The sequence below is a fragment of the Nuphar pumila genome, chromosome 9 (genome assembly GCF_984573655.1).
Source record: "Nuphar pumila chromosome 9, dmNupPumi1.hap1.1, whole genome shotgun sequence".
In the NCBI taxonomy this organism is placed as follows: Eukaryota; Viridiplantae; Streptophyta; class Magnoliopsida; order Nymphaeales; family Nymphaeaceae; genus Nuphar; species Nuphar pumila.
Genome location: NC_143257.1, coordinates 83,986,991 through 84,059,079, shown reverse-complemented (window position 1 = coordinate 84,059,079; position 72,089 = coordinate 83,986,991).

Sequence of the window (72,089 nt, the reverse complement as noted above, 5' to 3'; positions counted from 1 at the left end):
CAAGGACGAAGCCTGAACACTTGTTGTACCGAAACCGCAGCAGCAACAACCCAATCTGGTTGTAACAAGGCCAAACTCTTGCCGAACACCCGTAGCACTATCCAACTAGAATGCAGCCAAAGTGCTGCGACGACACGACTCGGGAAACGAAGATTCCAAAATACCATAAAGGTAATACTACTACGCGGTCCGCAGGTCTAGACAACAGTACAGACCTAGGTAGCAGGTTCATCGGAACCTATCTCGCAGACACTACTACAGCCCTATAGGTTGCAGTCCGGAGCTCTCTATGGAAACGAGACTAAAGGGAGGCAAATCCAACAACTGTGTTGGAACCGTTCCCAAAGAGGTCGGCAATCTTACCAACCTCACTGATGTAAAATACACTAAGCGCACACAGGCATGCCTGGTTTGGGCTGTGCTGCCGAGCTGCGACAACACCCACAACGAGGAGGTAACACCCCCATAAGAAATCAACTGAAGAAGAGGATGGAGACGAACATCAAACTGTACTGTCCCATATCCCGCACACTACTGGGACCGAATCCCTTGGGCCAGGTAGGTTTGGCCCAGAAAGAGTCACCACAGACGGTCACGACAACAAGGGGAGGTATGCATCACAGAACATAAAGTTATTGATGTACTTTCGTGAGTTGTATACAGATACACATGGACACGTATGTGCACCATGTCACAAATGCGAGAACTAGTCAAGCGACAATGCCAACCATTGTATGCTATAATGAGACAGTTAGAAGCATCTGTCACGGTAAAGCGTGACTCAGAAGCTGTGCCGAGGTTCATAAACCATGCATCGCAACTACAAGCGAGCTCATTTCGCTAAGTGGGGCCATTGCCCACAACAGGACTCGCCAAGGAGTTCGATCAGTCGCATAAGTCTCATGAGACCGCGACTATATATAAGAGTGCCTCAAGAATTCCTACGTACTTAGGAAAAATGCATGTAATTGCCACTATGATAGTATATTCGAATATTACCCAGGCGAACAAGCGATAGCATAAGTTAGAGCAAAGCTTACGTGCTCAAGGGTGTACAACTACGTTATGTGACATCATCAAAATACATTTAAATCATTGAGTTAAGAAGTGCCAGGGTGTTGAATATATATATATAACAAGGGTGGTGCCATACTTGAATAATTCATTCAACAGAAGACCTACATTCTCAATTCCGCAACCCCCTTATTATAACAAGGCATTAAACAAGACATCGTTTGCGAGCACTTCCCGCACTATGCAAAGACGACCACACCCACAATGATGGTGAAACAATACTACAACAATTAATGGTTTTCACCATTCATTACATATACATAACTACGTAAGCCTACCTATATCCAGGAAACTTGCAATGAATAACGACCACTCACACCCATCACACAAGTTGTGATTAATCCACGTACTTGTGTATCATGCTATCACAAGGTGCCTAAATGACCGATGGCAAGGCCGAAACAAGAAGGACCCAGTGTGCCGGGTTCGGGAAGAGAGTCCACACACGTGTGCTTACCAGCTGTAGTCACAAAAGGGACAAGCCCAGGTCTGGACTGACTGGTCCAGACCCACATGCGGGCTATTCTAAATAGATGCAGGGTCTGGACCAATGTCCAGACCCAACTGTGGCTCAGCTGCCACCAGGGAAGAGGTGCTGGCACACGGCCTACCCAGCCGTAGGACCAAAAATTGATGCAGCCAAGCTGCAGCAACCCCAAGCGGCACCAGCACTATGCTGGGCTCAAGGACGTGAAGCCCTTAACCGAAACCTAGTTCGGTTAGGGTCCTCTAACAGATCTGGACCAAAACCGGTCCAGACCACGCTAGGCTCACCGAACACCCCAGCCACCCGAGAAGGGGTGCTGGCATAAGCTGCCTCATGACAAAAAAATGGAGGTAGAGTAGGAGACAACCCATCAACAAACACGGGGCAGGCCTATGACAGGTCTTGACCGGTCGGTCAGGACAATGTCAAGCCAGGCCAAGGCTACACCCTTTCAGCCGATCAAGTATTCGGCTATGGGTCGGTTCAGACCTCTAAGAGAGAGGCAAACCGCACGGACATGGGGAACATGTCTAGGGTCAACCACTACTAGACATGTCCAGCAGTCTGGACCAGTCCAGCTGAAACAAAATGATAAAAAGAAAGGCCGAAAGTTTAAGGCGCCCATGGCCAACGAAACTGGAAACTAAAATTTGGAGCTGGGGAAAACCGATGGCGCGCCCCATTATGGCTCGACCCGTCCAACCTAGGCCAACAACAACCCCACCCAACGATGTTGGTTCAAAGGGGGTTGGCTGCACGGCGTGGGGCTGGTCCAAGGCGTCCTAGCCAACCAATCAGGAGTAGAAAACCCATATCATTAGACAATAGTGTGGAAACATGGCTGCCATGCTTTAATCAACAAAGGAAAAGAGTGCAGCAACCAAAGAAAACGTAGAAAAAAAAATAATGAACAACATCCACACGTTGCAGCCACTATCTTAATGGAGGAAAACACTTCACAAGGGCATGTTCCTCCAACTAGCAAGTATGAAATAAAGGCTAGCAATGACTTATGATAATTGCAAGAGCATGAAGTACATTTACTCGTCCTAAATCCACGACCAAATAAGAAAAATGGAAACTCACGAAATGGTATCACATTTATAACCTAATCCACAACATCTCCACGCATTTCATAGAATGCGCAACATGGAGTTTGGTTTCATGTCGTGCGTGGGAAAGAAAGAATGAATAGTTCATTTAATCAAGACAAGAAAATCGTGTAAATAGAAAGAGGTTGGAAACCTCACTAGAAAGGGATGCAAGCTTGCTCAACCCGAACGACAAGCGTGGTACCAAAACCGAAATGTTCTTAAGCAAAGACCCAAAACGTTTTCTAATAAGGAAAAATCCAAACGATTTCAAATGGTAACTCACTACCACATTTCACAATAACCAAAACAAATGCATTGTATACATGCTCAACAAACCACAATTCTAAGGTAAAGACATGTAATAGCAGCTCGTGAAACATGTATGAACATGTAAAGGTTTGTTCAAATCCAAAACCCACAAGGGTAGAAGAAAGGAAACCCACGATTTTCACAACACTTGGAAGAGATGGAAAGTCTCACTTTCGAGGCTTTGAGGCAACAATGGAGAAGAACGAGATGGTGTACATGGTTGGAGTTGCAGCAATGTTCACTCTACACTCACTCACGTTGGAGAAGAAAAGGGGAGGAGGAGAGAGATGCTCCCCAAGAAAATTGTCTATAGCATACCTCTTTCTCTCTCTTCACAACATTAAATAGTTAGGGTTAAGGCATTGGACGGCTGGGATTAACCCAGCTAGGATGAAGGGCTGGGGTGCTCCACGCCCCCCTCCTAGGAGTCTACGCCCAATGCATGTAGGTCTTTTGAAATCATTCCAAATTCTTTCAAAAATGCCACTTTGAAAAACCATTAAGACTTGAAAGAATTACATGGGCTGTCCTAAGGCTCATGATCATGCATATAATTTAGGGTTTATTAACATTAAAATATGCATGATTTTATAAAATAATGTTTCAAAAACCCAATTTTATGATAGTTTTTGAGTAAATGGTTAAAATGATTTAAAAATAGAAAATGCAGGAAAAATAGTTTTATTTTACATTTTTATGCCTATTTTAGTTTTTGTAGTTTGGTTAAAAATAAAAAATGGAGAAAAATAGTTTTATATTCATTTTAAGTGTTTGTTTTTTTTAGAAAAGAAAAAAAATATATAGTTAGATTAGTTTTTGAGTTTCTTTATAAATAAATAGTTTTGTTTTTGAAAATTTTCATAATAAACCGATTAATAGGTTTTCTTTACTTTTAAAAATGAAAAATATAATAAAAACAAATCATTACATGGTTTGTAATTTTTTGGAAAATTGAAAAAGAAAAAATTGAAAAAAAATATATATAATAAAACCAATTTGAAACGGTTGGTATTTCTAAAAAGAAAACTAAAAACAAATAAACAAACCGGCTTGAACCGGTTTGGATTTGTTTCAAACCGGTTCCAGCCGGTTTGTTGTGTTTAAAAACCCCAAAAACAAAGAAAACCAGGCGCCTCCCCCATACGGCTTAAGCCCTCTTGTTTTCCCCTCTTTCCCTCTTTTCTCACCCTCCTCCACCAACACCGTCCTCTCCTTTTCCCTACCTTCCCCTTCTCCCTCTTTCTCTGTCTACATTCCAGCCGGCAGCAGTGGTGGAGCTTCAGTCCGGTGACAGCGGTGGTGGAGGAGGCCGCCACCTCTTCCTCGATTTCTTCCATTTCACGGTAAGCTCCGAATCTCTTCTTCTTCTTCCTATTTCGATTTCTTCTGCAGCTTCTTCTTCTTCTACTTCTTCAGATCTTCTTCTTCTTTCAATTTCTGCAGTTTGTTCTTCTTCTTCCTCCGATTTTTCTTCATCCGATCTGCTTCTTCTTCCAATTTCTTCTTCCTCTTCTTCTTCTTCAGCTTCTTCTTCTTCTTCTTCTTCCTAATCCAATTCTTCCAATCCTTCTTCTTCTGCTACTTTGTCTGATTTTTCTTCTTTTTTTTCTGATTTTTTCTGCCGATCTGTTCCTTTTAGCTAATCCTTCTTCTTCTTCCATTAATTCTGTTCTTCTTCTTCAAATCTTCTTCTGGTTATTGCTATATCTGTAAAACAGAAATAAAAAGAAAAAAAAACTGAAAAAGAAAAAAACAAAAATGAAAAAAATACATTTACGATTATGTTCTTTTGTTCATCGGCCGATCATTTTTAGTTTACAGTTTTTTTTTAGATTTTGTTAATCGCTTCAGTAGTTGTTTTCATTCAGTAGTAATTTCTGTTTGTTAATTGATTCAGTAGTTGTTTTCAGTAGATTTTGTTAATTGATTTAGTAGTTGTTAATTGATTCAGTAATTAAATGATGTATTTTGATATAGCATAGTTATTATTACCATTTCTTCATAGTTGTTTTCTGTTTCTATTCGATTGTAGTAGAAATCTCTTGTTGTGATTGTTTTCTTTCCGATCTTCTGTGTTTCATTTTAGTTTTTTAGTTTGTCATAGTTAGTGATTCAAAGTTTTTAATTCATGATATTTCTTGTTTTTAATTAATTGCATTCCTTGTTTTGTTTTAGTAATTAGTTTACATTCTTGTTAGACATTAGTTAATTGAGTATTAGTTAATAGTTAGTTAAATGACTAATTATCTATTAGTTAAGAAGTAACTGTTAGTCATTTAGTTGCAATTTAGTTAATTAGTTTTATTTGGTTAAGAGAATGTTGTCAGTTAGTTTTGATTTTTAGTTCTTAAAATTGCTTAGTGAATTACTTAGCCATAGTATTTTTAGCATTTAAATAAGTTGTTTAGTATAGTTTTAGTGTCTATCTCTGGTACTGCTCGTGTTCATTTGAATTGTGCAGGACAGCACAGACTAGAGCGGAAGCAATTACGTGACACGAAGTACAAAGATAGAAGATTTTTTTTTACTTTTCAGTTTAGACTTAGAATTTTAATTGGGTTTGTAAATATTGCACTTTACGCCCTCTGCGAAGGGTATTCATTTGTTGTAATAGCTAGTTGTTTTTACTTTTCTAAACATTTTACATTTCAATAATTCAGCAATAAAGATTAGTTTAGACTTGTGTGTTTGAATACAACATATTCTCGTTCCCTGAGTTCGACCCGGTCTCATCCACTAGTGAGAACCGGTTTTTATTATTTGATGTCTGGTTTTCACATGTTTTTCATATAAAAATCTTTTCAAAATTACAACGATTTAAAAGAAGACATCAAATTTTTGGCGCCGTTGCCGGGCTATGTGCTAGCCCTGCACATTGTGTTTCTGAATGTCCGGCAGCACCATTATATCCTGAATTCGTTCAAGAGCAGGTGAATGCTTCCCAAGGTTTCGCTAGACCCATGCCTGATTCATTTACACCATCATATAACCCAGGTTGGCGAAACTATTCCATTTCCCCATCCCATCAGCCCTCTCAGACACAGTATAGACCCAGTAACCCTTCACAAGGTTACTCGCATCCCATTTTTCCACAGGATCATCCCCAGTCTAGTGTACCTTCTCTTCAGGAGCCCATTCCAAGTTCATCATTTCAGGAGAAGATGTTAGAGGCCTTTTCTGATATCAAGGTCACTTTTTGCTCCCATACGCAGTCGATAGCCAAGCTAGAGACTCAAATGGGACAGTTAGCTCAGACGTTGAGTAGACAAAGCCAGGGGAACCTTCATAGTGAGTCTGTTGTCACATCCAAGGGAGAGGAGTCCATGTCATTTGACTTGCAACCCACTGCTTCATTTCCTGTGCAAGTCGAATCTGTTACATCCCTTCAGAGGGGGAAGGTGTGTCTCCCCACTCGAGAATCGACTCATGAACCTCATATCATTTCTACTGATGAGTCGATCTCCATGATACCTCAGCAGAAGGGGCCTGACCCACAGCATGCATTATCATCATATAAAGCCCATTTTCTCAGCCTTTAGGATCACCAATTGTTTTTAGTAAGCAAGAGGTGCAGATGCAGAAGGTGCTTGACCAAGTCAATCCTGATCATATTCACCACTTGTCTGAAGTTGCATTCATTGATACTCGGTCGGTCCTAGACTCTCATTTCCTGACCAGTCTCTCAGATGAGACTAATCTCTGTTCTTCACGTCGAGAGAGTTATGATCCTACAGTTAGAGGTAGACGGGATGGAAACACAGTGCGTAGTGTCATGGATGACACTCTTTTCTACATAGAGCCCGGTTGAGCCTGACTTCATGTCCATTGATCTCATGGACGATGAAGGATTTTTCCAGGGATCCGTCTGGCTGGGGACGTGAAACTTAGCGCTTTATGGGAGGCAACCTATATCTTGTATATTATTAGAATTGCTTAGAATTTATAGATTTTATTTTTACTTTTTCATGAGTTTTGCATGTTGTTTTTGTTTTATTCATGAGTTTTATGTTTTGTCATGTATACATTGCATTCATTACATTCATAGAACGTGTATTTTTCATTCATGTCAGGTTATTCTACTCTTTCTCTCATTTATTTTCTCTCATGTGCATTCACGTAGTTTCATATAAGCATGGGGGAGTGCCACTGGGACAGTGTCATTCAAGCATGGGGGAGGGTGTAGAGTGCACACCTTGATATTTCTGTTTACGTTCTTGCACATTTTACACATCTCTCATGAAAAGTAGATTTTTAAAGAAAGAGTTTGAACTTATATGAATGTTATTTCAAATCTAATGTTTTTAGAGGATTTTTAAGCCTCACGAAAAATTTTTCTGACATAGATCTAAAAATTGTGGTTGTTTATGCGGATTTCAAAGAAATGATGATAGATACATGTTAAAATTTATTTTGAATCATAAATATGAATATGCACAGTTCTATTTGTGAAAAACTAAGCAAATGAACAAAAGCGTAAAAATGAGCTCAAAAAGAGAAAAAAATAGCATGCGTTAGGTTGTTTGGATAATTCCATAATCCTTAGTAGATGGAACTTAGATGTAAGTTGAAACTTTTAATTCCATTTCGAAAAGGAGAGTGGAAAACTTCATGATCCTAAGTAACTGAGAACAGATACAAGTTGAAATGTTTGATTCTCATGTTATAAAGGTGAATGAAGGAAGTCACTTTTATGTCTTAGTTGATATCTTTTGGTATGCATTGAAAAAGTATAGAAGATATTGACATTGCACAAGGCATAAAAGCAGACCACACGCAAGCTATATGATAAAAATAAGTGCGCAAAAAGAAAAAAACATGAAAAATGAAAAAAAAAGGAAAAGAGCTTAAAAAGAAAGAAAAGTTTAGTGCTTAGAGGTGATTGAGAAAACCTGTGCAGAAAACATATGAGTGAGAGTAAAGGATAACTTGTTTTTATTGGATTTTCTAAGAATAAAACATAAATAATTGTGATATTTAGAAAAGTGAAAGAAATTCTTTTTCTGTGGTGGTATATAAAAGACTCTAATTATGTTTGATTTTTTTTGTAACATGAAATATTTGTGAAAACAAAGTCTTTAATTAACTACTGATTATGAGGATGTGTAATATTATGCATACATGACAGAGATGTTTGTGGGTAGCATCACTGCAAACCCTCACGAGACCTTACTCGTCCACTGGGGTAACCCAGGGGTTGAAAGGGCTTGTTGCATGAGCTAAATGCAACCGTGATTCCTACGAAAGTGAGTTAGGTGATAGTTTGATTTCTTGCATTTTTCTAGTTTTCTCGAGGACTAGCAAAACATAAGCATGGGGGTATTTGATCATGCATATAATTTAGGGTTTATTAACATTAAAATATGCATGATTTTATAAAATAATGTTTCAAAAACCCAATTTTATGATAGTTTTTGAGTAAATGGTTAAAATGATTTAAAAATAGAAAATGCAGAAAAAATAGTTTTATTTTACATTTTTATGCCTATTTTAGTTTTTGTAGTTTGGTTAAAAATAAAAAATGGAGAAAAATAGTTTTATATTCATTTTAAGTGTTTGTTTTTTTTAGAAAAGAAAAAAAATATATAGTTAGATTAGTTTTTGAGTTTCTTTATAAATAAATAGTTTTGTTTTTGAAAATTTTCATAATAAACCGATTAATAGGTTTTCTTTACTTTTAAAAATGAAAAATATAATAAAAACAAATCATTACATGGTTTGTAATTTTTGGAAAATTGAAAAAGAAAAAATTGAAAAAAAATATATATAATAAAACCAATTTGAAACGGTTGGTATTTCTAAAAAGAAAACTAAAAACAAATAAACAAACTGGCTTGAACCGGTTTGCATTTGTTTCAAACCGGTTCCAGCCGGTTTGTTGTGTTTAAAAACCCCAAAAACAAAGAAAACCAGGCGCCTCCCCCATACGGCTGAAGCCCTCTTGTTTTCCCCTCTTTCCCTCTCTTTCCCTCTTTTCTCACCCTCCTCCACCAACACCGGCCTCTCCTTTTCCCTACCTTCCCCTTCTCTCTCTTTCTCTGTCTACATTCCAGCCGGCAGCAGTGGTGGAGCTTCAGTCCGGTGACAGCGGTGTTGGAGGAGGCCGCCACCTCTTCCTCGATTTCTTCCATTTCACGGTAAGCTCCGAATCTCTTCTTCTTCTTCCTATTTCGATTTCTTCTGCAGCTTCTTCTTCTTCTACTTCTTCAGATCTTCTTCTTTCAATTTCTGCAGTTTATTCTTCTTCTTCCTCCGATTTTTCTTCATCCGATCTGCTTCTTCTTCCAATTTCTTCTTCCTCTTCTTCTTCTTCAGCTTCTTCTTCTTCTTCCTATTCCAATTCTTCCAATCCTTCTTCTTCTGCTGCTTTGTCTGATTTTTCTTCTTCTTTTTTTCTGATTTTTTCTGCCGATCTGTTCCTTCTTCAGCTAATCCTTCTTCTTCTTCCATTAATTCCGTTCTTCTTCTTCTTCAAATCTTCTTCTGGTTATTGCTATATCTGTAAAACAGAAATAAAAAGAAAAAAAAAAACTGAAAAAGAAAAAAATGAAAATGAAAAAAATATATTTACGATTATGTTCTTTTGTTCATCGGCCGATCATTTTTAGTTTACAGTTTTTTTTAGATTTTGTTAATCGCTTCAGTAGTTGTTTTCATTCAGTAGTAATTTCTGTTTGTTAATTGATTCAGTAGTTGTTTTCAGTAGATTTTGTTAATTGATTTAGTAGTTGTTAATTGATTCAGTAACTAAATGATGTATTTTGATATAGCATAGTTATTATTACCATTTCTTCATAGTTGTTTTCTGTTTCTATTCGGTTGTAGTAGAAATCTCTTGTTGTGATTGTTTTCTTTCCGATCTTCTGTGTTTCATTTTAGTTTTTCAGTTTGTCATAGTTAGTGATTCAAAGTTTTTAATTCATGATATTTCTTGTTTTTAATTGATTGCATTCCTTGTTTTGTTTTAGTAATTAGTTTACGTTCCTGTTAGACATTAGTTAATTGAGTATTACTTAATAGTTAGTTAAATGACTAATTAGCTATTAGTTAAGAATTAACTGTTAGTCAGTTAGTTGCAATTTAGTTAATTAGTTTTATTTAGTTAAGAGAATGTTGTCAGTTAGTTTTGATTTTTAGTTCTTAAAATTGCTTAGTGAATTACTTAGCCATAGTATTTTTAGCATTTAAATAAGTTGTTTAGTATAGTTTTAGTGTCTATCTCTGGTACTGCTCGTGTTCATTTGAATTGTGCAGAACAGCACAGACTGGAGCAGAAGCAATTACGTGACACGAAGTACAAAGATAGAAGATTTTTTTTTACTTTTCAGTTTAGACTTAGAATTTTAATTGGGTTTGTAAATATTGCACTTTACGCCCTCTGCGAAGGGTATTCATTTGTTGTAATAGCTAGTTGTTTTTACTTTTCTAAACATTTTACATTTCAATAATTCAGCAATAAAGATTAGTTTAGACTTGTGTGTTTGAATACAACATATTCCCGTTCCCTGAGTTCGACCCGGTCTCATCCACTAGTGAGAACCGGTTTTTATTATTTGATGTCTGGTTTTCACATGTTTTTCATATAAAAATCTTTTCAAAATTACAACGATTTAAAAGAAGACATCAGCTCAGCCAATGGGTTTCTAGCATTTGAAATCCTTCAAAAATGTTGCAGAAATGCCATGGGGTGCCAGCCCCATGCTCTCTCTTTGAAAGGTGCGCCCCTCATAATGCTTGATTATGAGCCTTTTTGAAAAAAAACAATGGCCAATAGTGGCTTACTTTTCAAATGCCATGCAAAATGTTACAAAAGTACCACCCAGCTGGTCAAACCTTGACCATTTGGTCAACCAAGACTAAGGATGTCTACTAGAGAGGATGCCCAATGGATTTGGGTCCTCATCTAGTTGATCCGCTCCAAATCCAAAAATCGCCACTTGTTATATTTCAAAACTACGCTTAATTAATACACTAAAATATTAATTAAATTCAAATAAATCATTTAGTTCTCTAAATAACCTCAATTAATATGAAATGGTCAAGGCCTTTCGATAAAATTGCCTCTCTCTCTTGCGAGAATTAAGCGTATTATGATTTCGGGTCTAACACTCGTAATTCACATGCACTGACGAGGTTTTTACGTCGTATAAGTCCGGAATTCGGGGACAAACTATAAAAACATATTATAAATTAGACATTAAATTCTCAAAGATTAATTCATCCAGAATTAGGCACTTCTTACTTACACAGTGATTTTTACACGATTTTCGGGTCACGCGTATAAAGCAGAAATACAAGGCACAACCAAAATTTACTTAATTATGCAATATGACCTCGTAATTATACAAAAGCACACATATCAATACTAAGTACGCAGTAAACTCCTCAAAAGTATTCGCGGACCTTACAGGGAGACGCCGGAAACTTGTGGCCGTAATCTTCAAACGCCGGAATCCTCTTGTAGTGACTGGCGCATCTTCAAAAACACGCCGGAACTCTCATGCCGTGACAGTGCTTTGCCGGAATCCCCTTTTGGCCGACCTCTCCTCGCCGTCAGCCACCGCATCGTCCTTTGTTTTTGAACGCCGGAAAGCTTTTTCCCCTTGCCGGACGTTATTTGGAAGCCGACATTTTGGTAACCATGCCTCGCACGAAGTCTGCATCTGCAAAAGGTTTAGGTTCTCCTCCTCCTACACCTACTTCAAGACATGGTTTTTCACTAAGATTACTTCACAACCCTCTTCTCTATGACACTTTTGGATCAATTTCTGCACTACCTATTTTACCAGGCCGAAATGTTCTATTTCACTTGTTTTCTCGTTACAAAATAAGGGAATTATTTCCTGGTATTTCACATCTTTTTGATGCTTGTGCAGATACCCTTCACTATCCTTTTCTTATTCACTTGTTTTACACAAATTTACAAACGAATCATGAAACTGGAGTTTTGTCTTCTCTTGTTCGTGATGTTGAAATCGAGTTTGATTCAAAATTGCTTGGAGAAATTCTTGAAATTCCACCTTCAGACACTCTTTTCAACACTATTGAATTGAATGATGAAAGAGTTTTTGAACAAATTCTTCTTCTAGAAGCATCTCACTGCCCTCCTTTAAAAAATACTAATCTTCAAACTCGTGCACGCATTGCTGGACGAATCCTTGCCCACAATGTTCTACCCAAAACTGGTTCTTTTGATTATTATTCCACAGATCTATCTACGGCTCTTTATGTTTTATTTGGAAATATTTCTGTCAACTGGGCCAATGTGTATTTTACAAACTTGTGGAAACAAAAACCATTTCTTCCTTATGGTTGTCTTTTAACCCGTATTTTTAGACATTTTAAAGTTCCTTTAACAAATGAAAAGTACATTGAGCAAAAAGAGTTCTTTGATCAAACAATTTTTAAAAGAATGAAAATTAAATATCTGCTTCCCTTAAATGTTGATCAAACTAAACCATCTGATCCTAATGAACCATCTATTTCTGAACCTTCACCTTCTGCGACACCTTCATCTCATGCAAAAAGAAAGAAATTTTTGACAAATCAAGACCATGATGAAGTTATGAAGAGACTGGAAGCGTTGGAGCTGCATCAACACACCTTTCGTGAAGATGTGACTCAACAACTTGCTTCAATTCAGAAGGATGTAACTGCCATTAAGGATTTGCTAAACTCTCTTTTCTGATCTTTGATCTTTGAAAAACTTACTTTATGGGTTGTAATATTTTAAACTTATCTCTATTTCTGCTTATGCTATTTTTGCCCTTACTCTTTTTTATTCTGACAAAGGGAGAGAAAAAGATAAAGATAGCATTACTTTGAAATTGCAGGGAGATCTTGAGAAAAAGATGATAGCAATTACATTACAGAAGATCTTGCATGAGAAATGCAAAATTAAGAGAAAAAGAAAGCTTTGAATGAATGTATTTCTAAATGCATGAAAAAATGATGAATGGAAATGCAAACCAATCAATATGTGATATATGTGCTTTAAATGTGCTAACTTTTAATGTTTTGCAGCATATTGATAGGGGGAGTAAAATCTCCATCTATGCATCTAAAAAGTTTCATCTTTGATTAAGTTTGTCATCATCAAAAAGGGGGAGATTGTTACGACAATAAAACCATACATGATACTTCAAGTACAAGGTTTTGATGATGAGCAAGTGGAATCAACTGCATTTCAGCTAAGGCTATGAAGAAATTGAAGAATTCAGTGAAGAATCCTTGAAGACTAGTGTGCAAATGTTTAATTCATTAAAAGTCTTAGATTCTTGTAAGAGCCTTACTTAGAGTGCATATTTAGGTTGCATTTCACCTTAAAAGTCTTTAGAAAAACTTTTCTAAAAGAAACTCTTTTGAAAATCTTTTTAGAAAACTCTTTTCTTAAATTTTCATGTTTATTAGTCAACCAATAGACTTATCAGTCGACTAATCCTTTCGCGCCATATTTTCTAAAAAGTCATTCTTGTCAAATTAGTCGACCGAAGGTTTTATCAGTCGACTCGACAGAATGTCTGTTTTTTGGAAAATTAGCAGCAGTCGACTAATGGTTTTTCAGTCGACTGAACAGAACATGTGTATTCTGGAAAATTAGCAGCAGTCGACTAATGCTTTTTATCAGTCGACCGAACAGAATGTTTGTTTTTCAGAAGTTTTTAGCAGCATTCGACTAAAAGGTTTTTCAGTCTACTGATGATATTATCAGTCGACTAAGTTTCAAAAGTTCATATTTTCAAACGGCTCGATTAACAGATCAGTCGACCGACGATAACTGTCAGTCTACTAATAACTAACTATTAGTCGACTAACTGATGTTTCAGTCGACTAATTTTGCCATTTTCCTGAAACTTCAAAAAGGCGCGTCTTTTCATTTTTCAAATGTTTTGATCGTTCGAAATGGACCGTTTTGACACCCTTTCATACTCTCAACGTATAGAATCCTTTAACTATAAATATGAGTGCATTTTATACTAAAAAACAACAATTCAATTGATTTGAATCTTGCTTTTCACTCTTATTCAGTCAAGTATTGATTTTCTCACTCACGTGATATTTTCACTTCAGTTTTTCACTCAAATCACTTTGAGTGATAGTGAATTCGTGAGTAGAGTGTTTCAACAACCTCAAAAGCCAATTGCATCTCATTTGCATTCAAAAGGAAGGCTCATAGGTTGTATTGTAAGTTGTTATTTTTTTTGTGTAAAAAGAAGGACTCCTTGGTGTAAAGGAGTTGTTTGCTTTCAGTGGGATTGTTACTGAAAGTGGGACCGGTTATGGTCTGTGTGATCTTGTAGTTTACAAGGTTGATAGTGGAAAATATCAAGCGGGTTTTGCTTGGGGACTGGATGTAGGTCGGGTTTGACCGAACCAGGATAAAATCTTGTGTTCTTTGTGTGTTTGCTTTGAGATTTTGCAAAATCCTTCAATATTCTGCAGAAAGTTTTAAAAGCACTATTCACCCCCCCTCTAGTGCTCGTTGCCTCGATCCTAGTGCACTTTCAGCACGTGCCATTCGTGTTTCACCATTGTGAGAATTTAAGAAATAAAGGCAGAAATGCATGAAAACAGGCAATTCATGATATTTAGAATGCTCATTCATTCTTCCTAAAGCATGAGAATATGAAAGTTTTGTCAACACTTAATCATTACAACTTTTCAACCGAATTTAGAAATTTGAATTTAATGTTCCTAAACTAAAATAACATTTTTAACTTACCACCTGCAAAACAGAGTTAGTATAGGACAAGATTTGCAAAAAATATGAAAAGATGATAGAAGATGTTAAATTGAACCTAAGATGTTATGCTCATATGGAAAATATATACGGAGATATCTTCATTCAAATGAGAAGGTGATACTTACCTCAGCCGATGAAACATGCTTAGCAAGTTGTGGAAGCAACGATGATGATATGCAAGAAATAGGAGGAAGGTGCTGGAAAACAAAGGTATAGGGGAATACAAGATGTACAGGTGATAATACATTTGAAAAGATATACAGGTATATCCTATCTAAAGTTCCACTTTATAATGTCTGTTTCAACAGGTTGGTGACACCAGTTGGTGGCATATGGCACCACAAAATGGCTTAGCAGATTGGTTCCTGCAAAGGATTGGCTAAGAAACCCTGCACTATGTAAAACACGCAGTAACATTGAGATTTTAGTGATACTAAATATTGGTAATCGTATGGGAGCCGGTATACAGAGTTTAAAAATGAAACATTGATAAGTAAATGTACCCATGTGGAATACACAGATGCTGCCAAAATAAAGTGAAATGTATACAAATATAAAATATGCAGATGCCAACACAGAATATACAGATGTTTCAATCATGTAAGAGGTGAAGAAGGTGTTATAGAAATGGATGATAGTACAGGTGTGATATACAGAACAAGAAATAAAAGGGACAAAACAAGAAATACAAGTGCAATGCAATATTTGAAGTCCAGCTGAACCTAAGTTATGTACTTGAATGAGTGATATACCCAGTTACAGGGCACTCTATATCTTAACAAAGGCTTAAAATGATGTATAGGTGCCATGTGCAGAAATGGCAGTATAGTGAGGTGAATGAGAGGGTAGGGTGTGAAGTAATTTTTGCAGGGAAAATACAAATGATAGGATGTTGCACGAGCTTGTTGGCAGGAGCAAGCCATTTACATGTGGTTGCGGCCATATATATATATATATGTATGATAGGATTTATGAAAATATAAAAGCTGAAAGAGCAGGAGCTTCTCCTATGAAAAAAATCAATCAATTAAGGAAATACTTACCTTTTCAAACGATTGTTATTGGTAGGGATGATTCTGGAGCCAGCTGAAGGTCCAAAGTCGAATCTATCTATCGCATCAGGAGTATATGCCCATCAATTAAAGGTAACAGCAATCGAAGATAACGTCACAACAACTCTTCCAATGGAAGAAGACTTGTACAACCACTGATAGCAACATCAAGAGACTCTCTCTTCCAGTAGGTGGGTTTTGAACGAATGAAGCCTTTCACTAACTCCATCAAGAGTACGTAAAAGCCATGTCTTATTTGCCTCATCAGGCTGGAGGTGAGATCCAGTCAAACAACTGCTGGTTGTAGCAAGGGGTCTGTATGTCAGATGATGGAATCATCGCCATTGTTGAAGAGGGTTCCTGCTGTAGACTGACGCCATTCGCAGGTTACTGATGACCAATTATTACCCAAAAACTCGTGTAAAACCAGTTGAGCAAGTTGGATTGGTTGTGGGCTGTGATGAAATGTAAATGGTGGTTGTGCTGAAAAGGGTGTTTGGATGCCTTACAGAGAACATGATGCACTTAACAGCTGTGTGCAGCAGAGTGTAATGAGTATCTATTGTATAAATGAAGACAACTCATGCTTCTTTCGCTCAAGTGAACTAAAATAATCAATCAACAAATTATGATGGGGAGGGCTATCAGCTGCAAATGCATCAAGTCCAAAAAAATATCTTCCAAACAGTCACTAACAACTTCAAGACCCTCAATATCAACTCCTGGAGCTGGTTTGCTCCTATAAGATCTTATTTAGATTCACCGGACAAAACAGAAATTCTGATGAATGGAGAGGCTTGGCGATGTCTGCAACAAGCTCTAGTTACTGGAATCACTTTTCTTGCAAAACACAGATTGACGATGTTATGAGTAGGAATCCTTCCAGGTTATTGAATGTAGCTTCGATCAATTTGTCAGGATTCCTCCATCTGCCATAGCAAACAGTCAAGATCTCCGATGGGGGCTGAGCATTTTCTGAGCTTTTCCAAATCTGATTCCCAAGCATTTATCTGTCAAAGAAAATGTATTTCAAAAATTTGGGTTGTCACAGCTCACATTTCATCTTTGTATGGTAATGACATTCAGTTATTTCCCCCAACTAATCTTTGCATACTCAAATAAGAGAAAAAAAATACTAACGACTAAAGATTTGAACAAGGAATGAAAAGAAAACATATCTGAGAGAGAGACTCTAAAATATCTATTGGAACTCTTCATGCTTTCAGTAATAGGTCATCGGTGGATGTTTCTTTGAGTTGCAAATTCTTGCGCATAGATCCCATAGGCCATAAGTTTGTGACTATTACCTCCATAGCAATAGCTAAACCCTCAAATGTATCCGGCAAGCTCCCGATTCAGTATCAACATGGGGAATGATACATGTCAATTTAGCTTGTCCCGAGGTTCACAACCAGCATTTTCTTCATGATGCTCCATTTTATCGGATTGTTCTGCTAACACCTTTCCTCCTGCTCCTGTGTGTTTGTATTCAGCAATCTTGATGGATATTATTATCTCTTCAAGAACATTCGTAGTTTAGTGGCATTTGCCCTGGCAACTATGCCCACAAATAATGCTGATGGAACTTTTACCAAACTCAATCTCAATTCGAAAGGGGAGAGATAATGAGGGCAATGTAAGGGGTTGAGGCTAGGGGAGATCACATCAGCCACTCACATCTGTTCTCACGGTAAATCTGATCTACTGGTAAGGCAGATCAAATTTGCTTTCACGCTATGCTTGAATTTCTTTTTACAATCAAGGCAGAGAACACTTTTCACAGTAATGATTAGCAAATATTCACAGCAAATAAGATTTTTATGGCAAATGATATAAGAGCTCAAGGCAAATTACAATAGGTACCGACGACAAGAAATAAGGATTTATAATAGGTGCGAGAGGAATTTATAGTCAATCAAATTCAAATAGTGGACTCTACGACCATCCAAATGTAAAATATCATCTTAGCCAAACCAGTTTATCAAATTCCTGTTAGCACCCTGAGAAGACATCCACTGATATCCCCAATAACCTTCATAGAGACAACAATAAGTGTCCCCACCCACAACTTGTTATATGTTCTTTAAGGCCTCCAGTAGTAAGGATTGCATCCAAAAATGACTTTTTAATAAAGAAATGACAACTACGTTCTAAGGGGGAGATGTAAATCGATGCTAGCATCCACCTTTGAGCCAACAAATCGACTAATGAGAGTGAAACTAAAAAAAAAAGAGATAACTACAAATTATGAATGGGGCAACGTGGATACAATCTAATACTACTGACGTTTAAGGGTCAAGTGGAGCATTAACATTTTGGTGGAAGTAACTGTTGTTGTTGATGGGTTGGAAAACCACAAACAGGACCCAGTTTGTTCTGAATGTTTCTCAGGGCAAGTGATAAAATAGACAAAGAAACAAGTAGGATAAAACGTGGTAATCATCCTTAGTAAAAAAAAAACAATGATAAGTGAGGTAAAAGGAGCAACATAAAATAAAAAAATAAAAAAAGTTAGCATAGTGGGTTGGAAATAAGAAATCACAGGTAATTAACCGAAGATAACCAAGGAAGCAATAAGAATTCAAACCCACAACGTTTATGAGAAACTGAAGGATCACAAGCATAAGCCAGTTATCATAAAAAACAAAAACGAAACAGAAAACACATATAAATCGGAAATTGAAATTGGTAAAGGAAACCAAAGCAAAACGAATCGTAGCCTGGAATGCAATATGAAACAGAATAACAAAAACAAAAAAAATCTGAACCGAAATCATGATACACCAGATAATGCAGGAAATGCTCAAAAGATGACAAGGATTGAACACAATGAATCAGATGATACCATGTACAAAATGAAACGGATGAACACAGGAAATCAGAGAGGAAATAAAAAAAAGTGTTGGAATTTGAGGATTCCATTGATATTGCACAGGTGTGGGCCGATTTTGCTACCGGAAAATCGACCCTACATAGGTGCTTCGAATGAAAGGGAAAGTAGAAGAGAAAAAAAAAGAAAGAAAAATAAAAAAAACAAGATGAAATAAGAGAATAGAATAAGAAACAAGAAAAGAAAGGGGAATATTGCTCACCTTAGCCTGGGCGCTGTAGGATAATCGGGCCCCTTTAGATGATCAGAAAAAAAAACCGTGGGAGTCTAAAGAAGAAAGAAGAAGAAAATGCATGAAAAGGGAGGGTATTCAGAGAAAGGAAAAGAGATGAAGGTGGTGAAAGATGGGTGTAGAGAGGAAGAGGGTGCCGGGGTGAAGATGGATCATGAAGGCCTCTCCTTCGTGCCCCTTTTAAAGAGGGAGAAGGGGATTCAGGAAGGCGGTTCGTTGAAGATGAGTGGCTGAAGGAGAAAGGTGCTGTTAGGCATCGATGGCGGAGGAAGGGTTTGGAGATGGAGGGTTTCGTGAAGAAGAGAATGGGAAAAATCGGTCGAGAGAGGGTTTTTGAAAGAGGGACGAAGCTTGTGTGTGAAGCTTTGTTTATAAAATTTTTTGATTTTCCAAAAAGAGGCTCTTTCAAAAGTTTTTCATAAAAATTGTTTTTAAAATGATTTTTTTAGCAAAATTGAATTAAAAAGTTTTAAACTCATTCGTTTTTCTCATAATTTTCCTATTTTTCTTTGGTTTTTGCTTTATCTTTTAATATTTTTTTTTGTATTTTTATAATAAAATCCTAAAGTCTGTGAGAAAACAAAGATTAAAGCTATTTTTTTTGTATTTTTGCAAAAATATTTACAAAAGGGAATTTTTCTGAGAATTTAAAAGCCATTTTGAGAAAATTTCTTCAGAAATGGGTTTGGATCCGAATTTTGGGGAAATATGGATTTAAAGTACTGGATTCGGATCCGGAATAGGTTTTGAATATATCAATATGGAATTTAATTCAGAAAATCTGAAGTTTAGCTTTGAAATTGCTTTGATTTTCTCAGAAAACGGGGTTAGGGGCAAAATGGTCATTTTTATGAAACTTTGAAAAATTTGGGATGTTCACAGTACGTATATGCTGCAATTCTCAGTATTATAAGAGATTTTCTGTTCATTAACCATTTTGGCATCAGTTACAGCAAGTGGTTCTTGTGAATCATATTCAGCAGCCCCTCATGCATTCCATATTGACTCACATTTCTCGGTTATTGACTGTTTCACCTAGCTCTTCCTGCATTTACCCATGACACATGAAAATTCCATTATTATGCATATTTTCCCATTAGAAGCATACATATCTATACCTATATATATATATATATATATATATATATATATATATATATATATATATATATATATATATGTGTGGGTCTCTCCATATACATTTTTTTTTTTGCATAAGCATTTAGGTAGATACTTTGTCCAGTAAATGTACCTCCATTATCACCTCACACTTAGTATAAATTTAAGCATTTAGATGTATATACATATATATTTCTCCTTTAAGTTTACACGTGGTGCCTAGACATTATCATAGGCATTTCAGACATGTTTTAGCCCCAGTGTTGTATATTTCTACTATAATCCAAGTGTAATTGCTTAGGTACTGTCATCAATGTGAATTTTGCAAGTCTCTCTTTTTGTATATTGTACTTCCGGTACGAATTCTTGTTTGCAGGGAAGTCTGGAGAATACTGGCTCTTTTTAGTTCTGTATATTTTTTTTCTTATTTTGCATTATGCCAGAGATGTAATAATCAATTTGGAATAATGCTTACTTTTACTGCTTAGACTAGGATGCATATCATATAGTTTGAATTCATGCAATATCCTATTTATATGATTCATGCATTTTATTTCAAAAGCACTTTGGATGTACACGAATGGCACGTGCACCAACTCTTAGGGAGTCGAGGAACTCGGTGGAGTCCATATTTACGGCCCTAGTCGGAATATGGACGAGACCCAGATCCATCATCTTTCTACTAGACACATTGAGCCTACACTCTTAGGCTATCTTAAAATGCACATCATATTTCTAATATTTTCAAAGTATTGTGCATTAAATCAATTAAACTCTGAACTTATTCATGGCCACAGTCAGAATATGTGAAGAATTTATTTTGACTTAATACACATTTTTCCAACCAATTCCTCAGAAAATCTTTTCAAAGTGCATTCATACATTCATTTGCATCATGAAATCATTGGTTTTCCCATGATTTTCTTAAGAAAATTTCATTCTCAAGAAATCAATTTCTCAAGAAACTCTGAGAAATTTTCAAAATCGGTTTTCCAAAGTCAAGTTTTTTTTCCACAGTTTCCCATGAAAAATGTTATTTTCTTAAGATTTTCAAAAAAGAGTTTTCCAATCTTCCTCAAAGATCAAAATCGATTTCCAAGTATTTCAAGGGTAAGATTCCCAGGATTTCAATTTCCCAAGTTTCTGTTTTTCCTCTCAAATGAGTTTTCCTATAAATTTTCCATCATTTTCCTAAGAAAATTCTCAAAGTCTGAGTTTTCCCGAGAAGTGTTTCATTTTTCAAATGTTCACCTTTTTCTCAAGAATCACTTCTATTTTCCCAGGATTTTCAACTATTCATGATTTTCCCACATCTTTATGAGCTTTCTCGTGGTTTCAAAAACCCTTTTTCATCTGAGTTTTCTGAGAAATTGACCTTTTTCTTGAGAAATATCTTTTGATGGTTCTAAGAACATGGCCAGAATAGGCATCGAAATTCTACTAATCACTCCAAAGAAAGAGATGATTCCATTTTCTCTCAAGTTAGACTTTTAATGCACTCACAACATGGCTGAATATGAAGCTCTGATTCAAGGTTTAAAGATCCTACTATACTTCAATGTTAAGAGAGTGCATGCTTACGGTGACTCATTACTCGTTGTCAATCAAGTCCGAGCCGAATGGCAAGTCAAAGATCAAAAGTTATTTCCTTATCAGAAGATCGTTTTGGCTCTTGTCAGCAAGTTTGAAGAATTTCAGCTCTTCCATATCAAGAGAGATTTTAATTAAGTGGTCGATAGTCTAGCCAGTTTAGGCTCCATTATGGCATTCAGAAATGGAGAATCCTGTCGCTCCTTTGAAATTGGCATACTTGACCAACCTGCTTTCCTTCCAACAGAACAAGTAAACCAGGTTGAACAAAGGAAGAAGCCTTGGTATTACAATATCAAAACTTTCGTAGAAACCGGTGAATTTCCTCCAGAACTCTCGAAGAAAGAGCAGCGAGCAATCCAGCGTATGTCTACTCGATACTTCATTTTGGCCAATGTCCTCTATCGTCGAGGATTCAGTTCAGAATATTCTAGATGCTTAGACGAAGACGAAGCCAAAGAAGTCATACGAGAAGCACACGAAGGCATTTGTGGTGGCCACGTCGGCTACCAAACCCTTGTCAAGCAAATCATCAGAGCAGGTTACTACTGGAAGACTATGCAACAAGACTGTTATCATTATGTGAAGAAGTGTGTGCAATGTCAAATACATGCACCTTCTATTCATGCTCCAGCAACATATTTACAATCTGTTGTTTCCCCATGGCCGTTCTCCATGTGGGCCTTCGATGTCGTAGGTCCCATCATTCCTTCAGCTTCAAATGGCCACAAATACTTCATTGCCGCAACAGAATATTTCACCAAGTGGGTAGAAGCTATCACTCTTCGCACAGTAGAAGGACGACACGTGGTCTCTTTTATTCACAAGAGCATCCTTTGCCGTTTCAGCATCCCACATGACATCGTGTCAGACAATGGCAGTCATTTCAAGAATGAAAAGATGAAGACATTCTGCTCAAAGTTTAAAATCTATCATCATTTTTCCGCTCCCTACTATTCTCAAGGGAATGGTCAGGCGGAGGCCACCAATAAAATTTTAATTCGTATCTTGGAGCGAACTGTAGAAACAGGTCATGACTGGCATGAGAAAATCCACGATGCACTATGGGCCTATCGGACCACCATTCACACTCCAACGAATGCTACTCCATCAGAATTGGTCTATGGAACAGAAGTAGTATTGCCGCTACATGTTCAGAAGCCCGCTTTGAAATTTGCTTCACTTTTGCAATTACCTCTTGATCAATACTAGCAGCAGCGACTGGTACAACTAGACTTACTCGACGAGAGAAGGCTAAAAGTAGCAAAGCATGCTCAATCCTATCGCCAGAGAGTAGCCAGGCAATATGCGAAGTCTGTCATCGAAAGAAGATTCAAAGTCAATGATTTAGTACTTCGATCCACATCTTATCTCAAGCATCATCCTAGTGGTAAATGGTCACCAAATTGGGAAGGCCCATATGTCGTCAAAGAAGCATTACCCCGCAACTCATATCGGCTCATCAACACCGACGGGGTAGAATTGTCAGATCCCATTAATGCTCGACACTTGAAAAAGTTCTATACTTGAAACATTTAGTCTCCTCTTGTAATCTTCCCATTTTCTTCAAATAATGATCAAACTTTCTTTCCCAGTTACACTGGGGCATTTTTAAAATTTTGTTCTGTATGCAGGCAGGATAAGCAAATCTCTCATTTTACACACTTGTGCATGCATGTGCATCAATTCATATTCATTTGCATTCAACTGCATTAACAACAATCCGGTCAGTATTGGGATTTCAACAAAACAGTCCCATCACAATTCCTAATGATTCAAAATTGAAAGATAATCACCAGTACTAAACCAAAAACCCAGCAAACGAACTGGTATTGTTTCAAAATCTAATGTTCAAACTGGTATATTTTCAAAATCCAACTTTTGGAAAACCGAGTTCCGACTCGGGTTTTTATTCAAATTATCCTCCTTTGTTGATCCGAGCTCCGACTCGTAATCTCTTTATCTTATTCGAGCTCAGATTCGAGCTCTTTATTTTCCTTTGTTGATCCGGGTTCCTACTCGAGATCTCTTTATCTTATTTGAGCTCAGATTCGAGCTCTTCATTTTTTCTCTGTTGATCCGAGTTCCGACTCGTGATCTCATTATTTTATTTGAGCTCTGATTCGAGCCTTTCATTTTCTTTTGTTGATCCGGGTTCCGACTCATGATCTCATTACCTTACTCGAGCCCTGACTCGAGCTCTTCATTTTCTTCTGTTGATCCGGGTTCCGACTCGTGATCTTTGTATTTTATTCGAGCTCTGACTCGAACTCATCATTCTCCTTTGATTAATCCAAGTCATTTCAATCATCAGGATCTGTCAATTGCTCAAGTTTGATATTTTGCCCTCCAAATTTCAATTTAAATCTTCGAATCATGCAATTCTCCAATTTCGACCTCTGGGTTACCCAATTTCCAATTCTCAATTTCAATTACCAACTTCCAATTTTTGACCTTGGGGTCAACCAATTTCCAATTTTTGACCTTTGGGTCAATCAATTTCCAATTTTTGACCTTCGGATCAATCAATTTCCAATTTTCGACCTTCGGGTCAATCAATTTCCATTTTTCGACCTTCGGGTCACCCAATTTCCAAATTTTGACCTTCGGGTCACTCAATCTCTAAATTTTGACCTTCGAGTCACACAATTTCGACCTTTCGGTCAACCAATTCTCAATTTCGACCGTCAGGTCATCTAATTTTGACCTTCGGGTCATTCAATTTCCAACAACCAATTTTCCAATTTCCAATTTCGACCTTTGGGTCAATCAATCTCAATATCCAATTTCAATCATTTTCTCTTGTGAGAGACCCTTTTTAAAGAGAGTTCGAGGGAGCTCGTTCTTTTTGTATGCTATCCAATCCGTTCACTTAGCCCCTTTTCAGGGAGAGTTTGAAGGGACTCGCGTCTTCGTGAACCATTTGCAAAACAAATTTCCAATTTCACACAAGGAACCCTATTAAAGGGAGAGGCTCGATGGAGACTCGCTTTTCTTGTGACCCCCCAATTTCATACTAGGCCATTTTCGTCGTGAAGGGCCCTCTTTGCAGGGAGAGTGTGATGGACTCATTCCTTTCATGACCCAATTTTCCGACCTCACTACTATCGGCCCCCTTTCCATAGGAGAAGCCTAATATTAGAGAGCTTTGACGAAAGCTCAATTTCTCTTCGAAAGTTCGTTTTGCAAACACCTCCTCTTCAGTGAAGAGAGGAGTATTTCCCATTTCCCATTCAGGTAAGGGCTAAGCCGGAGTCTCTCTTTTTGGGGAAAAAGAGAGGAGAATTTTCGTCACGGATGTGTTGAGCCGGACCTCAGATGCTCTCTTTCACCAAGGATTTCAATAAAATTTTGTCAATCTATCAATTTATTTGTTGATTTCATATTCTTTATTGCACTAATCTCTATCCCAGTTTACCTTCAGCATTACTTCCAAAAGAATGAAGCTTTTGCGAAAAGAGATTCAGAATTCAAATTCTTTTTATTGGCCAACCAAAAGAATGAAGTATAAATCCTTGATATGGCAAGAAAAGAAAATTCAATGTTATTGCAAAGCCATAAATGATTGATATTGATCGCAGTCAATGACACATTTTAAAGACCATTCTTGTAAAGACGAGGCAGTGGAAATATCCTGAGTGCTAGAAAAGAGAGCATTTACCCAAGCCCCGTCTCCTCAGAATCACCTAAGCTGCAATTAAATATCCGCAAAAGAGATCTCTCACTTGTCGTCAAGATGAAGGCGAACTAAGCGAGTAGACCCCCAGGGCCAAAGAAGATTTGAAACATCTCCAAGATGACAGAGTTTGTGACGGATCCTTCCAGGGAAAGTCCAAAGCACTGTCGAGATAAAGGCCGATGCGATGAACCTCTCGACAATCCCTAAAAGATATTTAATTTCAGCTATCATCCAAAGATCTCCAAACCCATCGTCCAAGAAGGATCGAAACATCTCCAAGTTGAAAGAGTTTGTGACGTACCCTTCCAAAAGAGAGAAAGAGAGGAAAAAGAAAGAGAGAAAAAGTTAGAACATCTCCAAAATGAAGAAGAATGTAGCCAAAACACCAGAGAGTCAAAAGAGTGCAGAAAGATTATCATGAGAGAAGCTCCCAAGATATCAAACTGCCAAATCTATCAAGAATCCTCTTTAAATTTGTGAAATTCTATTATCAATACCCTTTCATCAACGACTTTCATAATATCAAATTCTCTTTCCTGCTCATATCAAGGAAATTGATAGCTTCCTTGAAGAAGGTCAATTGCAAGCAATTTGGGTTTTCAATTTCGATTCTACGAAGTGAACCTTGTTTGGAGGTAATACTTTGGGTAGAAAAAGAAAGAATATATTTGCAACAATGCGCAGCATTTTCACAAACTTTGAATCAACAACAGAATTCCCAACATTTTGATAATATTTTCTAGTTATCCTGACGTGGAGTGAGAGCTTGATGTCCGTATTTTATACATCCAGACACCCATTTTAAATCCCTCTTAAGGACTTGATTCCTTCCCTTCTTTGAGAGCATGAACTCTCAGAATTGCACACTTCCCTGTATCCCCACTGTCCCACCATAGACAGTCCCATTTCGGTTCGAGGTCGAACCACCAAGCATTTCTCGCAAAAGGCGATTTTAAAAGCTATTTAGTCCCAGCAATGAGACGCCCAAAATCAACCCCTTTTCGAGCTTTAGGGACCCCATTTTCCTTCCTTTTGCAAAAACCCCTGTCGGATTTACTGTGCAAAATCCGAAGGTTCCATCATGGTCTCCTCCTTCGAGGATTCCATTCCATTTTTCCGCCCAATCAGGATAAGGGTACAAACCTGAGCCTCCTTCGATGAGGTATTCCATTTTTTCGCCCAATCAGGATAAGGGTACAAACCTGAGCCTCCTTTGATGAGGTATTCTATTTTTCCGCCCAATCAGGATAAGGGTACAAACCTGAGCCTCCTTCGATGAGGTATTCTATTTTTCCGCCCAATCAGGATAAGGGTACAAACCTGAGCCTCAATCAAAGAGGTATTTCATCTTCCGCCCGATCAGGTTAAGGGTACAAACCTGAGTCTCATTTCTATGAGATATTCCAATCCCCGATCAGGTTAAGGGTCAAACCTGAGCCTCATTCAAAGAGGTATTTCATTTTCCGCCCAATCAGGATAAGGGTACAAACCTGAGCCTCATTCAAAGAGGTATTTCATTTTCCGCCCAATCAGGATAAGGGTACAAACCTGAGCCTCATTTAAAGAGGTATTCCATTTTTCCGCCCAATCAGGATAAGGGTATAAACCTGAGCCTCCTTCGATGAGGTATTCCATTTTTCCGCCCAATCAGGACAAGGGTACAAACCTGAGCCTCCTTCGATGAGGTATTCCATTTTTTCGCCCAATCAGGATAAGGGTACAAACCTGAGTCTCATTTCTATGAGATATTTCAATCCCCGATCAGGTTAAGGGTCAAACCTGAGGTTCGTTCCATGCGAGGTATTTCGGTCCCATCCAGGTTAAGGGCAAAAAGCCTGAACTTTGCTGTCATAAAGCAAATCTTTCCTCTATTTTCTCTTTATATCTACCATCTTTCTCGGGCTAATTTCCTCACACCCAGTCATATCCTTCTAACTGAGGCATTTTATATAGCCCAAATTTGGTGTGTTTTTCTTTGCCACTAAGCTCGGCCACAAACCGGCTTAGTAGCAAAGAGGGGCATCTGTAAACACCCCAAATTTTTACTCACCTTCTTGACATCGCCCTCGATCGACACATTTCAGTTCTCTAGGAGCAATGAAGGGAAAAATGGTCATTTTTTGAAATAGAACCTTGCAGAAAGTCTAAAACTTCATTCTTGAGTCTCAAAATTTCTCTATTTAGACTCAGAGACATCTTCAAACTGCAAATCTTCAAAATCTCATGCTTAACCAAAAGTCAGAATCTTCAAATTCAAATTCAGAGGGGCAACTTTGTAGGACTGGTCTTTTGCATATTGCATGAGCATTTCATATCATTTCACTGCACAACATTTCATTTTGAGATTCAGAACTCCTGATTTTCAAAAAGTATCAATCCAGATTCGAGCTTTAAATATTTCAAAATTAATTTTTCAAAACCCTGGGTCTTCAAAATTACCAATTCTTCCCATTTTACCCCTAGGGCTCCGAATTACAAAAGTTTTCTCAAAAAAAAAAAAAAAATGATCTGGATAGTTTTGGACATTGATTTTCAAGATTTCGTCAGTTGAAAAGAGGGGGACACAATTTCAAATTTCATAAGACCTTATTTCAAACTTTTACAAAAAGGCTCCGAATTTTCCTACTTCTTTCAAAATTTCGCCCTGAAGAACCATTTTCTTCCAAGTTTTGAAATCAAGCCGAATTTTGCCTCGTGTTTTCTTCTAAACTAGCCTATTATTGTGAAAATTCCAAAATATCTCATTTGGCTCTTATTTCAAACAAAGGACGTGGGACCCGCCTCGAGGTGGTGTCACACTCAAATTCTCAAAATTTGCCCTTATTCCCAAAATAGTGCTCACTCGAAAGTGGCACCGATTTACAAAACCCTATTTTTAACTCAATTTTAATAAAATAGTTAGTGGGCCCACATAGGTGGCGCCCCACTAAGACTCCTCACCAAGATAAACTAACTTTTTTTATATACTCCAAAAAATTTTCAAATCCAATGAGGTGGCACCACCTTAAAAAAAAAAAGAGAGAAAAAAAAGAAAATAATAATAAAAATTCGTTTTTTTTTTTTTTTTTTATTTTCTTTTTAGTTATTACTTTTTCAACCCCAAAAAAAGGAGCCACCGTAAAACCCTACCAAAATTTTCAGTTTTTACCTAAGTTTTTTTAAAATTTCTTCTAAAGAAAAGGAGCCGCCCCCTCCCAAATGGCGAGATTTTCAAAAATTTTCAAAAATCGGTTCAAGGATTAGCAAAAGGGGCGGATTAGGGGCGGATTTGGGGGAAAAACCAGAGGGGCTGGCTATTAAGAAGGGAAGAGGGCCAACGAAAAGGGGGTCTTTGTTTGAAATCTACCTCTTCGCTTCCCCTTTTCACCACCTTCCCTCTCGGTTAGCAGGAGATTGCTTCCACCATCACCCAACGAAGGAGCCCAGGAAGCCAGAAAAGCTGCAAGATCCATCGAAATACCATCTCCTTACCATCAGCCCTGGAGATTGAACATCTTTTCCTAGATAAGAAAATCTTCAAGGGTTAGCTTCCCGGAAGAGTGCAGTCCAAACAACCAGGTAAAGAGGTATTATATGCCTGTTATTTTGAAAATCATGCCTCATATTCAGACCACATATCGTAGATCCATTGAAGTAATCAATGTGATTTGCACCCCCAGTCGCTTCCCCCATTGATGATCAATGATGCCTTGCGATGACATCATCGATCTATCTGAACATCATGTCTTGAATGAGTCATTGCCTCTCTTCCCATGGCTGAAAAGAAAACAAAATTTTTGTTTGGTTTTTCCCATCACAAGCATTATAGAATAACATTTTCCTGCCACTCATTGTTGTTTTGTTGTTTTTTTTTTAGGATCATGTAGGTGTCGTCACATCTATCATATCATTGATCCCAGTTTTGAGGACTTCCACCCCCAAGAAAATTTTGTTTCATCAGGATTTCTGCTAAATAAAACCTCATTTGTCCTGTTGTTCACACAGAGCAACTCCTCTATTATAACCCTCTCTTTTGAACTTGGTGGTTTTACACTTCTCCCCCCCCCCCCCATTGTCCTATGCATATCCTGTGTTGGCATCAATGCTGCCTAAACACCTTGCGTCTTACTAATGTCTGCATACATATACTGATTTGGTGGAGCCTGTGCATCTCATCGCATCAAGCGATACCCACAAAGGTTTATCGTACAGCAAGCAGTGCCCTTACTTAGGCACAACACCTTTTTCTTCATGTAATAGCATTGTTAGCAAGAGGTTTATCAGTATTCATAATCGGAATCACTGGTTTGCTGTGTAAATCTAAGTTATAATGATGCCTGTGGAATGAATATAATAACTCATATAGTGTGAATTCAATAAACAACGTAAGGTATGAGTTGCAATTGTGAGAGTGTACTGTGAGTAACTAGTTGAGGGTGTGCAGGATGTGCCGTGAGCATGAGAAAAACAAGGATATCATAGTGTGAGTGTGTTATGGTTATAACAATGTTGCATTATATGGTATGTTATGTAACATTGGCTGAATGTTTAGGTAATCTTCATCACATAGCCGGCATATGTAAGATCTGTTAATTAATGGTACAACGGTTATTCTTATCATGGCATACTCTTACAGCACACCACTCTATACATTAGTTGCACTGTTATCCCCTCTCACTCACTGTCTCACTATTACTCCCATTCTGACTTATATCATGATATTTCATAATATCAATCACATATTCAGTTTTGCAGCATTCCTCATTTCCCTCAACATACACCTGTGCACCGTCCCAGCACACTCCACATTTGCGGCATATCGGTCCTGCTTGTTCATATCACCCCTTGGCCATATTAACACCTCAACAGCTCTATGTATTCTTCATACCCAGCACCTCTGCATTTTCAGCAATATACCTACTTTGATGCTCTATATCAGCACTTACGTTGCAATCTTACCCTAGCATAGTATTATATACATATTATTGCGGTATAGCCATTGTCATTAATGCCTTGATCCCTGCACTACCGGCATATTTCATATATCCATCGCCCATATACCCCATTCCTTTTTGCACCTGTTACATATTCATTTTCCATTGTTGCTGGCACCTGTACATCCTATTGTTACATATTGTGTTATACCTATTAGCTCCCTGTTTCGGTTGCATAAACCAAGAGAGTCTGCTGTAGGTAAGAATACAAGTATCTCTAAGAGTGAATTTGTAGTAAACAGAAATATGTACGTATATGCTGCAATTCTCAGTATTATAAGAGATTTTCTGTTCATTAACCATTTTGGCATCAGTTACAACAAGTGGTTCCTGTGAATCATATTCAGCAGCCCCTCATGCATTCCATATTGACTCACATTTCTCGGTTATTGACTGTTTCACCTAGCTCTTCCTGCATTCACCCATGACACATGAAAATTCCATTATTATGCATATTTTCCCATTAGAAGCATACATATCTATACCTATATATATATATATATATATATATATATATATATATATATATATATATATATATGTGTGTGTGTGTGTGTGTGTGTGTGTGTGTGTGTGTGTGTGTGGGTCTCTCCATATACATTTTTTTTTTTTGCATAAGCATTTAGGTAGATACTTTGTCCAGTAAATGTACCTCCATTATCACCTCACAATTAGTATAAATTTAAGCATTTAGATGTATATACATATATATTTCTCCTTTAAGTTTACACGTGGTGCCTAGACATTATCATAGGCATTTCAGACATGTTTTAGCCCCAGTGTTGTATATTTCTACTATAATCCAAGTGTAATTGCTTAGGTACTGTCATCAATGTGAATTTTGCAAGTCTCTCTTTTTGTATATTGTACTTCCGGTACGAATTCTTGTTTGCAGGGAAGTCTGGAGAATACTGGCTCTTTTTAGTTCTGTATATTTTTTTTCTTATTTTGCATTATGCCAGAGATGTAATAATCAATTTGGAATAATGTTTACTTTTACTGCTTAGACTAGGATGCATATCATATAGTTTGAATTCATGCAATATCCTATTTATATGATTCATGCATTTTATTTCAAAAGCACTATGGATGTACACGAATGGCACGTGCACCAACTCTTAGGGAGTCGAGGAACTCGGTGGAGTCCATATTTACGGCCCTAGTCGGAATATGGACGAGACCCAGATCCATCATCTTTCTACTAGTCACATTGAGCCTACACTCTTAGGCTATCTTAAAATGCACATCATATTTCTAATATTTTCAAAGTATTGTGCATTAAATCAATTAAACTCTGAACTTATTCATGGCCACAGTCAGAATATGTGAAGAATTTATTTTGACTTAATACACATTTTTCCAACCAATTCCTCAGAAAATCTTTTCAAAGTGCATTCATACATTCATTTGCATCATGAAATCATTGGTTTTCCCATGATTTTCTTAAGAAAATTTCATTCTCAAGAAATCAATTTCTCAAGAAACTCTGAGAAATTTTCAAAATCGGTTTTCCAAAGTCAAGTTTTTTTTCCACAGTTTCCCATGAAAAATGTTATTTTCTTAAGATTTTCAAAAAAGAGGTTTCCAATCTTCCTCAAAGATCAAAATCGATTTCCAAGTATTTCAAGGGTAAGATTCCCAGGATTTCAATTTCCCAAGTTTCTGTTTTTCCTCTCAAATGAGTTTTCCTATAAATTTTCCATCATTTTCCTAAGAAAATTCTCAAAGTCTGAGTTTTCCCGAGAAGTGTTTCATTTTTCAAATGTTCACCTTTTTCTCAAGAATCACTTCTATTTTCCCAGGATTTTCAACTATTCATGATTTTCCCACATCTTTATGAGCTTTCTCGTGGTTTCAAAAACCCTTTTTCATCTGAGTTTTCTGAGAAATTGACCTTTTTCTTGAGAAATATCTTTCAACTCCAAAGGTTTTTTGAGCATACATTATGTTTTTCCAACTTACATTTTTCAGAGTCTCATAGCACATGCCTGAATTCTCTGTGCATATTGGATAGAACATAACTTCGATAATTTCGCTAAGTCAAGCATAGTTTTGGTCCTTGGTTTGATTACCCCTGTTAAAGGCGGCAGGAACGGTCGAACCTCGTACCGGCAGGTCGAGCCCCATCCCATGAATTTTTCCGCTATTTTCAAAACGGAGGCGAGTATTTCAAAACATTTTCCAAAATCCGGTCAAGTTTGACTCGCGAAAGCATTTTCCTCTCTCTTCCGCAAGGAAGGGAAGACGAATTTTTTTTTTTTTGCGACGATAACAATACTGCATCCATGTCATTGGACCCTACAAACACACCATGTTCACCATATTCTCCACCCAATAATCATGGATGAAATCTATGACCACAACATGATATACATCACGCACATGCCATCCTTCCTTCCCAATATTCCCATATCCTCACGTATTAATTACAAGAAACCAAGTTTTGCCCCATTTTGGGCAGCACAAAAATGAAGAAGATGGGCTATTCCAAGCAACTCTAAGAAGCAAATTAAGCATAAAACAAAGGGGCATTCTACCCAGAAAAATACTGATTAAAAAAAACATCAACATTTCTCCTCTTAGAAAGAAAAGGAACGCTAACGTGAAATCATTGAAGATCCTCATCCAAACTGGATCAAGTAACCAGATGCTGCTAAAATACCTCCCTCTTCCATTAAATATGCTGAAAGCGACTTGTCAGTCTCATGATGCATGTTCGTATCAACTTTGGGACCAGGTGAACCAACTAAGTAGCGGAAGGCCTGTAAAGGAGCTGATTTTTGTCATGGGTCTATGAAGGGTTTCGCCCTGCTGCAAGGGAGCCGAACTGAATGTAGGTTAAGTAGGCACTTCGGATTATGACCACACCAGCATATTGGCGGCTTACCTCATAAGGGAAAACACAGAGTCTCCCAAATTGAAATATATATCAAGTGAATACTGACGACAAAATAAGATCTATGAATAGATGGAACGGGAGATATCCAAATAAAAGCAAACATGACAATTAGTTCAAATGAAGAAAACAACTCACGCAAAATTTGAAAAACATAATGGGAAAAAGCCCAGTGATAACATTCAGATGAAATCAGTAAGGAAGATTAACATATGCAGATAAAGCTAAAACTAAATTAAAGAAAATTTACAGATTGAACGAAACTCAAATACATAGTGTCGATGGGATATACAAATGATGTCGAACCGAATGGATGTATGATATGGGGAAAAGCCTAATCGAAACAAAATATGTCATGACCAAGGAGATGTTATGTAGAACAGAGGATTAAGGGCAAAACCCATGTTGATATAGCTAATATTGCATAGGAATTAGATAAACTACAATCCATGTTAATATAGCACAAAGAAGTATTTAAATGGAATAATACAAAAGAAAATTTGCAAAAGTTATAAGGTGATGACAAGACAAAACAAACAAACAAAAAAATGATAGAACAATAACACCCTCAACTTTCAGAACCAAAGATCCTGGACTCTAAATCTTAAAGAGATAGATTTTTGAAAATTTTGAAGACGCAAACATTATTTTCATACAAATCCTAGATTGAGGAGTGTTGTATTACATACCTAAGTCTATGTGAGCATGCATAAGTCTCCTCAACCAGTCCTACCAAACCATACTTAGTCTATATGCAATCCATGTCAGCTGGGGTTTGAGTCTAGGCTCCTAGGTTCACATGATATTAGAAAATAAGAGCTGACATTCCATAGAACACGATTTTGATAATTTGAACAAAGCAAAGCAGTAGATTGATCAGGCAAAGAAAGGTCTCATCTCGGTCGCCAAACCTATTATCATCACAAAATTTTACTTTTGCAAGTCAAACTAACCTTTGAAAAAGATTTTGAAAATAACTCGCCTCCGTTTTAAAATGCAAGAAAATTTTGAGGAATGGGACTCACCTATCGGTACGAAGTTCAATCGTTCCTAGCACCTTTACCAGGGGTAATTGAACCAAGGATCAATCAAATGCTTTGCTTTGCTCAACTTGTCTAAATCAATGTTCTAAACCCTAAATGCATAAAGAATCAGGCATCTGCTATGAATTTATGAAAATGCAGATTTGAAAATATGATGTATGTTTCAGAATAACTGGAATACTTAGAGAATTCTTAGAAAAGATGACACTTTTAAAATCATGAGCCTTATTGAGAGAATATTTTTGAAGAAAATAGAAATCGATGAGAAATCCAAGTGTTTTTAGGAAAATCAATTTCTGGGAAAACTCAAAGTGACTTAGAGAAAGTTAATTTCTCTGAATTTGAACTTTGGAATTAAGGATATAACTTAGAAATTCATGATTTAGACTTGAGAAATACTTGAAATACCATTTGAAAGCTCAGAGTTTTGAGAAAATCAATTTCTGAGTAAGACTTAGAAAATTTTGAGAAAATCGATTTCTCTGAATTGGAATTGGAATTGGAATTGGAATTGGAATTGGAATTTGTAAATTGAATGAAATGAATGAATATGGATTTTAAAGTCATGGTTTTGAGGAGTTGAGAAAATCTTTTTGTATTTTTGAGAAATGCAGTGCATTTTGAAGTTAGCATAAGAGTGTAGACTGAATGTGGCTAATACGAAGATCATAAATCTGGGTCTCATTCGTATTCTGACTATGGCCATAAATATGAATTCCATCGAGTTTGTCAACTCCCTAAGAGCTTGTGCACGTGTCATTCGTGTAGACCATGGTGGAATTGAAATATGTGCATGAATAAAAAATATAAGATATTGATATTTGCAGAATTAAACTATATGCAATGCTCCCTATTCTAAGCAGAAAATATAAATCTTATTCCAATATTACATTTGATATTACATTTGAATTGAATAAAATAAAATAAAATAAAAAGATAAGTCCTTCACTTGAATAATCTTGCAAAATTAGAAAACATGTTAGCACAGAAATGTAGGTTTATCTAGATTTATCTGAAAATATTGGGAAATTATTAGATATTATCCAAATGTAAACCCAATTCATACTTCCCTGATATAAACATAAATGATGAAATTGAATTGGGAATATGAAAATGAGATTTGAAAATTCAAAATTGTTGTCAAAATGACCAAAATGACCAAAATGCCCTTGATAGCATGACTATGGCCTTGAAATCAAGGTTTTTCAGAAAGATATTTTGTAAAATGCAAATTTTGAAATTCAAATAAGCAAAAATCAAACACAAGATGGTATGATATGATTGAAAATGAGAAAATCAAAGTTTAGAATTTAAAAATTGAGGACAGTTGACCAAAATGCCCCTGATAGCAAGACTATGGCCTTGAAATCAGGATTTTCAAAAAATATTTTGGTAAAAACTTGGGGTTTAGGGTTTAAAAAGACTCAAAACAAAGCCAAATCGAGTATGAGGTATCCTAGCATGATTCTAAACATGAAAAAATTCTAAAAACATGAAAAAATCCTAAAAACATGAACTTATATACAAAAAATCAAAAATATCATGAAAATCATGATTTTGTCAGTGTTTCGGGATCCTGCGGGCACCCTGTTTTGCAATTTAATTCATTCAAGCAACAAATGAGATAAAAAATCAATAAAAATCGACATATGCACTTATTATAACACTAAAATTAAATTGAAAATAGAAATATCAAATTTTGACATAAATTAAATATGAAAATCACACAAAAACCCTAAAATATGCCATTTTTACCTGCAAGCACTACCTATTTCAGTGTCAGACCCAAATCAGGGGACAATTCACTATGGAAATTTATAAAAATTTACAGAAACATAACAGACAGAAAAACAAAGATTCTCCTATTTACAGATTGGAAAAATCATCTTCGGTTAGGGAGATATCATTTCGACAATATTTGATCAATTATAACGAATATAAAAACTATCCAAACAGATGCTTTCAGTTTTAAATACAAGGAAAAATAGCAGAGAACATCAAAAAATTCTAATATTTTAGCAATGAATAACGGATATGCAGATAAGGAACTTTCTTTTTTACAGACCATTGATCGGATCTTTGGTTAGGGAGATACAATCAACACAATTTGAATTAGGGTTTTAATAAATCATAACAAGTTTTAAAACATGGATCTGACTATCTGATAAAGGAAAAATAGCAAAAAATTATAGAAAATTATAAAAAATACTAGATATTAAGCTAAATCTATTGCAATTTACAAATTTTGAATTGGATCTTGGATGACAAAAATAACGCAACTTCAAGTTATACTTGAATATGAATAACGATTTTAGTAAACAAGAATCACGATTCGACTTTATATTTTTTAACATGGTTTTCGAATCTTAAAACCTCTGATTTTTTTACAGGGGCTCACTGACATATCCGTGAATTGAATATAAAAAAATGATAAATTTCTAACAAATATTTAAATACAAAGTAGCATGATTTTTATGGATCTAAAATCAAAACACATGAAAATCTAATAAAACACTAAAAAAACATGATTTAACAATGAAAAACAATAAAAAATATCTAAACAGCAAAACAAAATTTAATTTAATGTTGAAACACATTAAATAAACATTAATATCACAGAAAATAAAAAAAATACAGGGAATCTATGATGCAAATTGATTTTACCTTTGGAAGGATGGATTTAGCTCATTTAACAGGTAAATCACATCTTTCGTCGGTTAAGAACATAGAAAACATACCTCTTATTGATTCTAATGGATTAGAGTCCTTAAAAAACCCATCAATCTGATTTAGATCACTTTCTTGGGTCGATTTTAGGGTTCTTGATAAAAAATCATGGTTGAATCCATGAACTTAAGGGGCACCCATGGTGGAATCGATTGAAAATCATAAAAAATAATAAGAAAAACATAAAGAGGGTATAGAATATTACCTTAGGGCTGCAGCTGCTAAGGAGGAAGAAGAGGTGCTGGAGAGGAGAGAGAGACTCCAAGAATTAGAAGAGGAGAGGAATAGGGGTTGACCCCCCTATGGGCTTCTTAAATAGAAAGAATTAAGTTTAGTTAAAAAATTAATTAATCCCAAGTTTGCCCTTTTAAAATTTATCCAAAAACATTAGTGGGGGGCAATTTTTTTTAGAGAGGATTTAGCCTAATTAAACCCTAATCACTAACTTATCTAAGCCCTAATCAAAACCCTAAAATACCCCTAATGTGGCACCACCTAGTGTGGGCCTCATTTGGTTTTTTTTTGAAAACCCTAGTTTTTAAAGCTTTAAAATCAAAGTTAAAAATAAAGAGTAAAAATAGATGTTTTAAAAATAACTTTTGACTCACCTAGACCTCTAATCTAAGTAGGGCATTAACTAACCCTAATCTCTCCCAAATATGGCGCCACCTAGAGTGGGTCCACATTGGATTTTAAAACTTTGAAAATCACTAGTTAAGTCTAACTATGAACATGACTTAAAAATAGCAAACAACCATTAAAACTAAAGATACATGAGATATAACCATGAACATGAGTTAAAAAATAGAAAACAATCATTAAAACTCAAGATACAAAAGATCTAACCATGAACATGAGTTAAAAATGGAAAACAACCATTAAAACTCAAGATACATAAGATTTAGCCATAAACATAAGCTAAAATTGAAAAAACAATCATTAAAAATTGAAATACATAAGATCTAACCATGAACATGAGTTAAAAATAAAAAAAAAACATTAAAATTAAAATACATAAGATCTAATTATGAACATGAGTTAAAAATAAAAAACAACCATTAAAAATTGAAATGCATAAGATCTCACCATGTACATGAGTTAAAAATGGCAAAACAACCATTAAAACTCATGACACATATGATCTAACCACAAGCAAAGTATGCACATGGTTTTTTCCCATGCTTATCTATACTTATACCTACATGTATTACCATAAAAATACATGTATGTATGTGGATGAAAGTTAAATTGTGAACAAAGTAGTTATTGGTAGAGCTACTTACATTTTTGAAGAACACTCTCACAAAGTTACAAAGACAAGACAAGAGAAACCTCCTCCTCAAAATCGTGTAGAGTGAAGTCACTTGATGGTACCTCACACTACATACTGAAGAAGGAGATTGAAAGCTTCACAAATGCTCCAAAGAAAAACGTTGGAAGGGGGAGAGAGAGAATGAGATTGTTGAAAATGAGAGAGAGAATGACCCCTCTCTACCTTTTTGGCCAATATTTATAGAGTTAGCCTAAGGTTTGAGGTAGATGTGTGACTAAGATTCAAAGTATGAGATGGAGTGTTGAGGTGAAGTCTAGCCCTCCTCTCAAAATGCCTTTTTTAAGTCAAAAACCACTTTTACAATTTCACAAAAAAGGAAATTATGCTTTATGTTTTTAGAAAAAAGTTTTATATACTTTGAGAGGAGCCTTGGGATCTTCTTCCTAAGACCGTTGGATGTCCTCTCCCCATGTGAACAAGGCATAGGGGAAGGCCCACATGGAAGGTTGACTCCCACCTTGGGCTTGGGTTGCATCCAAACCTGATACAACTCTAACCTAACTCCAAATCCAATTTCAATTCAGTTTTAAATATGCATTATTATTTATTTTTTTTATTTCTTTTTATATATACATTTATATATATAATGGATTTCTATGTCCTTCCTAATTGGATCTTCAATTGGACCTAGATCCAATTGGTCTGAATCCAACCCAATAATTGATTTATTTAATAATTAAATTAATTATTCATAATTTATTTGTCAAATAAAACAAGCCAAAAAAATAGAAATTGAATCCCTAATAACTCACATAGGTCAATCAAACTAGAAATAAAAAAATTTCCATTGATCAAGAATTTTCAATAATTATTCTAAAAATTTTGTGGATCTTATACCTAAACAAGCATATGTCATTAGTATTTTACTAATGACATATGGATTATTGTAAGCAACCAGCCGAATCCATAATGTGTCATCAACACATCCCTAATGACACATATATTTTTATTAGCAACATGTGTCATTAGTAGTATATGTCGTTAGTGATATGTGTCGCTAGCAACATGTGTTGTTAATGACTCATTTGGTCCAAAAACACACACCAGTTAGAGATAAGCCTCCAAAACTATATCCCTATCTCTCAAACTTTGGAGATAAGATTTAATGAACCTAACCCCCATTCTTAGAATTCCAAATAAGCTCTCTACTTATCTATTCCTTAAATCCTAGGCTAGGAAACCTTTGATCAATAAAAAAGAGGAATCCCCAACTAATTAAATCCCACCATCTCACTTTCAGACAAATTTGGATCTTCGAATTTTGAATATGTAGGAACAATGTCGAAATCCACCAAAAAATCTATAAATAGGGATCTGGTCTCACTGATTTAGCATCTAGCACTTGAGATATAGAAGTGCCCTTATCCTGCAAAAATCCTTACTCGCCCTAGCCTTCTAGAACCTAATACCCTAGGCTTGCTTAAGTAGGTCTAGCTTAGCTAAGCTTACATGACCTAACTTAGGAAAAAGATCCCTTATCTCACTCAACCTTTTAGAGCTCGGGCCTAGCCAGAGTGTTGCTCGAGTTCTACCTTAATTGTGATGATCATAGGAAAGGGCTACCTAAGCCCGATATGAGATTTGGTCTTCTTTATGTGTTTTATTTCATTATTTTAAAGCACAAATTTTTTCTAACTTTCATATATTTTTTTGTGTTTTGTATTTTTTCCTGAGCCTTGGTGGTGGCTCACACAATAAAACTCACTTTTTTATAGGACCCGCATACGAGTTACAACTACTTGCAAGGTAAAAGCTTGGCGTTTAAGATATCAAGCTCTTGGTGTGGTTGATCCTTGATCAACAGAGGATAAAAGGCATGCAACTTGAAGAGAGGATTCCACAACTCTCTCATCTTATATTCTGATCCAGTTTTTGAATCCAAAGTCTTTTTCGAATAAAACCCATTTGTTTGGTTTTCAAATTTTAGGGATCTAGACATGCAGAGTTAGGTTCGGGATGAATAAATTGATTGTTGATTTGGGAGGTAATGTATTAATTTTTTAAGTTCATGTTTTTTAGCATGTTTTAAATGTTGTAAATGCTCTTTAATATGCATTAACATGTTACTTATAACTTGATTTTCTTCTATATCATGGCAGGGGTCTCAAGGTCATCTAATAGTGATTAAAAAATGGATGAGTAGTTGCTTGCTCACATTTTTGGCATTCTAGTAAAACTCTTCCACTTCAATTTCAATCATTTAAGATGCTAACTTGGTATTTTTACGAAGTCCATCATGTTTGATAATGTTTTATTTTCATTGTAGTTTGAATACATGGATTTCAAGAAATGAGATGTGGTGACACATGCACGTAGAGCATGGAGAATAGTTTTATGTTTTTGAATTTTAGAACCCTTTTGTATAAGAAAAATATACCTTTTCATTGTGTTGCAGTCCTACAAGAAAACTATTGTATGGGTGCTTTATGTTTTATTTTGGTTTGTGACAATTTTTGTTGGGATTCATTAAGATTTTCTTGATGGTGATTTTTTTATGAATAATTATTTGGTGCTTGATTGCTTGTATATAAAGTTTTCATGTTTAATAATGTGTGAATTGATATTTGTTTTTCTATATTGAAAGATGTTGGAGTATGATTTCATAGGAATCACAGACTAAAATCATGGAGCAAAAAAATGTTCAGGTTTTCTCGTATATGTTTCAAATTTTCACTATTTATGCAACTTTAAAGTTGCATGTTCCTATGGCTGAGAAATGTGGATTGATGATGATAATAATGGTGGTTTTATTTTGTGCAAAGTAAAATACACATGCGTATACAAGTTTTGCATTGTATTCATGCTTAATGTATGGATTCTATTTCTTACATGTAAAGGTTAGCATTTGAGTTGTTAAATTATGTATTCATAATTTTTTTCATGTATTCAGGTATGTGAATGCAACTTGGAGCCTTTACACTATTTTTGACATTTTTAGTTTAGTAGTTTGTAGTATTTAAAAAAAAAAAAGGCTTATCAAGTCAATTTGGACCATTTGGTTATTAATATGAGCCTGTTGGGTTTCTGGTCAAACTCGGGCTTTATCAAATTATCAAGCTAATAGGTGGGTCACGACCATCAGAATGACAAACCTAACCCGAATAGTGCCAGGTCGGGCTTTACCCAATAATAATTGGGTTAGGCTTTCCGCAATTGTTTAAGCCATTCGAGCCTGTCGGGCACCCACTATTGGGGTTGTCTAGCCTGGTTTGATGTCCACCCCTAGTATCAACATAAATACTCTTAAGTAGGAATGCACACAAGCCGAGATTGGCATATTCAGGCTCGACTTGCCCAAGGTTCTGAATGTACATGTTCGGCTTGAGATCTGCTCGAGCCTGAATGCTTACTGTTCAGGCTTGGCTCGTGCCAAGTTTTGAGTTAAACCGAGCCTGGTTCAGTTGGCTCGCCTAGATCTGCAAGCAGTGAACAACTTCATTTTCTGCTACAAGCATATTGTCTGAAAACTTAAGTTTCCATGAGAAATATCAGGAAAACCTAGGCAAAGTTTAAAGGATTGTGAAGGTTTCATAGGAGAAGCGCTTGTTTTCTTTGGCCTACCAAAAATGTCAGCATTCTGTGGCTTCTGTGGAGGCACATTAATACTCTTCTTCTTTGGTGAATCTGCAAATGTGATGTTTTTGTTAAAGTCGAAGCTCCCCTGGTGTTTCAACAAACAGGAAGATTTCAAGCATAAATACAATTACTAACAATCATTAAACATAGAATCATTTTGATTCAAGAAATGAACCTAGTTACCTTTAGAGGTATCTTTCCTCCACTAGCAGATTTCTGAAGCTTCGAATCAACAATTTGATTTTGGCTCTCAAATTTCTCTGGAGGAGCATCTGGTACATCATCGGCCAACTTAATTCGCTTTTCATCATTTAAAACTTCTCCATTTTATGCAACTATCATTGTATCCACTGTCGAGGGCTCGGAGCGATGCAATGGGCATAGATGGATGGCACATCTACGTTACCTTCAGAGGTCGGAGGGGGAGCTCAAATGGGTGCAGTTGAGAGAGGAGAGAGGAAGACCGAAAAGGGAAAAGGGGAGAACGAAATTGAAAGTGAAACCCTATTTTCACTTTCGAAAATTAAGTAACAATGGGCAGAGTGGGTCAGGTCCAATCCTAATACCTGGTCCAGCTCGAGCCAAGCCTTATTGAGCTTGGCGTAGTGGGCCAACAGATTTTTGTCAGGATAAACCTTGCTAGGCCAGTTTGGATGCATCTTACTACTGCAATAGCAGAGTCAACTCCAAGGTCTTAGGGATAACCTAGCTTCCTAACCTCCAAATAACTGAGAGATTGCCTGAACTCTTTGGTTTATTGGATAAAGTATGTCACTCGAGGTGATACCATCATCATCTGCATCGATGGTCACAAGTCGTAAAGGAGTTCCACAACATAATCTTTATTATTAGAACGTCGAGTACCACATAGGCAATTCAGTGCATTCTACATAAAGAAAAATATGAAACCAACCACAATCAGTTTTTCGAAGCAAGAGCTTGTTCCCGTGTGTACAGGAACTAGCGTTATGTTTGTTTATATGCATGCAAACATCACTCTTGGTGTCTACGACCTTGACGAATGCTTTACCCCTTGCGAGTGGATAACCAGCTCTGGCATAACGATGCTTACGAGTATTATTCTTTATACAATAGTTTATAGAGGCATACATAATCAAGGATCACTTTTGATCGACTATTGGGGCGTATTTAGCTGCAACGAGTACTGGCCCAATAAAGCGCAATAGTTATTCTGGTGCAACAGCCCTTATGAGTATGATGTACTTAAAGACAGAAATGGAAGGAGTCATCCTCACATGTTTCCAACAATAAGAAAATCATTTTACCATTCATACTAGCTTAGGTGAGTATTTTGCCAGAAATTTTGGTAGCAGCTCTCCTGTTTAAAGGAAAAAACGTCACGTTCTTTTTTAGCTTGGAGGGCACCTTATTAGAAATTTCAGTAGCATCTCCCCTACTTAATGGAGAAAACAATGTGTTCATTTTTTAATATATGTGTATCGTTGTGCGTATATTGTATATCCCATGGTTTATCAAAAACCTAGGCCTTAGTTAGACCTTACGCTGGTGACTTAGATGTTTACGTAAATGTGATTTTGCACAAATCCAAAACCTTTCCAATAGAGGTTTCTTCGCCAAACAATATTTTGAACATGATAAGGATTTTGAATCACTTAAAGCGATAGGGAACAATCACCATTTGTATGCTTATTACAATGTATAAACACCCCAAATTTTCACCCTTATTCACAAACACCAGCCTCCTGCCATTGAGACCCACTCTTTGCAGTCTTCAGGGAACCAGCTGGTCGAAATCTGAGCCAGGGCTGTTCACAGCTCAATTTTTTATAAAAATTTCAATACTTCATCCTACAATCAAGATTCAACCCTCATTTTGGCTCAATTTAAATTATCAGTTCTCATCCTCAGATGAAAATCTCCAAATTCTTTGTCTCTGACAGGGATCCGGCATTCCCAAGTCCCTTATCCAGGGTTTACATTTTACATGTCATTGCATATAACTATATGCATTCGACATATCATTTCATTGCATTGCATAGCATTGCATAGCATTGCATGTCATTGCATCTCATCATCGAGATCCAGCACTCCTATTTTCAAAATATTGGATCCAGATTCGAGTTTTAAAACTTTTCTTGCAAAATCAATTTCAAAACCTGGGTTTTGAATCGACATTTTGTCATTTGTCAACCCCCAAGACACTTATATTTTAAATGTTTTTTTTAGAAAACAATCTGAATTTGTTTAAAACTCAATTTTAATCAATTTCAATTCTCAGATGAGACCCATTTAGGTGGTGTCACTTCTGGATTCCTTTATTTATCAAAAATCTCAAAAATTTCAGAGTCTTAGTTGGATCAGGACTCTGTATTTTCATCTTTTTGAACCTTTTCAAAACTCCATTATAATTTTAAACCAGTTGTGATCATATCCCTTGCCCATTTTTGTCATTTTGGCCAAAACCCTAGAGTCCTAGTTGGATCAGAAATCTTTCTCCAGAGTCTCAGTCGGATCAGAACTCTACCTTTTACTACCCTTTTACCTGCTTTTGAGAAAACCTTTCAAAATCTTTCATTTTGGCCAAAATCCTAGAGTCCTAGTTGGATTAGGACTCTTTTTCAAGAATTTTAGTTGGATTAGGACTCTTCTTTAGAGTTTCAGTCAGATTAGGACTCTATCTTTCATGGCTATTTTAGTCATTTACAATTAAATCTTTCAAAATCTTTCAAAATAAGTTAAAAAAAACTCAAAGTCTTAGTCAAACCAGGACTCTATTCAAAGAGTCCCAGTTGGATCAGGACTCTGACCCTGATTTCAATTTTGCGAGAATCTTTCCAAAATCTCTTTATCTATCTTTCCAAATTTCAAAATTGTTACACCTTTATCATGGAGTTTCAAAATTCAGAGATTTTATCCCAGAGTCCTGATCGAATCAGGACAATGATCAACACAATCTAATGATCTTCAGCACACTATGATGCAGAAAAAGAGAAAGCAATGCAATGGAAATCAAAACACTTGATGAAATTAGCACAAGCAATGAACATTCGATGCTAGAATGAATACTCGATGTCGATGTTCTAAACAGAAAAACAGAGGGAAGCTGCAGATCGGATTATGTGAAAGAGTAGAAATGTGAATGAAGCAATGAACATGCGGTAAATCTATATTGCTAGATGCGAACACATATGCTGCTGTGAAGGAAATGCTGCAGTGCATCCGATGAAATGTGATAAAAACAAGTAAACAAAACAAAACAGATGATACAAAATTAAACAAAACAAGTAACCGTATGCAATCGAATTCCGATCAGATGCTGAATCAAATTTGTGAGATTCCAGATTGAAATATCAGCCTCGAATCAACTCTGATTGATTCTGATATTGACAATGTTGAATCTGCTCAATGGAAAGCATAATAAATCGATAAAGAAATCTCAGTGAAACAAGATAAAAAAATGCATGAACTATTGTTATGTAATGAACGAAAATTTATAGAAATCAAGTGTGATTGAGAAGGTTAGGGATGGGAGAGGTACTTACTCTGAGTTTGAGAAGGTAGGAGATGGAGTTTCCCTCTTGGTGTTGTTACCCAATTCGATCTTCTTCAACCATGAGAGAAGCAAATGAGCAGGATAGAGAAAGGGGAAAGAGAAGAAGAAGAAGAGAGGAAGAGAGGAGGGAAAGCAGGAGAAGGAGGAAGGAGAGAAGAAAGATCGGAAAGGGAGATAGAGGAACTCGTTCTCCTCTCCCTCTTCCAGATGATCCTCTTAAAGACTTGATGCCCCCTCTCCTCTCCTTTGCATGTGCTTATAAAGGAGAGAACAATTACAAAATTTTCAAAAATAGTCCTTCCAGTTTTTCAAATTTTCAAAGAGAAGGTTTTAGTTATCAAGATTTTCAAAAGGTTCTAAAGTTATTTTCTAAAAAATTTCCCTTTTTATATTTTTTGAAAGAAAACCTAAAATATAAAAAAAAATGTGAGGGATTTAAGAGATGGGATCCAGATGGAGCTTTAAAAGATTTTGCAACATATTGATTTTAAAATTTGAGTCTTTCATATTGTCAAAAGAATCACTTGCTCCTCTTCGAAATGATCGCCTTATTCGTCTTTGGCGTTGTTGAAAGAATCGCCCTGCTCCTTTTCAAAAGGATCGCCTTACTCGTCTTTCACATTGTCGAAAGAATTGCCCTACTCCTTTTTAAAAGGACTGTCTTATTCATCTTTCGCATTGTCGAAAGAATCACCTACTTTTTTTTCAAAAGGACTGCCTTACTCGTCTTTCGCATTGACTAAAGAATCACACAACTCCTTTTCCAAAAGGATTGCCTTATTTGTCTTTCGTGTTGTCGAGAGAATCGCCCTGCTCCTTTTCGAAAGGATTGCCTTACTCGTCTTTCGCGTTGTCGAGAGAATCGCCCTTCTCCTTTTCCAAAAGGATTGCCTTATTCATATTTCGCATTATCAAAAGAATTGCCCTACTTCTCTTCGAAAGGATTGCCTTATTTGTCTTTCACGTTGTCGAGAGAATTGCCCTGCTCTTTTTTAGAAATGATCGCCTTATTCATCTTTCATATTGTCAAAAGAATTGCCTATTCTTTTTTGAAAGGATTGCCTTATTCATCTTTTGTGTTGTCAAAAGATTCACCTCACTGCTCTCTAAAAGGTTAGCCTTAGTTATCTTTCGCGTTGTTGAAAGATTCATGTCACTCCTCTCCAAAAGGATAGCCTTAGTCATCTTTCGCGTTGTCGAAAGATTTGCCTCACTCTTCTTCGAAAAGATAGCCTTAGTCATCCTTCATGTTGTTGAAAGATTCGCCTCACTTCTTCCTTCTGGATAGCCTTATTCGTCTTTCGCATTGCCGAAAGAATCTCCCTGCTCATCTTCAAAAGGATCACCTCATTTGTCTTTTTCATTGTCGAAAGAATCGCCATTGCTCCTCTTTGAGAGAGTTGCCCTATTCATCTGTTCACACTGATAAATTTTTGCCTTATACTTCTTCAAAAGAATTGCCTTATTCATCTTCCAAGTTACCAACTGCTATTCCATTTTTCTCACCTTTTGCAATCCCTTCCAGATTCTTTGTGCGAAATCTGGAAGTCCCATCATGGTTTTCCCATTTTGACGAGAAATCCATATTTTCTTTCGTTCTTGTTCATGCAAGGGTTAAACCTGAACCTCATTCTGATGAGGTATTTCTTTCTTCCCTTTCAGGCTAAGGGTTAAATTTGAACCTCATTTTTGAGGTATTTTTGTCCCATCCAGGTCAAGGGCTAAACCTGAATTCTTCTGCATTTCAAAAGCTTATTTTGCCTCAGTCTGTGAGACATCTTCTACATTTTCCCTTTTTCAAAAGCTTTAGGGATTATATTTCTACAACCTCACTTCGTGAGGAACATTTATCAAGCCAATTTTCTTTCTTCTAAATTTTGGTGTGTTTTGTCTTTGCCACTAAGCACGACTTTCAACCGGCTTAGCAGCAAAGAGGGGCATCTGTAAACACCTTAAATTTTTCAAAAAATTAAAATTTCTCTTTTTTCCCCTAAAACCCACCTTCCGAGTCATTCAAAAAGGCAATTGGGTCAATTTCTAATCATTTCTCGGGTTCACTTATGAAAGATCTGAAATCCAATTTCATTTTCTACAGTTGACCCAATCTTGGATCCAGATCAGACATCCAAATCTAATTCTGAACCCCAATCTTCTATTTTCAATCCAAATCTAAAAATTCCAAAATCAATTCTCTGTATGACTCAAGTATTTCATACATATTCAATCTCTATTCAGATTCATTCCTCTCATTTTCCTCAGTTTGAGATCCAAACTCGATCTTTACTCAAAACCTCAGATCCAGATCCATTTTTAAATTCAATTCTTAAAATTAATTCTTTTATTTCAAAAGCTCTTCCTCTACAAAATCCTCAAATTTTAAAATCAATATTTCTCAAAATCTCTCAAAACTCCATTTTGGATCTCATCTCCTAAGCACTTGCATTTTAGATTATCTTTCAAAAAATAAAAATTTCAGAAAGTGGCTTTAGGTTAAAATGAAAAAGTTTTTGGAAAATTTCCGCAACTAAGCCCTCTTTTTAAAAATTTTAAAATCTAGTAAGGGCATTTTTGAAAACAAATTAACCACCATCTCCTTTATAACTTGATGTAAAGGAGAGGGAAAGGGGGCTCGATCGATCATTTTCAAAATGAGGGAATATGAACTCTTCCTCCTCCCTTCTGATTTCCTCTTTCCCTCCTTTTCCTTCTTTTTTCCCCTCTCTTCTTCTCCTTCTTCCTTTTCCCTTTCTCTCTCCCTTCGATTGTCTTTTCTTTTTTTCTTATAGGTGAAGGAATTTGATCGATTCAGCAGGGGCACAACGAAGGAGATTACTTCTCCTCTCAATCGATCTTACTGGAGCATCCCTCTCCAATCTTCAACTAATTCGGTAAGATCTTCTCCTTTTCTTTTTTTTTTCTTCGCCTTCTTCTATTCTCTTTTATTCCCTTCTCATTTCTTGCAATTTTTTTTTTTGATTTTTCTGTAGCTCAAGCATATCATAATATAAATTTCGGCATCACCTGCATCTCTGCATTTGTTTTAGCATTATCGCATCATTAGTTGCATCTGCTTCTTTCGCTCTACATAGCATAGAATAAGGTTTGCAATTAACGCCTAAGAGCAGAGTTAATTCACCGTGAAATCCAGCATCTGATCTGGATTTTCCATGAAATTCGCTACATTTCTCTGCACGACATTGTGCTCATTTTCACTCTTTGTTTCAACATCTGCAGCAATATCTTCATTGTTTAAGCATCGCACATTACCTATTTTTCCTTTTTAGTTCATTGCATCATCTCATTTGCTTGTTTGCATTAGCATTTCATTGTGTGATTTCATTTCAATCAGTGTATGATCAGACGTTGATTCTTCATTCAGTATATGCAAATCTCATATGCATCGATTCAGAATCAGCACAACATTTTACATCTGCTGCATCACTGTGCTTCTCACATAGTGTGTAGCTATATCTTTGCGTGAAATCACCACCTCCTGTGCCTCATTTGTGCATTCATTTCCCTTGCATTGAAGTTTGTTCTGTCAGCATCACATATCATCTGCTTTGTGTTGATTAAGCATTGTAGTTTTCATCGCCTATGAAAATTTAATTTCTGCTTATGTTTTTGCATATCATATTCAATGATTCATCACATTTTATTATCTTTTCATCTCATATGTTCATTTCACCTATTAATTCCATTCATTCATTTCCATTTACAGCATCACTTTCATTCTCATTCTTCATCGAATTTACATTCACATCTCACATTTTCACCTTGATTTCAACGATCTGTTTCATCTCCATTTTTCTGTATACTCTGCATTCTGAACATTTAGTTCTGATTTACATTTTTTATCACCACCTTTTGTTTGCTATATTGGAATGCATCCCTTTTGTATCGCATATACATTTTGATAATTAGATTCATTGACATTCGTTTCCATCTGTATTTCCTTTCATCTATTTTTTTTTTTGTCGAATTTCCTTTAATGGCATTTGCTGCCTTCATTTCATTTGTTGTATCATTAGCATGCTTTTAATTTGACAATATATCTCATCATGTTTCACTGCTGAAACTTGATTCACAACATTTCATTTCAATTACATATTCATTAGCATCATCTTCATTATATCATTTTATATTATATCTGGTTGTTCATTGCATCTTCATCTCCTCTACATCCACACTGAATAGTCCATCGACATGTGTATTTCATTTTTTGTTTCTATCCTCATTTGTATTTCTAATTTTTAATTTGCATCCACTACACTTATGTTGTAGCTTCATCTTCACTCACAATACCTTTGCATTTTCCTTTTTCACAACATTCTTGCACTATATCATAGCATTCACTTTGTTCCATGTTCCACTGCATCTATGCATATCATCACTATACCGTTGCATTTTCTATTTTACAACATTCTTGCATTCTATTACAACATCTTTATATTCTACCTGCATATATGCATTTCACATTAGCATATATGCATGCATTGCTTTTAGGCATATGCATTTCGTCTTAGCATATGCATTGTACTTTAGCATATACATATGCATTCCATCTTATGCATTTCACATATCATCCATGTTATATTTTCCTTCATTTTACTCTGTAATTTCATTTGTCATATTCAATCTTTTATTTCTTGCCATTTAGTAGTTCTTAATCATAATTTTCATCTTCTTTTAATCTTTCATTTCCTGTGTCTCGCACTCTTGTCGCTTTGTATTGTTTCATGTTTTACAGGAAAGCGCAGAAGACCCAGATCTCTCTTCTAGATTAGAAAATTTTAATATTCAATTTTAATTTGGGGTTGTAATAATTTTACTTAATGAGAATTTCTATTTTCTGTTTAGATTAGAATGGATGAGCATGTAGTTGCATTTTGAATTGATTGTGGCATTTCATTTTTATTTTATTCTTCAAAGGGCACTATGGTGTAATACGAATGGCACGTGCGCCATTCTAATAAGAGATAAATAACCCCAAGTAGACGATTCACACTTATGGCCATAGTCAGAATGCGAACAATACTTAGGATTTTTATCTTTTATGAAATAAAATTTGACCTACACTTTAGGTCCTTTTTTAAAAACATCATATTTTTGAAAATTAGTTTCCTTTTCTTCTTTTATTATAATTTAAAATAAATTAATTAGAGATACATTTGTGGCCATAGTCATGAATGTATTAAAAATTAATTTTGTTTTAAATTCTGTAAAAATACAAAATCATCCTTTAAAATAAAATCTTTTGAATTTCTTTTAGTAAATGCATTCATCATAAAATTACATCATTCTCATTTTCAAATTATCTCAAATTTTAAAATATTCCAAGTGATTTTTGAAATTCATTTTCAAAACCTTATTTTCAAAATAAATTTAAATTCATTTTCAAATCCTGAGTTTCAATTTCAATTTCAATTCCAATTTCAAATTCCAATTTCAATTCAATTTCAGTTTCAAAATCCAAGTCTAATTTCAATTTTGAAATCCAATTTCAAAGTTTACTTTTAAATTCCAAAATTTTAATTTCTAAATTCATTTATAAATTTCAATTTCAATTTCAATTTCAATTTCAATTTCAATTTCAATTTCAATTTCAATTTCAATTTCAATTTCAATTTCAATTTCAATTTCAATTTCAATTTCAATTTCTAATTTCAACTCCAAATTTCAATTTCTAATTTCAACTCCAAATTTCAATTTCCAAATTCATTTCCAATTTCAAAGTTAAATTTCAAATTCAAAATATAAATTTATATTTAAAATTTCAAATTTTAAATTCAGTTTCAAATCTCAATTTCAATATCAATTCTTCAAATTCAAACTCAATTTTTAATTCAATTTTCATTTTCATTTTCTATTTCAAATTTCAATTTCCATTTCCATTTCGAATTTTACTTCAAATAATTTTCTAAAGTCATTTCAAAACATTTTCAAACATTTTTCAAAAGTGTATTTTCAATTCAATTTCAAAATTCACTTGGAATTATAATTTTAAAATATTTTTTAAATACTTTTAAATAAAAATGATTTTAAAGCATATATCATATTTTAAATTTCCATTTTTTAAAAGGTTCATAGCACAAGCATGATTCAATGCGCATTTAGGATTTTAAAATAATTTCTTAGTCAAATTTAGGCAAAGCAAAAGGCATTGATTCGATCCTTGGTTTGATTACCCTTCGTAAAGGTGCCAGGAACGGTCGAACCTTGTACCGACGAGCAAGTCCCTATTTCCCATCTTTTTAAAAATGGAGGCGAGTTAATTTTTTTTTTTTTAAAAAGAGAAATGTTTGAAATGCGAAAGGATCCTGCTCAAGGGAAAATTTTGCAGGGATAACAGAATTGGCGACCGTGATGGGACTCATCTTTTATTCGATCAAATTAATGCCTTTGCCTTGTCTAAATTTGATTGAGTTATCATCACAAAATTTTACTTTTGCAAGTCATACTGACATTTTAAAAAGATTTTGAAAATAACTCGCCTCTATTTTAAAATGCAGGATAATTCTGAAGAATGTGACTCACCTGTCGGTACGAGGTTCAACCATTCCTGACACCATAACCAGGGGTAATCGAACCAAGGATCAATCATGTGCTTTGCTTTACTCAACTTGTCTAAATCGATGTTCTATTTCCTAAATGCACAAAGAATCAGACATGTGCTATGAACTTTGGAAGGATGCAGATTGAAAACATGATGTTTGCTTCGAAGATTTGGAAAATATCAAGAAAAGTGGAAACTTTAAAAATCGTGAATTACATTAAGAAAGTATTTTGAAGAAAAGAAAAATCAATTTCTGTGGAAAAGGCTTAGAATAACTTTGACAAAATCAATTTCTCTGAAATGGATTGAAAATATCAAAAGGGATGGGTGTGTGGTCCTATGAAAGTATTTTCATGATGCAATCTAACCTAGATGATGTATGAATGCAGTTTGAGAGAATATTTTTGGAAGAATTTAAGAAAAAACATTGATAAAAGAATTTTTGTACCTTATAGAACTTAGATGAAATAAATTATTTACATATCCTTGACTATGGCCACGAATACGTATTGAATATATCTCATTTGATTTTAAAAGGGGTAAATACTTAGAAAAATTTTGAAAAATATGCTATGATTTCTGAAAATACCTAATTGTGTAGGTCATTTATGGCTTAGAAAAAGATAATAAATCTGGGTTTTGTTCGTATTTTGACTATGGCCACAAATACGAAACTCACCAAGTTTATCAACTCCTTAGAAGCTAGTACACGTGTCATTTGTGTAGACCATGGTGGATTTGAATATGCATGAATCATCATCCATCACACATTGACATTATTTAAAGAAATAAACTATATGCAATGCAACCCTATTCTAAGCAAAAAAATAAATTCTTATTCCAAATTTTTACAATTTACATCAATGATAAATTGAAATAAAGAAAATAAAAATAAATAAAATATAGTCTTGAGTGTCTCTGCAAAACTAGCAAACTTGTTAGTGAAGATATGTCAGGTTTTCTAGATTTATCCAATAATATCTGGAAATTGCTGGATTTATCCGGATATAAGCCTTTTTCTATGTTTTCCTGGAATAAACATAATAAAATATGATATAAAATTGAATAAAATAGATTACTTTGAAATTTGGAATTTTGAAAAAAATAACCAAAATGCTCCTGAAAGCAAGACTATGATCTTGAAATCAAGGTTTTCAGAAAAGTTTTTGTAAAAATTTTAATTGAAGAATCAAATGGATTCAAATCAACACCAAATCGGGTATGGAGCACCCTAGAATGATTATAAACATGATAAAAACCTAAAGATATAAAATGTTTCCAAAAAAATTTGAAATATCATAAAAATATCAGTTTTTGCCTGTGTTTCAGTTGAATCGGGACTCCGTGGGAATCCTATTTTCACGATTTTATCAAATAATGCATCAAATAAATTCCAAAATTTACAAAAATCAATATGGGCACTTATGATAACCCTAAAATTAAAGTACAATAAAAAAAATATATTTTTGGTATTATTTTGATATGAAAATTAAATAAAAATATAAAAATATACAATTTTGCCCATGGGCATGTACCTATCACAGTGTCAGACCCGAATCAGGCATCAAACAATAATAAAAACATGTAACATTTTACATGGAGAAACTAGACAACTAAACAAAAATATTCCTTTTTACATATTGGAAAAAACATCTCCAGTTAGGGAGATATAATTTCGGCAATATACGCTTGATTCTGGCGAATACGTAACGGCTCCAGAAAAGATAGTTCTGATTTCAGCTCAATTAAAAATAACAAATAGTGTTAAAAATTTACAAAAATCACATTGATAAAACTATACATGCTGCTGAGTCCGTGACTTTTTACGGATTATTGATCAGATCTTCGGTTAGGGAAATACAATCCACGCAAGTTGAACTAAAGCTTAAATGATATATAATGGTTGTTGTGAAACCGATTCTGATTTCTAACAGAGTAAAAATAGCAAACAACCATAGAAAAATATTAAAATTTCACAGAATATACTAGACATTCTGAAGAACCCATTGTGTTTTACGTATCATCGATCGGATCTTTGATGAGGGAGATATCGCTTTGACAAACTGTACCTAATTCTGTACAACATTTTCATGGTACAAGAACTAGGTTTCGGTTTCAAATTTTTTTAGTAGGATTATAGAACTCAAAATAATCCAATTTTTTTTATGGAAAATCACTTACACATGCACAGTTTAACCCTAAAAAAATTATATTTTATTGATAGAAAAACAAACATGAAATAATACTATTTCTGCATGCTCAGAATAAAGAACACATATTATCAATAAAGCGCATGAATAAACCTAATTTATGCATGTAAAAATCATTAAAAAATGCAAATCATGCAATGAATCATATTTTGATACTTGAACACATAAAATAAATATTAACATGAAAAAATAAATAAATAAAAAATCAGGGAATACATGGTTGAAATTTGATTTAGCCACTAAAAGAGGGATACGATCCATTGAATGGTCGAATCTCGATCTTTTTTGGGTGTTTAGCATAATAAACAAAAAATAAATATTATTAATGGGTAAAAAACGTGTAAGGTACCATAAAACATTAGCTAAACATCATCTTAAGGTCCTCACATGAATTTTTTTTGAAATAAAAGAAAAGGAAAAGCATGCTAAAAGGGGCGGCAATGACAAAAATATAAAAAATAAAATAAAATAAAATAAAAAGAGAATAAGATGACTTACCTTGGGGGTTGCAGCAATGGAGGAAGGCTTGAGGGAGAGAGGCCCACGATTTTTTGGAGAAAGAGAGGGTGAGAAAAAGTATGGGTTGACCTCCCCTAGAGTCCCCTATTTATAGTTTTTCAAAACATTAATTAGAAAGAGTTTTGGTTGGTTTAAAACTTTCTTAATTGAATTAATTAGGAGGGGCGGTTTTCTTAATTGGGTTTGACTTTTCAACCTTCCTAATTAAACTCTAATTAACCTAATTGAATACTAGTTAGCCTAAAACAAGTCCAAATGTGGTGCCACCTATTGTGGGCCCACATTTGATTTTAAAACTTTAAATAAAAGCTAAAACAAGGTTTTAAAAATATTAAAATGAAAGTGAGGTTTTAAAAACGATTTTGACTCTAACCTAACTAGGTCACTAATTAATCCTAAGCTAACCAAAGTACTTTCAAATGTGGCGCCACCTAGTGTGGGCCTCACTTGTTTTTCAGAAAACGATTTTAAAACCCTGAAAATAAAGGGGTGAAAAACAGGATTTTCAAAAAGGGTTTAAAAAAAGAGTTAAAAATCAAACTTCTAAATCCTCTAGAGACCTAGATGAATTGAAAATCTTTTGAATGTGGTGCCAGGTATGTGGGCCTCGCATCTGAGTTTTCGAAAAGGTTAGAAAAAAAAGAGTTTTTAAAATATATGAGAATAAAAGCAAAGAATAAATCGAGAAAATTAGACTCCTAAACCAACTAAAACCCCTTGTTAGAGTCCTAAAATTTTGAAACTCTTAAATTTTGGTTTTTGAAAAACAAACAAAGAGATTTTGAAAGATTTTCTAAGAGGTTAGTAAAAATGAACGAAAGACGAAACCAGGGTTAGAGTCCTAATCAACTGAGACTCTAGAATAGAGTCCTAAAATTTTGAAACTCTGAGAATGGGGTCTGTTTTCGCAAAACAAGTAAATGGGAGTAAACAATAAAATCAGAGTAAAGTGTTGAACCAACTGGAATTCTGGGGCAGAGTCCTAAAATTTTGAAACTCTTGAAATTTGGGTCTATTTTAAAAAAAATAGTAAAATAAAAGTAAAAAATGAAATCAGAGTAGAGTTCTGAACTGACTGAAACTCTGAGACAGAGTCCTAAAATTTTGAAACTCTACAATAAAGTCCTAGAATTTTGAAATTTGGTTGTTTGAAAGATAAATAAAGAAGTTTTTGAAAGATTTTCTCAAAAATGAAGTCAGGGTTAAAGTCCTAATCCAACTGAAACTCTGGAACAGAGTCCTAATTCGACTAAAACTCTAGAATTTTGACTTCTTTCAAAAAATTTTGAAAGACTTTCTTGAAAATAGGTGAAAATAGAAATGAAAGATAGAGTATTGATCCAACTGAAACTCCGTGATAGAGTCCTAATCTGACTAAAACTCTAAAATTTTGGTTTCTTTTGAAAGATTTTGAAAGATCTTATTGAAAACATGTAAAAATAGAAATGAAAGATAGAGTCCTGATTCGACTAAAACTCTGTGATAGAGTCCTAGTCCGACTGAAACTCTAAAATTTTGGCCAAAATGAAGAGAATGGACAAGGGACAAGGCTATTTTTGGTTTAAAATCAAAAAATAGAATTTTAAAAAGGGTTTAAAAGGTAAAAAGATAGAGTCCTATTTTAACTAAAACTCTGAAATAACTTAAATTGTGAAGTTTTGAAAGAAAGAAGTGATTCAGAAATGACACCACTTGGATGGGTCTCATCTAAAGTTTGAAATTAGTTGAAAATAAATCCATGTCATTTTTCTAAAGAAATTCTTTTGAAATAAAGCCCTAGGGGTTAGCCAAATTGCAAATATCGATTTAAACCCTAAATTTTCAAATTTGATTTCGAAAAAAAAGGTTTTAAAATTGAATCTGGATTTGATGTTTTGAAAACCCAGAGTGTTGGATCTCAAGAATGACATGCAATGCGATGTAATGCGATGAAATGACATGAAATGATGCGAAATGATATGGAATGATATAAAATGATTGCAAAATATAAACCCTGGATGAGGGATTTGAAGTCTTAGACCCTTGGCAAAGACAAAGAATTGAAATTTTTTTTTGAGGATGAGAATTGATAACTGAAATTAAGCCAAAATAGAGATTGAATCTTGATTGCAAGATAAAATATTGAAATTTGGTGCAAATTTTGGGCTCTGGATTGCTTTAACTCAGGTGTCGACCAGCTAGTTCTCTCAAGGCTTTAGAGAGTGGGCCTCAATGGAAGGAGGCAGGTATTTATGAATGAAGGTAAAAATTTGGGGTGTTTACACAACCTTTCGTAGGTCATGCTTTCCTTGCACATTTAGCGAGCTATGGCAGTGCCCCTCTAGGTTAAATTTGTTCAACATTATTGGCACCACTGCAACACTTAGAATGTTGTGATTGACAACATACTTGAAAGTGTTTGATAGCATGTTTTGTGCTGCATTTTTTCCCCGTGATACACACGCATGGCAGCACATTTTCTTGCTGCAAATTTTCCTACAATATTGGTGCTTGTAGCAGCACCTCTTTTGTTGCATTTTCCTGCAGAATGACGCACTTGCAAGCAGCACCCTGCTTGTTGCAAATTTTGTAGAAACAACGCTTTGTGGCAGCACTAAGCATGATGTAAGCTATTGCATAATTGACACACACGTGAACGCACTTCGCGAGCTGCACTTTTCTGCATGTTTTGATGTGCTTGGCAACGCTTTTCATGCTGTAAATTCCTGCAATTTCGGCACACTTGGCACATAGTTGGCAACACCATGTGCGCCATAATTTCTTGCATAAACTATGTTTGCGGGCAGCACCTAGTAGGCTGCCATTCTCTTGCTGGTGCAACAACAAACCTAACATCATGATGTTTGATGAAACAATATGTTTGTGAAAATTATGACAAAGCATGCTTAATGAGTTACAATATGTCACATGCACATCCTGACACAGTTAAATTTACGATTTATGAGCATGCTTGATTCAAGTGTTGCGGTAACATAATTGTGCCATGAAATGCTTGAAATGTTTCACACGAAATCTCCTTTGAAAATCATATGATGTGTTGTGTATTGACATTTGTTGCATCCCAAATAGAGAACGGGACTTGAATCACAAAATATGGAAAAGAATGAATTATTATAGCATGCTTGTTAAGTCTTGAAAAAATCACATGCACTTTGGCACATCATGTCACTGAACTAAATATGAAGCATGCTTTATTTATCAAGTGTCTTAAATTTGTCATTGTTTTATAACATGCAATGTATGCTCGAATAGAATCATGTGCATTTTCTATGTCTCTTGAAGCACGTTATATTTTGACACTTGATTTATCCCAAAATTGCAAAAAAGGGACTTGGAGCACCACTCTTGGGGTATGAATTGTTATTTTGAGACTTGTGGCATGATGAAACTCCATGGCGAGTTATGTTTGGGCGATGGACCCACTTTGTGAGTTGAGCTCACTTGTTCAAGAATGTCATACACCCCTAAAATAAATGTTGATGTCGCCTTCACCGATAAAGTGCTCCACTTAGCTTTATTATACTAGAGCACGTGAATGGGTGGGCTAGACCTTGTTGTGTTGTTCTTGTTTCCCTGCAAGGAACACAAGGCCACTTGGGCCTAAGTACCTCGGAAGGAGGGAAAGTCACTAACTGAAGCCCTAGAAAGATAAACCACTTGGTTGCCCATTCACAAAATGGTTCACCTTGGAGAGGGTGGACAATACAACCCTGTGTGATCGACCGATTTTATGACACATTTTAATGAGCAATGACATCCTTTGACCTCCAGTCACTCACAATTAGGGAGGTCGAGGTTACCTATTGAGGTACCTCAGCTACTACAATATTATGGGTTGCAATTCATCACCTATGTGAGGTTTTCTCTCGGCCATGGGCCGTTCGCATGAGGTTTACTCAGTCTGTAGGTACCTCGGTTATTATATAAAAAAGAATAACAAATGCCGATAATATTTTTTACAGAATGCGAGGCTTCTTTGCGTACCCAAATAAGTAATCAAGACAAAACAATTAAGCTAATATGCTAACTACTGACTTATGAGTTTGATGTTTATGTCCTAGTTCGTTTCTTAGTTGTTTAATTGCTTACTTGTTTAATTTCTTAAATGCACTATCTAAAGCATGCTAAATACTTGATGTGACATTGTTTAGATAAGATGTTTATCTCCCTTTGATGTTTCACATTGTTTAGTTGTAAACATGCTTAACCATGCTCATAGATGAAATACATTGCATGCAAATGTTTCTAACTGTTCCATCATGTTAGATTTACTTATGATTTATTTATGGTTAGCCATGTTGATAGTTGCACATCATGCTATTATTGCTTATGTCTTTCATAAAATGGTAAGTTATGGATATTATCTCACCAACTCGCAAGAGTACTAACCCCATTTTATGGGAATACAGGTGATGATTGCTAGTGGTGTGATGGTGATCGATGTGCGGTAGAGAATTGGACCTTAACTTTAGATTTTAGTGATCTTGGCAGTTGGTTTGGAAAATCCCCTGTTTCTGGGAGACATTTTTTGTAAATAAAATGATGTATATCTTTTTTTTGTCTCATTTTATGAACCAATAGTAATATGATGTTTCTACTTGTTGTTTATCCTGTAACCCGCTCAAAATTTCTAACTATTTTTCCTTTATGGTTTTCTACTTGCGCAACCTTCAAAAAAAAAATCCTAAAAATCTAAGGATTTTCCAAGTTGGAATTTTGGGACATTACAAATCTTGGTATCAGAGCAGTGTTTAAAGTGTGGTTCAAGACTTTGCATACATCGACCGTCACACTATAAGTATACCTGACTTAGTAGATTTTATTGTTGTTGTTTGTCTGTTGCTTTATTTTTTCATGCATAATTAGATATACGTGTTATTAGATATCGTCGGATATGAGACATGACCCGATGCTTGATGCCTTGCATGAGAGCCTAGCTAAAGGCATAGAGAGCCTAAACCAAGCAGTTCAGACTAACGTGAAGCATTTGGGTGCTTGCAAATCGAGCACCTCGATGTTCGAAAATGCATGAGTTGTTTATCGTAAGCCTTTTGATGAGACACTAAGTTAGTGCTTCATTTTTTGGTCTTTCCAACTATGTTGGGTGTTTTTGTAACCCTATCATTGTTGAAGGATAATTTGGATGTGATATTTTAATAGAATTATGTGGCTTACTGATGATGCATGAAATGCACATCATGTAACAAATTATTCATGCATTTTGTAGTAAGATTAAGGTTTAAAAACCATGTTTAGATGCATTTTGATAGTAAGGGGTTATGGTTTGAATTTCAGAGAAATCGGAGTTAAAATGAGAGAGTTATGACTATTTCAGTGTTTGGGCACGGATTTCGAGGTGGATCAAATCCATATCCGACACAATTAGGCTGTTTTGGACCTTGGATCAACCTTTAGAAAGCCCAAATCCAACCCATATGCATATCCATACCCATTTAGAAAACATTTTGCAGAAAACACCCCAGAAAGTGGTGCAGGGTAAAAACTTTTATTATAACACTGTTTTTTAAAAACACCAAAAGTATAAATTAGAGTTTTCAGCATACCCTAGGCGTCTTTGGCATTGGGATTGGTGCCTCCTACTGTGACTCTAACTCCAGCCCCCTTCCAACCCCTCATTCCATCACATTTTTCATTGAAGATTGATTCATGCTTGGAAATCAAGCATCATTCTATCTCCCTTTTCATTTCTATTCAATTCTTTATCATCCTTGTTGTGTTTAATCACCATTTGTTGTGTTTTTGCAGGTGTAGCAGAGGTGGAGACCATTTATCTTGCTTGGAAGTGCGAAACACCCCAACAAGATGAGCCGGCCCTACCTCCATCCGGTTTTTTAAGCCCTCCGATCGCGAATCGACACTTGTTCCATCTTCGATGGATCTTCAACATGTTGCAGCTATAGAAACCCTGTTCGTGGTGATATTTTAGCATTCTCGAACAGTCCAGAATGTCAAACTAATGCCATTGTCCACTCTCTTCTCCGCCAAAATCGTTGGATCGCCCTGGAGGTAGGTCTTCTCTTCTCTTCTCTTTTCTTTTCTTCTAGTTAAAACCCGAAATCGTGTGTGCTTGTTTTCTTTTGTTATTTTCTGTGTGTTTGTTGTATTTTTATTATTTCAACCCTAGTATAGAACTCGTGCACAGACCAACATGGTAGATCTAGGTTGTCCTTCGTGTTTCTACGTTTTAATTATTGCGTTTTAGCCGTTTTAGCCAAAAACGTGAGGATCGGCTAGATTTAATTCTAGCTGATCTTAACTTCTCGTTCTCTTTGTTTTTCTGTACTATTTCAATTGAAAATCAATTTCAAAATTTTATTTTGATGTATTTTGGTTGTTGGGTTTAAAGCAAAGAGCGTGTTCAATGGAAAACTAAAAAAATTGGCTAGATCAAATTCTAGCTGATTGTAAACACCCCAAATTTTCACTCACCTTCTTGACATCGCCCTCAATCGGCACATTTCAGTTCTCTGGAATCAATGAAAGGCAAAATGGTCAGTTTCTGAGTTTAGACCTAGCAGAAAGTCCAAAATTTCATTCTTGAGCCTCAAAATTTATATATTTAGGTTCAGAGACATCTTCAAACTGCAAGTTTTCAAAATCCTATTCCTGACAAGAAGTTAGAATTTCCAATTCTAGATTCAAAATGACATTTCATAGAACATGTCTTTGCATAGCATTGCATGAACACTTTGCATCATTTCACTGCATAGCATGTTAGTTTGAGATCCAGAACTCCTGATTTTCAAAATTGTCAATCCAAATTTGATTTTTAAACTTTTCAAAATTGATTTTTAAAACCCTGGGTTTTCAAAATTGTCAATCTTTCCCATTTTACCCCCAGGACTTTTTAATTACAAAAGTTTTTCTCAGGAAAACAATCTGGATATTTGGATATTGATTTTAAAGATTTTATCTCAAAACTTTTTGCAAAAAGATTTTAAATCTCTTTACAAAATTTTTACATTTACTTTATTCATATTTTTGCCCTGAAAAACCAATTTTTCCAAATTCTTGAAAATAAACAAAGTTTTATCTCGTGTTATAAAAATTCCAAAAAAAAAAGGAAGTTTATTTCTTCTGTCTTTATTTTCAAATAAATGGAGCGGGACCCGCCTTCGAACTAGCATCATACTCAGATTCCCAGGTAAGTTTCTTATTTTCAAGCGGGACCCACCCGAAGATTGCACCAATTTGCAAATTCTTCTGTTTAATTTCTTAATGTTATGTATTTTATTTTTTATTTTTTTAGTTAGTGGGCCCACACACATGCGGCACCCCAATTGAAAATAAAAGATTTGCCAAAACAAAATAAAACTTTATTTTCCAAAAGGATTTTAAAAGTAGGTTGAGGTGGCATTTCCATAAAAGCCTCTCATTTATTTCAATATTCATTTTTTTTCCTTTTTATTGATTTGTTTACATAAATTTTTTTTTAAAGAAGGAAGCAGCCTTAAATGGCACAGCCAAACTTCCAAAAAAATAAAAAAATAAAATAAATTTCATTTTACCTAAAACTTAGGTAAATGAAATGAATTTTTTTTGAAAAATAAAAGAGGCGCCCCTCTTGAAAACTGTTACATTGAAATTTTCAGTTTCAAAAATTTTCAAAGAGGTGTAACGGAAACTCAAAGAAAGGAAGCTGTGTTTTTTTTTTTTTGAAGGAAAAGGTTCAAAATCTTTAAAATGATGAGTTTTTGGAAAGGAAAGGGGGGCGCTGGTCGATTGATCCTTTCCTTCTGGGGTTTCTGCAGAGATTCTCCTCCATCCAACGTGAAGAAGCTCTGCATCATCTTCAGCCCACCAGCTGAAAGTCCAAGAGGTTGCCACACATCCACCTTCAGCCCAACCGCAGAGGAGTCACAAGGCTTGGAGCCATTTCCTTTCAGCCGAAGAGAAGAGGAGGATCTGCGATTTTTTTAGAAACGGACCCGATTTCTTGGAGTCCCATCTCTGGAACACCGCTGGCCCCTTGAAGTCTTGAAGCTCTCTTGGCAAAAACCCATAATCGGACCTGCAACTGGAGGGATCTTCTTCTTCCCTCTCGTATTTCCCCTGATTTCCTCCCCTCATTGATCGACTGAAGATAACTCCTGCAGCAATAGCATTCCAGAAGGAGTCTTTCCCTGCTTTCAGCTTCAGTCAAACCAAAGTAAGAATCAGGATCTTTCTTGATCAACATCTCCTTTTTCCCTGAATCCTCTGTTCCCTATTCATTAACGCATCCTATGCAATATCAGTCTGCATATAGCAGCACTGATTAGCATTGTGCAATAGTGATTTCCCCTTTTTTTTTTTGCTGGGTTACATAATGAAATTACTTTATCCAAAAAAAATTTCTCCTGCACTCTGTATTTTCATTCCATCATGCATTAGTTGTAGGTGGATTTTCATGTTTCATTCAGCATCCTCTTAGGCATAGTCATTCACGTCATCCAGCACCATTTCACTCTACACTCTGCACATATGCATTGATCACATCCATTGCATTACCCGCATATTTCTGATTCATCACATTATTCACAAAAAAAAAAAAATCTTTTCTTTGCACATCAATGAATTCCTGCGTTTTTTTCTTCTTTTGCATTAGAGCATTCATCCCTTTTCTTTGTATGTTCTGAAGCATCATCCAACTCATGGCTGTTTGTTTCTTTTGATTATACATTAGTTTTGAATACTGATTTAATGCCCTTTGAGCATTTTTTTTTTGAAATAGAAGGTATTTATGTTGATCCATTATTTATTCAGTTGCTACAGAAATGAATCTCTGTCATGGGTTCCTTGATCTGCCAATACGGCTGTAGCCAAATCACTAAGTTGTAGTCAGGATTCTTTATGCTTTCCACTTCCCTATTCATGCATATTGACATCTTATGGAAAAGTCTGGTTCTTTACCATTCCCATTTCTATTGGATTTCAATCCATAATGCGTTGTATATATCCCCTGCATATATTTACTGAATTTTCTTTTAGTCTAAGTTCTAATTTCTGTATGTATGTGTTTTCTGGTTAGTTTAGTTACATTCACCCAGTGTATTACTTTCAAGCACTTGTTATTTGTAGCTTAACTTTATTCAGCAGTTGTTGGTTTTATCATTTGTAATGTTTAGGTAGACTCAGCAGCTACCTGTATATCCTCCCACATTTATCATTTTCAGCATCTCACTTCAATAACACAGAAGCACTTTTCTTGTTTGCTAGATTGTTATAATATCACCCCCAGTTATAATATCACCCCCATTTGCAGCACCAATTACACATTTTGTTTTATCACTTTCCACAACATCTTCACCTCTCCACTAAGCTTTTCACAGCCCTTTTCCTAATATCCTTGAAACAGCCCATGGTGTTTCCACAGTGCATTTCCTGCACATTATGTACGTTAGGTATTTACCATCTTTTTTGCTGTAGGTACCCAGTCTTGATAATCGGCCCTGTTCATGGATGGATATTTTAATATCCATTCATGATTTCTTGACCATCTTTTACATGCTTTGTTATTGATATATAGGAAAGCTCCATACCCAATTTTACTAAAAATTATATTATAATTTGGGAATTACGGCTTTGTGAAATCACCTACAGAAACTGTATATACTCTGTATTTTCTGATTTTATCCATTTCAATCATTATATATATTTCTCATTATACGTATATATATCTATATATATGTATATATATCTATGTATATCTACATATATATGTATATACATATATATATATACTTATATATATAAGGATATCTTCAGGTGTACTTGTCTTCACATACAAGTATTTATGGGATATTTTTTTTTTTTTTTTTTTTTGTAAATATATATTCATTATCACATGTCATTTATCATAAATTCAAGCATTTAGATATAACCATGTATATCTTCTTTGTATATATTATATATACCCATTTCCTTGGGCATCTTGTACTAATTCTCATTTTGCAGGAAAATCTGGAAGAGGCTGATTCTTTTACACTATGTATTTTTTTTTTTTGACTCATGTCAGAGATGTAATAATCAAACTTGGAATAATATTTACTTTTACTGCTTAGATTAGGCTGCATCTCATATAGTTTGATTTCAGCAATATCCTGATTCTATGATTCATATATCTCAATTTTCAAAAATTCACTGTGGATGAACACGAATGGCACATGCACCAACTCTTAGAGAGTTGATGAACTCGGTAGAGTCCATATTTACGGCCCTAGTCGGAATATGGACGAGACCCAGATCCATCATCTTTCTACTAGTCACATTGAGCCTACACTCTTAGGCTATCTTAAAAATGCACCTCATATTTCCAAATTTTCAAAATATTGTGAATTAACTCAAATAAACCCTGAACATATTCATGGCCACAGTCAGAATATGTGAAGGATTTACTTTGGCTTAATACACATTTTTCCAACAAATTTATCAAAAAAATCTTTTCAAAGTGCATTCATACATCTAAATCATCTGTATCACGGCATCATTTGCTTTTCTCATGATTTTCTCGAGAAAACTTCATTCCAGGGAAATCAGTTTCTTAAGAAACTTCTAAAATTTTCAAAGTCGGATTTTCCAAGTCAAGTTTTCCCGTGATTTTCCCTGGAAAATGCTATTTTCTTAAGATTCTTTTCAAAAGGGAATTTCTCATCTTTCTCAAAAATCAAAATCGATTTCCAAGTGTTTCAAGGTTAAGATTCTCAGGATTCCAATTTCCTGAGTTTTCAATTTTCCATCTCTAAAGAGTTTTCCAATGAATTTTGCTCATTTTCTTGATAAATTTTTCAAAGCTAGGATTTTTCTGATAAGCATTTTCTCTTCCAGTGTTCACCTTTTCTCAAGAATTACTTCTATTTTCCCAGGATTTTCAACCAGTCATGATTTTCCCAAGTCTTTACAAACTTTCTTGAGATCTCAAATCCTTTTATCAGAGTTTCCTAAGAGATTGATTTCCACCTTTTCCCGAGAAAGACTTTTCCAACTCCAAAAGCATTTTCTAAAGCATACATCATACTTTTACAAATTGCATTTTCACAAAATCTCATAGCACATGCCTGAATTCTCTGTGCATCTAGGATAGAACATGATTTTGATGATTTAACTAAGTCAAGCACAATTTTGGTCCTTGGTTTGATTACCTCTGTTAAAGGCGGTAGGAACGGTCGAACCTCGTACCGACAGGTCGAGCCCCATCCCATGGATTTTCCCGCAATTTTCAAAACGGAGGCGAGTATTTCAAAACAATTTCTAAAATCCGGTCAAGTTTGAATCGCGAAAGCAATTTTCTCTCTCTTCTGCAAGGAAGGGAAGACGGGAAAAAAATTGCGACGATAACAGGTTTGGCTACCGTGATGCGACCTATCTTTGTCTGACCAAAATTTTGCTTGACTTAGTTCAATTATCGAAACTGTGTTCACAAAATGTCAGCTCTCTTTACTTTTCATATCATGCGAACCTAGGAGCCTAGATTCTGACCTAGCTGACATTGACTGCATATAGACTAGGCATGGTTTGGTAGGACCAGATTGAGGAGATATTTTCATGCTCACATAGACTTAGGTCTAAACACAACTCTCCTTAATTTAGGATCTGAATGCAAACAATGTATGCTTCTTCAAAGATTTTCAAAAATCTATCTCTCTACGATTTAGAGCCCTCTATTTCTTGCATGTGATCATTTTTTCAAAACCTCCATTACCTATCATTACCCGGTCTTCACGTTGCTGGGCTCTCTTCCAGAACCCTAGTTTGGGACAGAGCCTCACAACTGGGCCAATTATTTGGGTTAACACCCCCCTACCACATACCGCGAGCCACAGTCCGAAGTATATCAGTAGGCGCTCAAGGATGTTGGAAAACCTTACCTTAGAACTGGAGTTGAAATTATATGCCACGTACCTCGGATTTCGATTCAGGTATATCGACATAACTGGATTGGACAAAGATGATCTGAACTCAGAGTTAGGATTAAGGGTCCTACAACTGTTTTCAAAATAATGCATCTAGAGTCAGCCTTTTAGGGAGTGTTGTATGTGCATAAATGTTTGTGCAGGATGTGATTGTTTGTATGTTACCTCTATTTTCTTACATTTTCCGAAAAATATTTTTCAAATATCCATATTTCTCACTTTTTCATTTATTTTCTCAAACCCTGGATGATTGTCTCAAATATCCCATTTCTTTCAAAACCCCAAGTAGTTTTCCATTCTACCATTCTACTGGATCTCGAATTTCCAGCTACATTTTATATCTTGCCTGCAAAATTTCAAAATTTCCTACATTTTTCTAAGTCTCATTCCGAGTCTTTCTCTGTTTCAGTCCAATGGCATCTAGTCAAGTCGATCCTATCTTTCCTGAAGGTCACATCTCCTACAAGGTGCGACAAGGTCATCCTGAACATCGAGCCCTTAGCACCGGAACTTTCATTCCCCGGTGGTACTATTCCTGGCTCAAAAGCTTTTGTCGAATGTTCCCGGACCATTTGAGCGAGTGCGGATTAGAATTGACATCAGCGGTCGGAAAGCAGACAGTGAATGGAAACTTGATCCATGCAATGGCAGAGCTATGGAATCCTCAGACGTGTACCTTCTGGTTCCCGTGGGGAGAGATGACCATTTTAATGGATAAATTTTCAGAAATTATGGGGTTACTAGAACCAGCCGGTCAACTAGGAGATCCATTAGAGCACCAATTCCTTATCAATGTCAAGGGTTTGGATCCCAGAGACTCTTTGACTCGTATGACAGGTCGTCGATCCTGGCCCCTGATCCAGTTGGATGGAAATGAATATGTCGACCTGCTCGAGTTGTACTGCCAGTACGGGACTTTCGTTGAAGTCAGCTCACTATCAAGAACAACTAAAGAAAGGATTTAGAATGCAATGGTTCTATGCACTGTAGGATTAGCCCTCTTCCCAGACGGACAAAACTACATGGATATCAGAATAATACAGCTTATGAGAAGATGGGGAAGTCGACAAACCAACCGACTCTCCATAGCCATGGCAGCACTCGCTTTCCTGTATCGGGGTCTGACTCGTTTCTCACTCAGAGAATCAATTTTAGTTGAAGGTTGCATCTACGCGCTTCAGTCCTGGTTCTTCCAGCATGTTCCAACCCGAGCGAGCTCTTTCAGGTATAACGGTCAAGAACTTCTTCTAGTGGCGCAGTACCGGTCCATGATTGACAGCATTCAAGAAGATGACGTAGTCTGGGACTATTTTGATCGACAATTGTCTCCTCCCAGATATACATATGCTTATGGCAAGCGGTTCAAATTACTGAGACCATTCTTCTGCACTTACTACCAACCGGAGTAGTGTGTTTGGCAATTCTCCCAGAGGCAGCAGTACGTCGAAGCCCAACTGCTATCAGGAGCTATGGTAGAATTTGATCTCACTTCCGCACAATGGTCCGGGGCATATCATTCCGCCCGCTACGGCTGGGATTCCTTTGTCTCTCTTAAAATCTTTCCTGGTCCTAGAGTGTCTGCTGATTATCGTGAATGGTGGCAAATTGTTTGTCCTCCACCTCTTTGTCAAGATCAATGAAATCATATTTTTTTTCATTTCAATAAAATTCTCTCTCTTTCTATTATGGTTTGACGACCTCGCCTAGGTAACAAGGCATATTTTTCGTTGTTTATTTCTCTTTCAAAGAAGGAAAACACAATTGTAGTGATTTCTGTGATGACTCAGTCCCTAGTAATGGGATAACTTTTTCAAATTGTCTACCATATTTCTTCCCAAAAGCCAATACTTTCAGAATCTAATCAGATCTTTGCCCTACAGAGAGCATCCACAACATTTAATGGTTCAAACAAGGTCAGTAAGAAGAACCACATCACCTCAACACTCCTCAGCCTCAGAAGGAGAAATGGATCCTCCCGTGAATCAAGAACAGCAACAAGAGGATGATGGCATAGACCCGCAAATGTATGCCATGTTCCGAAAGATGATGAACAAAATGATGAGTGAACAGGCTGGGACCAGTGCAGAGAAGAATCCATTCAGAGAAAAGTTCCATGGGCACAAGAATAAGAAGACTTCCAAGAAGCAGGTTCAGCCAGAAGAAATTTCAGATGAATCAGAATCAGCGGAAGATACTGAGGAAGAATATGAGGTGCCTCAGGCATTTCAGAAACGTGGCCGAGAACAAAGGAGGAGCCGCAAACTAAAAATTCAGGTCATAGAAGAACCCCTGCAGACACAATTCAGAGAAATGGCCAGAGTGGTTAAAGATCTGCAAGCCCGTGTGTGAACACCCCAAATTTTTCAAAATCTTTTAAATATTCCCTTTTTGCCCCTAAATTCATTTTTTGAGCAAATGAGTCATTTTAAATCTAAATTCGAGTTCTTTTCTCAAGCTTTACTGAAATTAAATTCATTTTAAATTGATTTTGGATCCGGATCCATTGTCCAGATCCAAAATTGAGTCTCATTGTCCAATTTTTTAGAAAATACCAAAAATAGTTTTTTTAAATAGCTCGGATAATCCATCCGACATCCATTTGGATCCATCACGTTGTATTTCTCGATTCGAGTGTCAAAAATCGAACATTTCCTCAATACTTGGGTCCAAAGCCATTCTTCTGAAGAAACTTTCCCCAAAATAACCCTGATCTTTCAGAAAAATCTTTCTCTTATGAATATTTTGAAATTTTGTAAAATTAGTATTAATTTTCTTAGTTTTAGAGTTTTGTTTTTACAAATATATGTTTAAAAAGAAAAGAACAAAAAAAAATAAGAAATTCAAAAATCCAAAAATTCCAGAAACTATGCAATTTACCTTTCTTTTTAAACCTTTTTGAAACCTCTTTTTGAAAACAAAAACCATTTTTTTAGAAAATTTATGAAAAAGAGACTCCTCTGTGGAATTTAAAAGAAATCACAATGGCCATCGCCTTCATCGCCCTCTCCTCCCGTCCATCTTCAAACAACCTCTTCTCCCTCAACCTCTCATCTTCAACAACCCCTCTCTCTCGAATGCTCCTCTCCTTCTTTAAAAGGAGAGCACACAGGAGAGAGAAGGGACCCGTGATCACCCCAGCGCCCCTCTTCTCCTTCACGGATCCGTCTTCACCTCTCCTGGCTCAGAGAAGTCAATCATTCCGCAGCACAAAGCCACGATGAGTGTTCATCGGCTCCTTCTTTTGTTTTTTTGCAAGAATTCTGGTTTATCGCATCCTTGCATTTGGATTAAATCCTCTTTTTCCCCTTTTTTTTCTTTCTTTTTTTTCTAATGCAGCCATGATGGGATCGATTTGCATAGAGCAAGATCGGCCCATCTATTGCAAAATCAATAGGAATCTTCAAATTCCGACATTCTCTTCACTTTGTAACAAAACTTGTTTTCTCAATCTTTAACATCTATTATGTATTTAGATAGCTTCCTATACCTCTGTATTATTAGTATTATCATCTTATGTTATTATTTTTTTTATTGTCCGTGGATGCTTTGATTTTCCTGTAGAATTCAGATTAGCTGTTTTCGTGGTGATCATTCCCTTATGTGGTTTGATTTTCTGTCTTCACCACCAAATCTGCATCGTATGTTTTAGGAAATTGGTTGTATCTTATGAACAGAAGCTTATTGCTCCCTTGCCACAACAAAATGAATAAAGGCTGAGCCGTTGCTTTGCCAGACCCTGTAAGACATGCAGCAAGGCATCACAATTTTGCTCTGTGGTTGTGGATATCTTTGGGAATTTCATGATAGAGACGGGAATCAATATGTGCCTTGTTATAAGATCACTACAGGATTTGTGATAAAACCCAAAATCCTCTACCGTGAAATACTACAAAGAACGGTAGTCAACAAAAGATCAGGTTCATCGTGAATCGGATTTAAGTTTGATCCCACGACAAAATGTTGGTTCATCGTGAAGCCCCTTCAAGTCAGTCCATCCTTGTATCATTTTGGTATGATCATAATTTCATTAGATGATATATTCCCCCCCAATGTCTGTTCTGTTCAAATTTCAAGAGGCCATTAATTAACTTAACCATGACTTAGAGTTTTTTTTTTTTTTGCCATGGCTCAAACAGATGGCTCATCTGATTCTTTTTTTATTTATCGTGGGGGTATTTATCCCTAAATTAGTCCTCAAAGCAAGCTCATTTTTTCTGTCAAAATTCATGAATTCATGGTACCTTCATGAAGCATTACAAGGAGCCCATCTCAGCAGTATTGTGACTGCTCTGGGTACAATTGCTTCTATTGACCCAATCATACAGATTGGCCTTTTAAACCTTCTGAGAGTTCAGTTTAAGATATCACTGATAGCAGCATCAATCACGTGCCCAAAGGATGTTCTAAGTTTCAGGTTATCCTTGGTAACAACTTGAAAAATATAAAGAATATGTGCTTAACGTATCCTTTGATAGATTTTGCAGAACATCGATTCTGCTAGTGAACATGCCAAGTGTACAGGTATGATCCGACCTTTTGATAATGAGATGTATTAATCTATGCCACCATCTTCTCTTCTGAACAGTTCAACCCCTTACATTTTAGTTTCTTTATTTTTTTCTTTTGAATGGATAGTTGCTGCTTTAATATCACTGAATCTCCAATTTTCTTTAGTTCTTTTGTTTTGCTGGTGGGATGGCATCTGCATCGTTATCGCACCTCCTATGTAAATGGCATTCATATAGACTTATACCTTACATTCACCGATTCTTGAGCATTCATTGGCATATAAGTGAGACTGGTCATTTCACCGTTGTCTTAATTTCTCAAGCACCCTGCCTTACAGTAGTTGTCCCCCTGCCATATTCGTTGCACATCTTGTGTCCACCTGTATGTTCTCTGCTTCACCGTCATACATATATCCCCTGCCATCAGATGATAATGCCATTGTCATCCATGTTTTAGTAACAACGCACCTTCACGTTGTTGCATTCTCATTGCATATGACATCCACAGTTTTCATCACTCACTATCTTCATCACCCGTGCATATTCACTAGCACAGTGCCTATGGCACTTTTATAATGTCATCCATGGCACCTGTTTTACATATCACCTCAGTACAGTTCACTGTATCACCAATATCATACCCTTTATATCCACAACTCTCACTATGCTCAGTTTATTGCGTTAATTGTCAAACCTATGCTTCTCCAATTCATCGTCAGATACACGCTTTGATCAAAACCAGACTTTTGATCAATAAAGGATTACATGCTCTGTAGCTACATGCAACCCCCTTGGTTCATGGAATGGGAATCATAATGACTGTGATTTACCTAAAAAAAAAAGAAGAGTCCTCTTAAAGATGTGTTGGGAAGCCAACTTGCTGCATAATGTATTACCCTTGCAAGAAATACATTTACCAAAATATCTCTGTATCTAAACTTCTTCTTGCTATTTCTGGAGTCTCTGCTAACTCCTAGAACAGATCCTCTCATAACACAACATCTCAGGCTCAATCAGGATGAGAAGGTAGGGATC